Source organism: Triticum urartu, chromosome 1A (assembly GCF_056163025.1).
Source record: "Triticum urartu cultivar PI428250 chromosome 1A, HENAU_Tu73, whole genome shotgun sequence".
In the NCBI taxonomy this organism is placed as follows: Eukaryota; Viridiplantae; Streptophyta; class Magnoliopsida; order Poales; family Poaceae; genus Triticum; species Triticum urartu.
The window spans coordinates 30,389,935-30,462,023 of NC_141873.1; the positions used below are offsets into that span (position 1 = coordinate 30,389,935).

The window sequence follows — 72,089 nt, forward strand, 5'->3', positions numbered from 1 at the left end:
GTAGTGCAATTTGAACGAGTCAGAGAAGCTGGGTTTTCGCAGCTTCGCGGAATCCTCGAAAACGTGGAGTTCGCCTAATTATGTGTGATGCCACCGCCAAGTGATCTCCCGTAACGGTTCATGCCCCCCTATTCTTTTGTCGCGCGCAGTCCTCTCGATTGTTGGATTTGGCAACCTGGAGACATCGTGACGCTCACAGCGTTCCTCCAAACTGGGCCAAGCCCAGTCTCTCTCATCCTCTCCCCGAGAAGGCCTAAGGCCTCTTTTCCAATTCAGTTAGACAATCCAAGCAGGCTGCCAGCCCGCCTAGCGTTGAGAGGAGCTGGGCGCACCTACCGAACGATGCTGGCTTCTCGATAGAGTTGGAGCCCGGAGCGGAGCTGAGAAGCTGTGGAGTTGAGCAACGCGGAGGACTTCAGAACACGCACTAACAAACACATTGCCCCCGTGAAAAAAAACAAGCACATTGCTCTTCGGCAATGTGTAAAAGGTATTATTCATCAGTGGTACACATTCCTGCAGTAGTGAGTGTTAGTTCCCCGACAACTACAATACTCTTGAAGGAGGAAAAATAAAGAGAGAGACACGTGGAGTTCAATGAAGACAATTAAGTCTGCGGCATGCACCAAAACAGAGCCCAAATTTTGGCATGTCAAGCATCGATACATTGGATGCATTAACGAACCTTAGATATTTTAGTTCCTCGGCCACTTTGATACACTTAAAGGAAGAAAAAGAAAGAAGACACGCACTAGTAGAAAAACTACTTTACGTGAGACACATTAGTCCCATTTATAAATGAACCGGCATTAATGATACCATTAGTCCCGGTTCGAATGGCTATGCATTAGTCCCGATTCGTTTGTGATCTATAGTATCGGTTGGTGGCTCCAACCGGTACTAAAAGGGTGATGGCCTTTAGTATGGGTTGGTGGCTCCAACCGGTACTAAAAGGGTGATGGCCTTTAGTATGGGTTGGTGGCTCCAACCGGTACTAAAGACCCCCCCCCTAGTACCGGTTGGAGCCATAAACTGGTACTAAAGGTGGTGCGCTGCCACCCGCAGTGCACAATGTTTAGTCCCACCTCGCTAGTTGAGAGGAGCTAGCTTAATTACATTATTAGGTTAACTAATTTTAATTTAGTTTAGTTAAACAGAATTAGTTATCTTAATTAGTTCGCTAATTAATTATTAATTAATACTTTTAATAAATTTATTTATTTTCTTCTATTTTTTAACATTCTGGGGGTGGGCCCCCCATGTCAGTGGCCCAGAGGGGCCTATCGGGTTCGGGCGCTCGGATGCGGGCGTCACCCGAGTGGGCGCTGGGCAGCGGGCGAGCACCCGGACGGGAGCGTTCCCGAGGGGGCGCTGGGCGCGCACGCCGGCGACGATCTACAGGGGCAGCGGCGAGGCCCTAGCGGCCATCTCCGGTGACCATTTGGTCCGCCGCATGCTACTACATGACGAGGGCGACAGCACGCATCAACGGGCGCAAGCAAGAGACTGCGGGGTGGCCGGTCACGACAGCAACGGCGATGGCCGACGCGGCTACGGGCGGTGCTCAATGGTCCGACGGCTACGGGGCACGAGGAGGAGAAGGGAGAGGCCAGGAGGAGGCAGGAGCTCACATCGAGTTCGATGACGTGCACGGGGAGGCCGGGAGGACATCTGGTGGCGTTGGGCGAAGCAGAGGGGGGGAGACGGGGCGGTCCGGCGGCGAAATGGCGCTGGCGAGGTAGAGGCGATGGGGTAGCACCGGCGAGGTGACGCCGGGGAGGAGGACGGAGGCACGACGTTGCGGCGTCGAGCAACGATGCATCAGGGTCGGGCGACGAGGCGACATCGTCGGAGGACGTGGAGGCGCGAGAGGAAGGGAGCTGCGAGGAGGAGGCCGGGGGTGGGGGCGGCCTTCGGCGCTGGCGGGCGGCGACCGTCCTCTGGCGCGGGCGCACCGAGAGGCTGGGAGCGAACAGGGGCGCCCCTCCTCCGTGCGCATGTGTGTGTGTGCGCGCTCGTGGATGACGGCGCGGGGAGGAAATGAGGGAGAGTGGGGGATCGTGCGGGAGAGAGTGGGTGAGGCATAGGGTTAGGCAACTGGTGGGGGCGACTGGGCTGCCGCGGCCCATTGTGGCCTAAAGCCCAGGGGGAGGCAGTGGGGTTTTCTTGCTCCCCCCCCCCCTCTCTCTCTCTCTCTCTTTTATAGTTTTGTTTTTTTCTTTTCTGTGTTTTTCTTTTTTATTGTTGTTTATTCTAGTGTTAAAAATATCCCAAATTTACACCTAAATTGATGTTACCAATTATGCCATTGCCACATAATTTTGCTACCCAAACTAATGTAGTTTTGTAGTTCTTTAATATTTAAAAGTATTTGCATAATATTTTTCACTACTGTTTTATTCATCTCACAGTTTTTAGCATTTTATACAAGTGTGTTTCCTTCACCAAATTAATGTATGGATTATTTGCCGCAAACCGAACATTTTAGTTTTAATGTTTGAAAACTTTTGATGTTTGTCACTAACTCAAATTTGAATTTGAATCGTTTTGAACTAATGCGGGATTAACAACAGTAATCATGGTGACATGGCATCATTAGCAGGGTATTACTGTAGTTTAAACATCCGGGCGTCACAATTCTCCTCCACTACAAGGAATCTCGTCTCGATATTTAAGAGGGGAAGGGATTTGGTTACGAAATTCTAACGAGCGTCCTCAATCTTGGTTGCTCTTCTTGAAGCGGTCGATCCATTATGTTGATGTCTTCATTTCTCTGCTTTAGGTCATGATGATGTAGTACGCATCCTTTCTTCGAGATCTTCATCGTACTTACGAAAGAATAAAGGATGGTTATTCCGAAATAACGGACCTCTGCAAGGTTGACTACTTGGTCGATAATATCGGGGAAGGTGGCGGAGAGTAACTCTTGAATTGAAACTTGAGAAGATATCGAGAGCAAAGTAAGAAGGTACCATGAGAAGCTTCAACCGGATAGGCAATCGTTTGATGTCTGAAACAAAGTGCGATAGGGGTCCAGAGCAACGAGATTAAGTATTGTGTCTGTTACCAGAATAGATCACTAGGAAGGTGGCCCGTGAATTACATACGAGGCCACACACGAGGAATAACTTGGGAAACCAGGGGGTGTGCAGGAGAGTCGGGTTTCGATCCTGTGGAACTGTGGGTTATGGGCCCACCAGGTGGGTTAAAAGTAGGAAGGCGATGACGTCTTACACGATCATGTAAGCAAGGCATGTCAGAGGATAGCATATTAGTTATGTCGACAGCAACATCAATACCAAGGGCGAGGGACGAAGAGAACCATTTTCCTGCTCGTTGAACGAGGCGGACCAATAGGCAAAGTTCTCGTCCATCGGTGGTTACCGGAAGGTCATCAACAAAAGGAACAGGGTCTTACTGACAGAATTGTACACCGAGGTGTTTACATAAGCAGGAGAATATTGTTGCTTAGATCATATAGATCACAAGAAAGGTTAAACCAAACAATGAAAAGGAAAATATGATTATCAGATCAAACAGAACAATGGAAAGTAAAATGTGTTTAAACACATATTTCAAGGGTATATCTTTCCCAAGGATAAACAGAGCATGATATCCATGACAGGATATAATGTAGAAAACTCTTTAAATAAGGGCAGAGAAATTTCATGGCATTACCCATACGACGGTGTTTAGATAATTGAGCAAGAAACATATAGCATTGGGCTTCAAATGTTCTTGTTGAAAATCGGAGTACCACAGACATGCTTCGAGATAGCATTGACATGGTCTTTAAGCAAAGATTGAACTTGGATACACAAAAGATTCACCAGGAACAACATATAGAATAAGTCTTACGATTTCCTCATGGAGGAATGGTTAACCATGATAAATAGGAAACTATAACAATAGATTCTCCGGCAAGGTGGGCTAGGCATGACATCACCTTACCGAGTCGTATAAAGACTAGTGTTATAACTCTTGGAAATATGTCCCAACCATCATATCTGACTGAGATGCAGATCTGATTGGTGTCAGGATACCTCAGACTCAGGATGCCCGAGAAGAAATGGTGCAACAACAGTTGACACAAAGACATTTTAAGGTTCTCGGGAAATGAACCATGGAAGCAAGTTCCGAAACCAGAGTTCAGCATTAAACCAAGAAGAGGATGAGGAGGTGGCTGATGGACTCAGCGACACATCAACGAGATATCCAAAAAGGTGGATTTCCACAATTATGTGAATAAGGAGATAACATTTGTCATATCAAATGATATAATGATCTATGCTAGAGAAAAATAAAACATACACAATTAAACATTGGCTGAAAGGTGCACCTGAAATATGGGCTTAGGAAGTACGATCAATGTTAGAATGGTGATTAAATAACCAATGGCCTAAGAAAGTAATGTCGGTCATTAACTTCAAAGCAACAGGGTTGCTAGAACTTTTGAATTCGCACATCATAGTTCGATTGTCGGTTTTCTAGTTAGAAACAACACGGGGACCAAGGAATGAACGGAAATGGCAAGAAGTATCACTTGTACCAAAAATTCATAAGAGGTGGTGAAATTCTCATGACATTCTTGAAATAAAAGATGGTAATACTCCAAGGTAAAGAAGAGTAATTGCTGGATAGCAAGGATCTCCAGGTATAACACAAAACATGAACAAGTTTGTGTTGGAGGGAAAGCATTAATGTTGTCGATGATAACACAAATGATCAAGGGGCAAGGACGGTATTTCTCATCAAGAATTTGATAGATATCTTGGAAGAGCCCAGAATGTTTATGAAGATCATGACACATTTGTCGAGAGGTTTCATCAAGATGTAATCGATCAACGATGACATCAAGTCAAAGGAATGATGAAGCGAAAGGTAATTGGAACCAAGGGTACGACACCAACTCGAAATCAAGCTTATTGTTCAAGGAAAAATGATACGATGAGGAAGATCGGCGTAAGGTTATCTTATCGTCGAAAATTGTGCTCCGGGAAAAAGGACCAGGTAGCACAGTTAAAACTTAGCACAATAATGATATAGGCAATCAGGCTAGGAATGACGTGATGGAGTTAAACTCATAAGCAATGAAATTTCTTAGAGTTATCGAATCGGAGTGCGGACTCGATTCAGTATTCGGTGTTCTCGGTTGATGACAACCCAGAAACCAGGAAAATTGGAATCGGTGAGAAATAACAGTTGATGAAGAACCCATAAGAAGTTATGCAGTTCCATGATATTCTCAAGATACCATAGTGTAATACTCAATGATAGATCAAAGTAAAGGTTGAACTGGGGTATTGATCCGAAGAAGACAAATAGTTAAACTTCCCCGAGGAATGGGATCAAAGAAGAACAATATGGTCGGAACCATAGCTGCAAGGGATCCAATTTAATGACACCGAAAGAATTACCCAAATGATTCAATATTTTGCAAGAAGCTTCCATGATAAGTTCCAAATCAGGTCCATGGGCATGAACACAAAGTTCAAGGTCGACTCCCACTTATTTAATGCATAACCTTTCATTCACTTCTCGTCTTCAAAGAAGTTGTAGGGTTGAAATTTTATCTGGTGAAGCACCATAAGAGTATGACTCGTGAAAACTTTTGGGTTCACACGGTTTTAGAGAAGGTATAGGTTCAGCCCATCGGGGCATCTTAGAAACATATACCACAAGCTTCAAGAGTAAAGATCACCAGCTCGAAAGCAAAGCATGGTTGGCCAAATCAGAGAATAGGATTTACCAATGGTATTATGTATCAAGGAAAAGTACTTCTCGAGGTTTTCGTATATGAAGGGCATTGTCGGATGATAATTCAACCAAGGATCTGACGGTCCATAACAGAGCTGATGTGAGCATCGACACACAATCGAAGGAAGAAAAAATGCAAGGGCATTGGATTATAGAAACAACTGACTAACTCAAAGCTCAACTGTAAAGGAGTTAAGCTTTCCAAATCAAGGGATTAGGAGCAAAGGCTGTGATTAAGGATGGACAAGTCGAGTAGGCTTAGGGGAATAATCGATGGCAATTTGATTGGTTGAGATCCAGCTCATGTTTAAAATGACGTCTGAGCTAGAAGGATGAATTCTAGGATCTGATTGAGGATTACGAGCATTCGCAATTTATTGAATCGACGGACTCAAGATGATAGTGACAAAGGATGCCTAAGATTACTATACTTATGGGATTAACCATAATGCAAGCAAGCAAGAATTTCAAGAGCAATAAGCTGCTGAGGATTTATCGGAAGATCGAATTGTGTTTCGAAGACCTTTGTGAAACACATGAACAACTGGGGATGAGCGGATACTCGGTAAGTGCGAGGAATTATCCGTAGGGGTATTAACGTGGAAAAAGCTGCAAAGCAGTAGGCACAAGGGATTCTCGGAATATCGGAGAATTTTTCAGGGTATCAAGTAATAACAAGGGCAACTGGGATCGAACGTATGAATGGCAAGTGCAAGTAGTTATCCATAAGGATTTATCAGTGGTAGGGAATTGTATATGCGATGGCACATAGTCTCTAGAGAACATCATAGAGTGTCTTTGGAATCTTCTGGTGCAGTAGACGATCATTGGTAATAAGGTGCTCTCCGAGTGAAAGCGATCACGAGATCCTAATGTTAGATTTAGCAAAATTCATTTAACCCGAATAGAAGAGAGATGAGAGTCCCAGACTATAGACGAGGAATAAAATATCCTAATACCACCCAATGACGACGTGGGCCCGTAAGCCACACAGCCATGTTAGTAAAAGTTTTTCAATGACTAGACTCAACTTCGACCAAGGATTTTGGAAGGGGGATTCCTACAGGTAGTTGGCTCTGATACCAACTTGTGACGTTCCAATTTGGCCGTACACTAATCATACACGCAAATGTGTACGATCAAGATCAAGGACTCACGGGAAGATATCACAACACAACTCTAGACATAAATTAAAATAATACAAGCTCTATATTACAAGCCAGGGGCCTCGAGGGCTCGAATACATAAGCTTGATTACACAAGAGTCAGCGGAAGCAATAATATCTGAGTACATACATAAGTTAAACAAGTTTGCCTTAAGAAGGCTAGCACAAAAGTAGCAATGATCGGAAAGGCAAGGCCTCCTGCCTGGGACCTCCTAACTACTCCTCGAAGCCAAACTCCATCATATGATCGCAATATCCGGGAAATGGGGAAAAGGAAGTAGCAAAGCAACCGTGAGTACTCATCCAAAGTACTCGCAAGCAAGGATCTACACTACATATGCATTGGTATCACTGAAATGGATAGTATCTGTGGACTGAACTGCAGAATGCCAGATAAGAGGGGATAGCTAGTCTTGTCGAAGACTACGCTTCTGGCAGCCTCCATCTTGAAGCATATAGAAGAGAGTAGATGGTAAGTTCACCAAGTAGCATCGTATAGCATAATCCTACCCGGTGATCCTCCCCTCGTCGCCCTGTGGGAGAGCGATCACCGGGTTGTATCTGGCACTTGGAAGGGTGTATTTTATTAAGTATCCGGTTCTAGTTGTCATAAGGTCAAGGTACAACTCCGGGTCGTCCTTTTACCGAGGGACACGGCTATTCGAATATATAAACTTACCTACAGGGGTGCACCACATAACCCAACATGCTCGATCCCTCTGGCCGGGCACACTTTTCTGGGTCATGTCCGGCCTTGGAAGATTAACACGTCGCAGCCCTACCTAGACACAGCAGAGAGGTCAGCACGCTGGTCTAAATCCTATGGCGCAGGGGTCTGGGCCCATCTCCCGTTGCACACCCGCACGTTGCGAACGCAGCCGGTAAGCAGACCTAGCCTCCCTAATACAAGAGCAGGCGTTCCAGTCCAATCCGGCGCGCGCCGCTCAGTCACTGACGTCAAGAAGGATTCGGTTGATACCACGACGTCGAGTGCCCATAATTGTTCCCGCGTAGTTGGTTAGTGCGTATAGGCCAGTGGCAAGACTCAGATCAAATACCAAGATCTCGTTAAGCGTGTTATTTTGAAGTAACCGCGGACACCAACCAGGGCCAAGCCCATCTCTCTCCTAGGTGGTCTCAACCTACCCTGTCGCTCCACCACAAAGTAACAGTCAGGGGCCGTCAGAAACCCAGGCCCACCACTACCTGGATGGAACCACCTCCCCCTTCAGCCCCCACATCGGAATCACTTGCGGGTATTCTACGAGCCGACCCAACTTTAGTCACAACATGTATCATGTGTAATATGTATAGCATATATATCCGTGATTACCTCCTAAGTGATCACGGCCCGATAGTATAGCATGGAAGACGGACAAGAATGAAGGGCCACTGATGGAAAACTAGCATCCTATACTAAGCATTTAGGATTGTAGGTAAGAGTATCAACTGTAGCAACAATGACATGCTATGCATCAAAATAGGATTAACCGAAAGCAATAACATGCTACACTACTCGAATGCAAGCAGTAGAGAGAAGAATATGTGATATCTGATGATCAAGGGAGGGCTTGCCTGGTTTCTCTAGCAAGGAGGGGTCGTCAACAACGTAGTCGATCGTGGCACCAGCAGCGGCGTCCGTCTCGTAGTCTACCGGAGAGAAGGGGGAAGAAACAATGAATACAATGGAAACAGATGCATATCAATGCATGACAAGACAAGTAATGGTGCCAGGTGTGCTCTAACGTAGTAGGAGGTGATACCGGCGAAGGTGGAAAACATCCGGGAAAGTATCCCTGGTGTTTCGCGTTTTCAGACAGATAAACCGAAGGGGGAAAGTTGAGTGTTTGCTATGCTAGGGATTTGTGGCGGATGAACGGGCTGCGTATCCGGATTCGTCTTGTCGTTCTGACCAACTTTCATGTATAAAGTTTTTCCATCCGAGTTATGGATTATTTTATATTAATTTTCGTAGTTTTAAACAATTTCTAAACAATTATTATTAAAGGTAATTATGATGTCAGCATGATGTCATCAGTCAACCGTCTGTTGACTGGGTCAACAGATGTGTGGGTCCCAATCGTCATTGCCCCGGAATTAATTAAACAAAGCTAACTAGCTTAATTACCTTATTAGGTTAACTAATTTTAATTTAGTTTAGTTAAACAGAATTGGTTAACTTAATTAGTTCACTAATTAATTATTAATTAATACTTTTAATAAAATTTATTTATTTTCTTCTATTTTTTTACATTCTGGGGGTGGGCCCCCCATGTCAGTGGCCCAGAGGGGCCTATCGGGTTCGGGCGCTCGGATGTAGGCATCACCCGAGCGGGTGCTGGGCAGCGGGCGAGCACCCGGACGGGAGCGTGCCCGAGGGGGCGCTGGGCGTGCACGCCGGCAACGATCTATAGGGGCAGCGGCGAGGCCCTAGCGGCCATCTCCGGCGACCATTTGGTCCACCGCGTGCTACTACAGGACGAGGGCGACGGCACGCATCAGCGGGCGCAAGAAGGAGGTTGCGGGGTGGCCGGTCACGACAGCAACGGCGACGACCGACGCGGCTACGGGCGGTGCTCGATGGTCCGATGGCTACGGGGCACGAGGAGGAGAAGGGAGAGGCCAGCAGGAGGTGGGAGCTCACATCGAGCTCGATGACGTGCACGGGGAGGCCGGGGAGGACGTCTGGTTGCGTTGGGCGAAGCAGAGGCAGGGGAGACTGGGCGGTCCGGCGGCGAAACGGCGCCGGCGAGGTAGAGGCGGTGGGGCGGCACCGGCGAGGTGATGTCGCGGAGGAGGACGGAGGCACGACAGGGCGGCGTCGGGCAACGATGCATCAGGGTCGGGCGACGAGGCGACAACGTCGGAGGACGTGTAGGCACGAGAGGAAGGGAGATGCGAGGAGGCCGGGGGGCGGCCCTCGGCGCCGGCGGGCGGCGACCGTCCTCGGGCAGGGGCGCACCGAGAGGCTGGGACCGAACAGGGGCGCCCCTCCTCCGTGCGCATGTGTGTGTGTGTGCGTGCACGTGGGTGACGGCTCGGGGAGGGAACAAGGGAGAGTGGGGGGTTGTGTGTGTGTGTGCGCGTGCGCGTGGGTGACGGCTCGGGGAGGGAACGAGGGAGAGTGGGGGGTCGTACGGTAGAGAGTGGGTGAGACCTAGGGTTAGGCAGCTGGTGGGGGCGGCTGGGCTGCCGCGGCCCGTTGTGGCTTAAAGCCCAGGGGGAAGGCAGTGGGGTTTTCCTGCTTTCCCCCTCTCTCTCTTTTATACTTTTTTTTCTTTTCTGTGTTTTTGTTTTTTATTGTTGTTTATTCTAGTGTTAAAAATATCCCAAATTGACACCTAAATTGATGTTACCAATTATGCCATTGCCACATAATTTTGCTACCCAAGCTAATGTAGTTTTGTAATTCTTTAATATTTAAAAGTATTTGCATAATAGTTTTCACTACTGTTTTATTCATCTCATAGTTTTTAGCATTTTATAAAAGTGTGGTTCCTTCACCAAATTAATGTATGGATTATTTGCCGCAAACCGAACATTTTAGTTTTAATGTTTGAAAACTTTTGATGTTTATCATTAACTTAAATTTGAATTTGAATTATTTTGAACTAATGCGGGATTAGCAACAGTAATCACGGTGACCTGGCATCATTAGCAGAGTATTACTGTAGCTTAAATATCCGGGCGTCACACCACGGAAGAACAGCAGCGGCGGCGGCCTGAGGAGACGGCGGCAGCTAGAGAAGGAGCGCGGCGGCGATGCTCGAAGTAGACGATAATAAACCCGACAACGTGACGAAGACCGGCATGGACGGTGACGTTTTCATGCCAAGGAGGGCGCCCGGTGCATATCACGTGAAAGTCGACGCGCATGGACGGCGGTGGACCACGGGCCGCGGCGCTATGGCCCGTAGGGGCGACGCTACGGCGACTAGCAGGTCGGGGTGACGACGGGAAAGACCTTAGAGTGGTTACAGAGATCGTGTGCCGCGTTCGCTACGGTCCGACGGGACGATGCAGCGATAGCACAAGGGTAGGTGCAGCCTTGGAAACAGCCTGGAGCGGACGGCCTCGGTGCGGTGGTTGACCGCGGGCCGCGACACTATGGCCTGAAGAGGCAACGTAGCAGTAGCACGCGGGTTGATGTAGCCATGGAAAAACCATGGTACGACGACGCTGTGGCCCGAAAGGACAACGCAGCTGCATCCTGTTGCTCAGTCGGTAAAAGTGAAAGGACGTGCATACTCATGGACGATCTTTACGAAATTCGGTTGTCGTTAGACCGGACGTCGTACGCTTGGCAGCCTGACGCGGCAGAAGAGTGGACGCGGAAGCACGCGAACCGTCTCCACCGCACGGGACGCTGCACGAACATCCAACAGCAACATGCACGAGCAGGGCTCAACATGCACACAGCCACCATGCACGAGCAGCTGGACTACGCAAGCGGCCGCCGAACCAGCGCATTGACTCGCGGTATGCGTGTAGCCCGCGCACTGCATGGCAGCCGATCCGGATGGAGGCTCGGTTCCGATCGAAGAAGGGGCGGCGACGGCTGGCGGTGGATGTGCGAGCGGAGTGGGCGGCGCGCCGTGTGCCAAACCTTGCCGCACAGCGGAAGATGGCTGGTGTAATCGCCGCCAAGGTCGAAGTAGAGGCGCGTTTTAGGTGACGAACGACGGTGGGCGACTCAAGCCGATCTGAGATCGGTAGACCAAAAAAGAACCGCTGATCAAGACGACCGGCGAGAGAGAAAAACTCCGATCAATGGATCGGGAAAAAGACTCTCTAGGGCAGTCGGTCAACACGATCGGCGGACGAATCCTAGGTACGGGCGGCGCGGCCCCCGGCGGCGGTCATCGAGGCCGACTGCCCTGGGGGCGGCGCGCGGGTGCAGAAGCGGCGGCGGCTAGGGTCTAGGATCGATTAGGCCGATACCATGTTAGAAGGAAGAGAAAGGGATTATTGTGGAATATGATGGATGTTGTGTTGAGCCTCTCGGACGGTTTATATAGAATACAAGACTTGAAGGACAAGAAGTCTCTCCTAGAAATAAGGCAGGAGATGATTGCAAATCATAATCTACCATATACAAAGATCTACCGGGGTCTAAAACCAACAAGCAGTATATGCTTAGGTATTCCCATGAAGAAAAACTGCATGATAGGTATAAAAAAAAATTGGTGCCAAATCAAGGTGTGGCGGCTGCCACACCTTGCCCACTAGGCTCCTCCGCCGGTAGACGAACCCTATGAAGATGTAAAATTCCTCAACTCTTCTCTCTAATTGGCGGTGCCGTCCTCGCACCCGATGTGCTCGTGCTGCCCCCTTGTCCTCGCACCCAATGTGCTCACTTTCTTCCATGGCGGGACGGGCTGTTGGCTGTGGCACGGGCGTCTCGTCCGGCGGACAGAACAGATCCAGCAGGTGCGCGTGCGTGGGCAGCCCGAGACTCTGATTCCCGCTGGTTGAGCAATTTTAGGATCATGTGTGTATATCCAATCAACGGACCCTTTTTGTTCAGCTAGGTTCTACTTTATTCTCATTGCTATAGGATTTCATTTTTGTGGACAATTTCGCTCAATTCGCGTTTAAGAATTCGAATTTTGGAGGGCGCTTTTTGTCCGGAATTTTCCGAAAAAAACGAATTTCGCCAACTTTGCTCTGGGGTGGTATATTTAGCAAAACGAAATCCGAAACCTTGTGCCAGTCGCAGGTTGTCCGGTATATTTAGCAAAACAAAATCCGAAACCTTGTGCCAGTCGCGGGTTGTCCCAAGCTCAAAATAGGTTCCTAAAATATAAATAGGCTGGAGGAGCATACCTTGTCTATCAGTCGAAGAAGGCAACAAACAAGTGGAAGCAATTGATGCTTTTGGTCATTCTACCCCTTGATACGAGTTTGTACTTGTTAGCATGCTGGCAAGAGTGGGGACTTTGGCTGGTTTTACCTACTATTAGATTTGAGCCAATGACTCGCAGTATGAAACCGATACTCTAACTGCCAAGTCAATTAGATCAACCTGAGTCATGTTAGAGAATAAAAAAGGCAGACAACCAAAGGACAACCGGATTTTCTCACGAGCTGAAGCGCTAAGAAAGAGAAAGTGTTATCTCTATACAAAATGAAGCAGTAGCTAGCACACCAGGATAAACCACTTGGTTTACCCGTTGTTTAATGGCGTGTGATTTCAACACAATTCAAATAATTGTTGGAAGGGGGCACTTTACTACCAAGAACACATGTTGCGTTACAAGAATCAATGCGTGCACGAATTAGTTGGTAGAGGCATCCGAATGATCAATCTAGTTGGTGAATCAGCCCTTCGAGGGGAAGATCCGTCTGTCGTCTTAAGAGTCGACACGCTCGCTCATGTGTTGCATCAAACCTCTGCTTGTTTACTACAGAGATGAGCTCAGTTCCGTCAGAGTTCTTCTTACAATTGCAAGAAACTCCCTGTGCTCTGTAATTTAAATTTCCAATGTATCCCATTTCTAAAAGATGTCCCCATTCAACTGTTGGTGCTACCTCATTGTAGCCACTACTTTTGCTCTCTCCAAAGACTTATGTGCATTGTACGTGATTGTCACACACCTTTGTTATAGTTTCAAGCATTGCTTCTGCTACATGAGGAAGCTAGTTACTTATAGATATGGTGCAAATGCAGACTTCATTGCTTCACCAAACTTCACATGTTTGGGATTTTATTGTTCTTCCTTCAAGTGTGGCCACAGCTGTCAAGGAAATAACATCTCTAAGGCACATACAATATATGGGACATTAACATGCGATGGGTCGGACTCCATCTTGGCTATGAAAATAGTGTTTTGGGGTTTCGAAGAAAAACTATAATGTCCCCCCAGCACTTCTCTCTCTATTGCCTGACAGTGACGCTTTTTTCTCCTTCACAAGTTTCTTTTCTCGTCAAAATATTTTGCTACACACGTACATTTAAGCTAGCTAGCATGAATAGTGTTGGCTTAAAGAAAGAAAAAAGAAACAACATTCTTGATACAGCCACAAACTTCTTAGATCTTGTTAATTTCCATCTTGGGACAACCACCAAAAAAATAGGCGACGCACCGACCATGTGCATAAATGAACAAAATATCTAAATCCAAATGATTGTGGAAATATCAGTTCATAACCGACACCGATCATCATAAAAACAAATTTTGATTAATAAGACCTAAAATGGCTTCTTCGGTATGATTCTCATATACGGTTTAATTATTCATGATACGTCATGTTGTAATTAACTAGATGTCTCAAACCAAGGCTTGTTGTCTGATAACGGCAGGCAGCTGCCGTCGCCGGTCAAGGCTCCGCTGCCATCCCGTTCCCCTCTTATCTCTATTCCATGTCGCCGCTAAGTTTCCATTCCCGCACACGGCCTCCCGACGCAGCAAATCAGCACCAGTTTCCTTGAATCAGTGCCAATCTCGCACCATTTTCTCTTCCGTGTAGGGCTTATGTGTTCCTCGTAAGTTAGGAGTTGTGAAAGGAGAACAACAATGACGGAGCGTGTGGTCAAGTCGTTGGTATCCATGTTGATGAACAAGGCAACCAGCTTCCTGGTGGACCAGTACAAGGTGATGGATGGCATGGAGAAGCACCATGAGATCCTGGAGCTTGATATGGCGGCAGTCTTGCACATCATCAAAGAACTGGCGAAAGAAGCTTTCTGGTGCGAAGTTGGTGTCTGGCTCGAGGCCCTCAAGAAGGTACCCTAGGATGGGCAAGAAACTGTGCAGAATTGTGCAAACCATTAACGACCTTGTCATATGGGTGAATACCTTTGGATTCAAACAGATGCAATAGGCACCACCATCTAAGCATGGGAGGTTCTAGTGTGGCGGTCATGGGGGCAATTGCCCCCCCCCCCCCCACCCACTTTCCAGAATGTTTTTACTAGTGCATTCATATGTATATGAAGTACTTTATTAACTATTTGTAATGTGTTTTGCAAAAAAACTACAACCCTTCATAATGTTGCCCCCTTGTTGGTCCAAATCTAGATCCGCTAGTGCATCTAAGTAGTGGCACATGCATTACAGATTCCACCTTACTCGACTCCGAGAATGACATTGTCGGGATGTCCAGATAAGAAGAGAAGAGTAGATCGTGAGTATATTGATTGGTCAAGCTAGTGACAGGGATCTCATCACCCTTCCATTGTTTGATTGGGTGGGTTGGGCGAGAACACCTTTGCTCGGCTTGTCTACAATGACCCGGAAATCGAGGAGTATTTCCATCTCCAGAGGTGCTGGTGGGTGTTTGATGATTTTGACATTGTTAAGGTTGCAAGTAACATCTGTTAGACCAATGAGATTAATCATGAAAAGGCATTGCAGCAACTTTAGAATAAAGGGAGTGGGAGGACAGATATTCGTTTCTGAGCTCGGGCTCAAATGCTCCCGACATCTCTCCCGTCAGCTCTCATGTGGATATGTGCCTGGTGGCGTATTCATCTGTGTAGAGTAGATGTATGGGAATTAATAAAAACTAGGCATGCAGGTGCATTAAATGTGTAGGTAGCCGTTTGGTCAAGGCGGAATAGAAACCAAGAAAACGGCTCAGTTGTTTTCCTGTACTACGCTGAGCCGTCTCCATTCTGCTTCCGACCACCGCCGTCAGTGTCTCCCGTCGTCCCACTTGCAGCCGATTCAAACACAGATGGAGCCATGAGCAGGGGAAGCTGGGATCTATTTTTTTTTCCAAACTCTACCAGTGGATGCCGAATCAAAAGAATGGCTCGCAGTCCAGCTAGTGCAGCGGGGTGGCGTCCACCAGCCAGCTCTGCACAAACTGCATTTACCCGGTTCAAATTTTGAAAGCCAAGACGCACAAACTGGCGTCATGTCAAGCTGCATGCCATGGCTAGATCCAGTAATTACATGTGTGATGACCACAGTAGGAAATACTCAACTCCACATCAGGCATGTCACTCAAAAACTTTCAAACATGGACAATTTAAGATTTCAGAAATGTGAACCCCAACAATTTATTGATCTACAACAACAAAGTTTACTCATTAATTCAACATGTCTACTATATTGAATCAAAGGAACAAGCGTGGAGCAAATGCTCGCTGAAACACACCAAAAAATCCTCAGTTTACAGAGTTTTGCAATCTACAGAATCAAGCATGAAATTTTTCTCAGCTATAACAAGCGGCCGTGTGCACGTGTTCCGTTGGTGTCCTTCCATCCCACAGTTCTTGCATTTGCCATGTTTTTGTCATTTCTTGGGGTCATCCCCAGTTAAAGGCAGGTGGTTCTCTTGTGACCTTCGCGCCGACAAATGCTGCAGAAACATTTTCGCTTGCTCAGCCTCTCGTAAGGAACCTTCTCTCTGCTTATCTGGTGCAGCTAAACCGTGTAGGGCATTCACACTTGCAGACCGGCCACCACTCTCTTCACGACAAGTACCGTTAGTGCCCACAAAATCAACCTCCCCATTGCCTGCCATTCTACCACCAGGCAGAATTGCCAGGCGGTCCTCAAATCCTAACCCCTCCCTTTTCTTGGCGAAAGGAACCCCGCTCACCACCAAAGCTTTCAGGCCGGCAGACATGTGCCACAAGACAGAAGGATAATTCCTTTTAACCAACAGGGGTTCTCCTGTTGCACAGTCATTCTCACAATTCTTATTTAGAGAACATGCTTAGTTTTAGAACTGCAATTCAGATCCGAAGTTGCAAGGTAAATTTGGTCATCATCGGGTAAAATGATGAAAACAAATAATATGCACATCTATGGCAGCCAAAATCTTTCTCATTTTTTTAGAAAAGGAGGATGACCCCCGGCCTCTGCATCTGGGAGATGCATACGACCACTTTATTGATTATTCTCGAGGACCTTACAAATATTACAACAATATGCCTGAATCTGCCATCTTGGCAACATATGGCACTACTCCTATCCATATGATGAAGGGGTGCTACCTGGGCCACATACCCGGTCTACTCACCTAAGCCTATCATCAAAAGCCAGAAGCCCCAGCCGAGCCACATACCGGGTTTGGGGCATAAACTGGTCTGACGCACTCACATGTGTCGTCGCCGCCATCTTCCACAGGTCCGTCTTCAGAGCAGATATTGAGGCTTCTACCTTGTCAGGCCACTCCGTCATCGACGCCACCTTGACGCCAGACAACTACCTCCACCTGCGCGAGTCCATCACCGCGCATCGGGCACCGAGTCTCCACTGCACCATGCCGCCGAGATCCGCCGTCATCAATGTGAAGGATGAAGTACCGCTCCACCAAAAAAGGCGCCCGCTGGTCCCTCGATCCCATGTACACCTCCAAGAATGACGCCCCCAAGGAGGAAACGACACCAACGTGCCGCCGTCATCCGATCAACTGATCTAGGGTTTCCCCCGAAGGTAGCGGATAGAGGTCTAGAGCTTCTCCACGGTGATGCCTTCAAGAAGGTAATGACACCACATGGTGCCACCAACGCCGGTCTTGGCATCAAGCCGAGCACACGGTTTTCACCCGGATCCGCTCGAAGAACCTCCATCACGTATTGTGCGCACGGTCGCCGCCGATCTGAGCCGCCGCACAAGGCGCAGGCCGCACCGGCCAGATTAGATCTGTCCGCAGGGCACAACCTGCATGGTGCCGACCCAACCACCAGGCCCTCCATGCCACCACCGCCGATCCGAGGTCAAATGGTGTGTCGCCGCAGACCCGGCCGCCGCCGCCGAACGCCGCCACGCAGCCCGAGATAGGGCCGGCTGCCGCACCCCACCATCGCCGCCCTTGGCCGAGGCAGCCGCCACGCCGCCGCCGGAAGGCAGGCCCGCTGCGCCGCCAGGCCAGATCGGCCGTGCCACCCACGCCGCGGGGCTCCGCACCGCCCGCACAGCGCAGGCAAGAGGGAAGACCCCCGCCACCGCCATCAGCCCGGGGCTATAGCCGGCGGCGTCCTTCGGCGGCGGCGGAGGGAAGGGAGGACGGATGGGAACCCCCGGCGGCTAGGGTTTTAGATCCCGCCCGAGTCGCCCGAGCGGGGGCGACGCGGAGTGAGGGGGCCAAAATCTTTCTCATAAATCATTTTATTGGAAACTGGCTTACTTAAGAGCAATTTAGATCTGAAAATTGCACATATAATAAATTTGAGCATCACCAAGTAGCAATATGAAAAAAGCAATGATATGCACAGGTATGGTAGCCGGAAAGTACAAACCAGAACATGATAGTGATGTGGTGAATATTCAACCTAATATGATATGCAGAGGTGTGCACATACTGAATATTCAACCTAACTCGGTCAACCTGGCCTGACCTTGTGGTTCTTTGGCTTAACACCTAAATCCGAGCGCTTCTCCTGGAGACTTGTAATTTCTGAGCTTACCAAGTAGTACCTTTTGGGCCTGCCATGTGAATGATCATTTCAAAGCAAAAACTAGTGATTTGGTGAGAACCAAAATCCAATTTTAGTCAGAAATGCTACTGAGCATCTATGTGCATATTTAGTACCAATGCATATTTGGTCAACTTAGCAATTACTTCAAGATTCCAATAGCAGCAATACACGATATCTTTTCTACATAGCTAGGAGGTAGAACTAAAAAAGAAAACAACTTAATGTTCAATGATTTGTAATGCCTGATGCCTCCTCCACAAGAAAATTATTAGTTTCTCTTGAGCACATAAACTAATCCAACCTGATTTTTTAAAGCTAACCGTTACTACATCTGAAACTTTTCACATGTACATCAGACAAATTTTAAAATGTTGTGCCACCTAATCATCATATAACAATATGCATATGTAACAGGCCTAAGCTTTCAGTTAGCTTCATCATTAATTCAAGTGAGACCAAAAATAAATTAATATAGCCCCAGGATGAGCATGTCAATGAACGTACAGCGGTAAACAACACAAAACAATTATCCTCTTCGTCCATCCAGGTGTTTCTGGGTTACCCTGTCAATAGATTGCGCGGACGCAGTGGGTGATATCTCCCGCTACCGTCGGTCGCCGCAGCTCGGCCTACCAGCGCCACCACCGTCAACTTGCTGCCGCATCCAGATGCAACATTCCGGGCTTCCTGGCGGCTGGATTCACTTCGTCAGGCGTTAACAATGCAAGAGGTACTGGATCTGGGTGTTCAAGGCTGTCGACAAACTCCTCCTGGACGAGAAATCTGAAAGAAAAAACAAACAATGGAGGGTGGACAATTCATCGATTCGGTTATCTTGCCGAAGCATGCCGTCAAATAAAAAAACAAAAATAAGGAGATTACCAGATTCATGCGGGAGACAGATCCACTTACCGGTCGACGGTATCCTGCAAGAATTCAAGGCCGGCATCTTCCATCACTGCTACGCCGGGGATTCAAGCAGCCGCCGCAGGTCCAAAGAGTACTCGGATTCGGGCAAAAGACGGCTGAGTGGGGGTGCGACTGGATCCGGTGGGGGATAGGGATGGACCCCTGCTCATGTGTGCGCACGTGCATTCCCAACGGCCCAGTTAAGTTCTCTAACGCCTACCAGTCCTTGGCTCAGCACAAAAGCCGACGTCCTGTGCCACGGATCAGGACGGCGCGCGCGGGGGCTCAGACGGCCATACGGTTTGGGTCCACGAAAGGTCCACTGTTCTCTACTGTATAACCGCTGTACGACAGATTTCCCCATTTTCTCAGCGCCTTGTCAGACCAAAATTTTCAGATCCCAAGACTCAGGTGGACGACGAGAATTATGGGAGCATCTGAGCTCGGGAGCTGAATCGCCGAGTCCGTGGGAAGAGATACCTTATTGTGTTGGATAATGTATGGAATGAAGATGTTGATAAGTAAGAAAAACTCAGGACCTGCCCGAAGCACGGTGCCAAGGGAATTGCAATACCGACGACCACTCGTAATGTACAAGTGGCTCAAATTATGGAGATGTGCACTAATGGCAGTCTTAATCTCATAAATCTACATAACATATTCCTAAAGGAAATATTTGAGACAAGAGCATTCAATTTGCAAAAGCCAAACGAAAACTAAGCTAAGTGACATGGTTGAAAAGATTCTGGATAGATGTGGGGGCTCCCCTGTCTCCCTAAACTCTAGCTCGAACGAGAGAGAGAGGGGGGATTCTGAGAGGAAGAACACACAAAGACACTGAAGTTTTTTGTGCTGCGCTCACCACCTGCAGCTTTTCTGTTTTGCTCTTCTTATTCATCAAGAGTACACCAACGTGCCCAAGCAACGTGCTCCACTACTGACCACGTCCATCCCCATGATCCGAGCTTCGTGCTGGGCCTACTACGACTGAGCCAAGGCGCACAAGACGCAACCAATTGGCGAGAAAAACGCTAACAAAAAAACGACTAGCTACTGTCGAAACTGAATGTGTCTAGCGACACTTATCTGAAGAAAACAAACTAAATTCAGAGAAGGCCGAGGGAGACAGGGTTTAACCAACAATCTCCCCCTCAACCCTGGCGAATGAGCTTGACGTCGATGATCCCAATCTTGCCAAGCAGCTCCTGGAAGCGAACACGGCTCAACGGCTTCGTCAGTATGTCTGCTTTCTGCTCCCTTAGTACCGATGAACTCCACGGCCACCCATCTCTTTTCAACATAATCACGAATGAAATGATATCGAAGGTCGATGTGCTTACTGCGATCATGGAGAACTGGGTTCTTGCAGAGGGAGATCGCAGACCTGTTGTCAATGAACAGTGAGAACGGCGCCGCTGGTTGATGCATCAGCTCGCCGAAGAGACGCGCAAGCCAAATTCCTTGGCAAGCCGCCGTCGCCGCCGCGATGTACTCCGCCTCGCAAGATGAGATTGCGACGACCTTTTGCTTCTGAGATTGCCAGCTGATGGGGCTTTCACCAAGAAAGAACAGCATGCCAGAAGTGCTCTTCCTGGTATCCACGTCGCCGGCGTGATCGGAGTCACTGAAGCCTGTCAGGGACTCGCCGTCGCCGTAGCGGTACACGCAGCCGTAGCTCAGCGTGCCCGCTATGTATTGAAGGAGGTGCTTCACTGCTGCATAGTGGTCTGCTGCCGGCGCCTCCATGAACCTGCTCAGGAAACCCACGGCGAACGAAATGTCCGGGCGTGTGTGTACGAGGTACCTCAGGCTGCCGATCACGCTGCGGTAGAGCGTTGCGTCCATCGCGGCTTCCTTGCTCTCCTTCCTCAACGGGCACCGTGGCTCCATAGGAGTGCGAGTTGGATAGCACCCCATCAGCCCAGTTTTGTCGAGCAGCTTGGAGGCGTACGCTGCCTGTGTGATGGTGGTGCGTCCACGCTCCTGCTTCACTTCCAAGCCGAGGTAGTAGCGAAGCAGGCCCAGGTCGCTCATGGAGAAGAGCTGCTTCATCTCCTCCTTGAACCCGAGGACCTCCTGTTCCTTTGCGCCGGTGATCACCAGATCGTCCACGTACACCCCGACGATGAGCAGGCTCTCCCCGGTTCCACGCGCGTACATGCCATGCTCTGCAACGCTGCGCGTGAACCCGAGAGATGTCAGACTGGCATCCAGCTTGTCGTTCCATGCTCTTGGAGCTAGACACAGACCATACAGGGCTTTGTGCAGCCCGTACACAGCCTGCTCACGCCCCTCTGCGACGAACCCAGGTGGCTGGGACACATAGACCACTTCCTTGAGGTCGCCGTTCAAGAACGCCGATTTGACGTCCATGTGATGCACTTGCCAGCCACGGTGCGCCGCCAGCGCCAGGATGAGCCGCACGGACTCCAGTCTGGTCACCGGTGCGAACACCTCCTCGAAGTCCACGCCAGGACGCTGCACATAGCCTTTAGCAACGAGGCGGGCTTTGTGCTTGACGACGTTCCCTTCCTCATCCTTCTTCAGCTTGAACACCCATTTGAGGCCGATCGCTTGATGACCTGCAGGGAGCATGGTGAGCGTCCAGGTGTTGTTGTCGTCGATGGACTGCAGCTCGTCGAGCATCGCCCGACGCCAACAATCCTCGTGCTCGGCTTCGGCGAAGGACGCCGGTTCCTCCCCCGTCACTAGGTGCAGCTCCTCATCATCACCACTACCCTCCGATGGCGGGGGGCTCTCAACACCTCCTGGTACTTCAGAGGTTGAGCCAAGCAGCTCCTTGACCAGGCAATATCGATGTGGTGCAGAGACCTTGTCCGTGTTGTCGAACAAATCCGGCTGTACCGCCGGTGGTGACACGAGGGGCACCGGCGTGGTCTCTGACGTGACCACATCCGCTCCTCCCCCATGCGTGGGCAGCGACGTGGCCGCGGGCATGTCGGGGACGATGCTGCCTGCAGCAGACGAGGCACGAGACGAACTTGCAGAGGTAGGTGACGACGCTGCTTTTTCTGCTGCAGCGGCCTTGGTGACGCCGGTTCTTGTGGCATACGCAGGGTACTCGACGGTAAAGGAGCTGCTCACCGGCGACCCCCCTGGCGCCTCCCAGTTCCAGCGCGCCTCCTCGTCGAAAACCATGTCTCTAGACACGTGCAGGCGCTTCGTCACTGGATCATACATGCGGTACGCCTTGGACCCAATCTCATAGCCGATGAAGACCATCGGCGTGCTCCTGTCATCCAACTTACGCAGATGTGGTCCTGCTGCCTTGACATGGCCAAGGCACCCAAAGATGCGCAGGAACCTCACATCAGGCTTCCGGCCATACCACGCCTCGTACGGTGTCATGCCATCGACGGAGCGCGTGAAGCTGCGGTTGAGGATGAAAGCAGCGGTGAGCACGGCCTCCCCCCAAAACAGGTTGGGCACCTGCTTCGCCTTGAGCATGCTCCTTGCCATGCCCAGGAGCGTCTGGTTACGCCGCTCGACGACGCCATTCTGCTGCGGCGTGTATGGCGCAGTCAGGTGCCGCTGCACACCGCTCTCCTCGCAGTGTTTTTAGAACGTGGCCGAGGTGAACTCTCCGCCACGATCGGTGCGAAGCACACGAAGCTTGTGCCCACACTCTAGCTCGGTTGCGGCCTGGAACTTGACGATGGCGCGCGCGGCTTCATCCTTCGTCTTGAGCAGCTCCACCCACATGAAGCAACTGCGATCATCGATCAGTACGAGCACGTAACGCCGCCCCCAGGTGTTGGTGGAGAGACGGGGCCGCACAGGTCACCGTGCACAAGCTCCAGTGGTGCCGTCGCCCTGTACTTGGCCTTCTGTGGGAATGGAATGCGACGCTGTTTCCCTGCGAGACAGGCCTCGCACAGCTCCTTGGCGTGAGCAATGTGAGGTAGCCCGCGCACCAGCTCTTTCTTGGCCATCTTCTCTAGGCTGTCGAAGTGCAGGTGGCCGAGCCGTGCGTGCCAGCGCCAGGCATCAGAGACCGCCCCCACAGCAAGGCACACTGGATGTACAGGCGTGAAGACGAGTTTGTACAGGCGATTGGTGGAGCGCGATACCTCGACGAGGAGCTGCCCGCGATCATTGCGGATGGTGAGTATGCCACGCCGGATGTGCACATCGAACCAGCTCTCATCCAGCTGTCCCAGGCTAACCACACTGTTCTTCAGTGCAGGTATGTAGTACACCTGAGTGAACGCGTTGTGATCACCCGTCTCGGCGGCGAACACCACCGTCCCACGGCCGCAGATCTTCACCATTGATCCGTCAGCAAAGCGCACCGTGCCAGACACTGACCTGTCCAGCTCCGCGAAGGACTCCAGGGAGCCTATCATGTGATTCGTGGCTCCAGTGTCGAGGAACCACGACTGCCGCCCCTGATCGCCGTCGAGGGAGGGCGTGATGACGGCCTTCTCTTCGTTCAGAAAGACTTGGCCGCCGTTGTGCACCGCAGAGTTGCACGACGCGGTCACCAGTGTTGATGCAGGGGTGGCTGCGTGATCTATGCCCTCGCGCACTTCCTCGACACAAGCCATCATGAGGCCAGGACCGCCGTCCTCCTCTGCCTCGGCGAGGTTTGCGGCCGCCGGCGCCGGTGCTGCACCTGCCTTGGCAGCCTCGTCGCGTTTCTTCTTGCGGCAGTCTTTGGCCCAGTGGCCTTTCTTGCAGCAGTAACGGCACTGGTCCTTGTCCACGCCTTGAGCCAAGCCAGGCGGAGTCGAGGTAGGACGCGGCTGGCCACTCCTCTTGCCGCGGTCGTCGTTCTTGACGCCAGAACCACCGCCACGGGGCTGGCGCTTGCGTGCCTCCCACTATTCCTCGGTGAGGAGCAGTTGCCCGCCTGCGGAGCCGCTGCCCTGGTCTCCATCCATGCGCTCCTCGATCGCGCGCAGATGGCCCGTGACCTCCTCGACAGTCAACGATGCAGGGTCGAGGAGGGTTTCCATCGAGAAGGCGATCTGTGCAAAACGCGAAGGAACAACTGAAAGGAATTTTCTCACTATTTTCTCTTCGTCGACGGCGTCCCCCAGTGAACGCAGTGCAGCGGCGAGGTTGGAGATGCGGATGGCGAAATCCTGGATCTTCTCGCCGTCCGTGAACGCCACGGTTTCGAACTCAGTTCGCAGACGCCGCAGTCGTCCGTCGCGCACGCGATCAGGTCCTTGGTACTGGACCCAGATCGCCTCCCACGCCGCTTTGGCCGATCCCTTCCCGATCAACATGCAGTGCATGTCGGCCGGCGTCGATCGGAGCAGCGCCGCCAGGGTCTTCTTGTCGTCGACGCGAGGGACGGTGTCGTCCTCGATCGCGTCCCAGAGCGACGCGGCCTGAAGGTTTACCTCCATGACCATCGCCCAGTGCGTGTACCCGCCACGCGTCAGCATCGGGAACTGCAGGTTTGCGCCGGAGCCACTGCTGGACTCGCGCACGACCTGCTGCACGACCACCTCGCCGCCACCACGTCGAACTCTACTCCTGCCGCGGGTGGGCGAGCGCCGTCACTGTTTCGCGGGTGGAGGAGTGCGCGACTGGCGCGGCGCGCCGCTCTGCGACATGGCCACAGGATCTAATCGCTCTGATGCCAATTGTCTCCCTAAACTCTAGCTCGAACGAGAGAGAGAGAGAGGGGATTCTGAGAGGAAGAACACACAAAGACACTGAAGTTTTTTGTGCTGCGCTCACCACCTGCAGCTTTTCTGTTTTGCTCTTCTTATTCATCAAGAGTACACCAACGTGCCCGAGCAACGTGCTCCACTACTGACCACGTCCATCCCCATGATCCGAGCTTCGTGCTGGGCCTACTACGACCAAGCCAAGGCGCACAAGACACAACCAATTGGCGAGAAAAACGCTAACAGAAAAACGACTAGCTACTGTCGAAACTGAATGTGTCTAGCGACACTTATCTGAAGAAAACAAACTAAATTCAGAGAAGGCCGAGGGAGACAGGGTTTAACCAACATCCCCCTTTGGCTGCCAAAGACTTTGGATCTATGTTGAGTAATAAGACTAGCATGAAACAATGGAAGAACATACTAACCAGAAGCAACACGGGCAATGAGAAGACGACAACTTTGGCAATACTCCAACTCAGCTATGATGACTTGCCATCACACTTGAAACAATGCTTTGATATTTGAGCAGTATTTCCCATAGATTACCAGATTGATGTGGAGATTTTAATCCAGCTATGGATGGCACATGATTACATACCATTGGTGGAAGGTGACAATCTTGAAAAGGTAGACAGAGAAAATTTTAACGAGCTAAAAATTCTTTGGGGGGGGGGGGGGGGGGGGGGGGTCCGTTCTAGAGCAGTATGCAAGATACATGATCTTATGCATGACACTGTCTCATGTGTAATGGTTAAAGTTGTCGTACTATAATTGATATGCATGATCAAAATTACTTGTTGTCATAAGGCCCTACAAGGCCCTTGTTCTCGTCTATCGCCATATCGGAGCTCTTTTGTATGATTATCTAGAAAAAGAACTCTACATTTCTCCAGACGCTGTTGTATGCAGATAAACACACTGTTGGGTCAACACCACACTTGTCGAAGTACATTCATATGAACCCACTTCCACTCCTTTCATTGTGCAAACTTCCACTTGAACCAAGGCACTTACAGCACTTGAGGTATCGCAAGCTCTCATAAAACACGTGGGTCAAAGAGCTTCCCAGGGAAATGAGCATATACTATATAATCTACAGACCATTAACCTTTCTAATTGTGAGAGTCTTGGTTGACTTCCTAAGGATATGAAGTATATGACAAATCTTCGTCAACTCTATACTAATGGTTGTAGATCACTAGAGTGCATACCTCCATAACTCGTGAAAGTCACTTCTCTGCAGACATTAACATATTTTGTGGTGGGTTCTAGCCTTGGTTTCAGTACTATTGGAGAAATACATGGCTTAAACCATGGTGGTGAATTAGAACTATCTAGTCTTCAATAATATGTAACTCAAACAGAAGCTAAAGCGTGCAGTCGTGCAAATAAAGACAAACTGAACCAGCAGTGGGATGTCCTTGATGCTCCTAAACCTCAGGTAGCATTGGGGTTGTTAAGAATACACTCATACTCTACAAAGGTACCAATTTACCAACATGGGTGACAGATCTTACTTTTCTGGGGCATTGGCCTGAGCTCGACCCAGATGGTTGTACAATGTGTGGCAAGTTTCCCGAATTCGGTCAATTTAAGGCTCTCAAAGTTCTTGTTTTGATAAGAGCATGTGCAGTCACAGTTCATCTGCAGCATTGCCACCATTAAAACACCTCAGGTTATAAAAATTGGAGATATTGAGAGATGGGTGGCAATAGAAGGAGAAGAATTAACATTTCCTCTTCTTGAGAGAGTTCACTTGAAGAACTTCCCAGAGCTAACAACTCTGCCTAAAGCACGAAAACTTAAAATTATCGACATTGAGGAATATAAGGCTCAACTTTCCTTATCAATATTTGAATCCAGGCACATGTGTTGCTTGTCTGACTTGTGGTTGTCTGTCAGTGATACAGAAGCAACACCAGAACTGGAGCTTGATCGGGATCTTGAAGTATTCCTTTCGACACTACTATCTTTGGATTGCATCTTTTTGTTCCGCTCAAGTCCATTGCAGCCAACAGTAGGGATCTGGAAACAGTTTGGTCAGCTCGAGGAATTAGCGATCGGCGGTTGTGATACGCTCATCTACTGGCCTGAAGAGTTTCGAAGCTTGGTATCATTGAATAGTTAATACATGTATAGTTGCAGCAAGCTATAGTAGGCCCTACCAAGGTGAAAGGATACTCAAGGGAGGGATCAACTCCTACCAAGCCTGGAAGATCTAAAGATATATCAATGTGGAAGCTTGATAGAGCTTTTCGTTCTCGTCCTTCTCTCATGGGTATTGAAATTAGGTGGTGTGACCTTCTTCGGTCCATACTGGGGCAGGATGATAGAGAGTTGGAGAGCGTACAACACTTCGGTACAGCAACACCATCGGAACACTGCAGTGATCTTGCATCAAGAAGTTTGCCAGAGCAGTGACCTTCACCCAGAATTAATCATTTGCCATGTCTGGAGGTTTTAGTAATAGATGGTTGTAAGAAGCTTCATTTCATGGCAGCCCAGTTGGATGGACTCCTAACTTTTTGTATGTGCTGTTGCGATGGTCTAGAGTCCCTGTATTGCTTGCGAGACCTGCCGTTACTGGAAAAACTACATCTTGAGAGATGCAAACATCTGGTATCTGTACCAGGTAGTCTCAGGAATTATTCAGCACCTCTCATCACTCAATACTGCCCAGCTATAAATATATTTTTGCAGGTGTGCCCATCTGTTAATATGACGCCAATTCATCGGTGTCTCCAACAACAGCTAGATAGCCTTGAGCACAAGGATATATCTTATGCTTGTTCGAGCTATCCTGATGAAGGTACCTTTCAGTTTCCTTTTCTTCATTTAGTTCTCTTATCTTCCCTTCTCTATTGTGTTACAAATGTACACCTTGTGGCCTGCAGGTTGAAATGTTATTCTGCTCGCCTTTTATTTTTGCTTTTGTTAACACATCTTGTTTGGTGTGTCTGTTTTTCTTTAAATTCAAAGTCAAGAAGCATGTGAATAGAGTTTTCACGTGTCTTACTAATGAGTAATGACAGGAGAGGTTTTGCCTTTGATCAAGTCAACCTGGATTATACTTAAATCATCATTTGCACTCGTCATAAGCTATGTCCCATTTCTAGTGGTTACTGTTTTCAAATTTGTGAACATTTTTTTATAAATCAATGCTTTTTTTCCCAAAACCGCGAACGCTTGGGCTGGCCTAACAGGCACCTCAGGGCAGCGCCAGCGGTGCTCAATGGGATATCGTGCCCGCTGATATAAGAGGGATAGTTTCTCAGAATTTAAGCACTCCTAGCTCCGTTCTAACTCATCAGCGTCCATGAATTGAGAAAAAATTCACGAATTTTGGAAAAAAAATTCAAGGATTTGAAAAAGGTTCAACGATTTTGGGAAAACATACTCGATTTTTGGAAAAATCCGTTGATTTTGAAAAAAAACATCAACTTTGAAAAAATCATTAATTTTTTTAAAAAATATCATCAATTTTGAAAAACAAGTTCACCAATTTTGAAAAAAGTTCATCGATATTGGAAAATTTCATGAATTATAAAATAGTTCACCAATTTTGTAACAATATTTACAATTTATGAAAAAGTTCATTGATTTAAAAAAATCGAAATTGAAAAAGGATTGCACACTGCAAAACAAAAAAGGAAAAGGAAAATGAAAGGAAAAAAGGAAAATAAAAACCGAACAAAACTGTTTGAAAAAACGAGAAAGAAAGGAACAAGAAAAGAGAAAAAAGGAAAAAAGAAAAAAGAAAAAAGAAAGGAGGAAAGAGGAAAGAAGAAAATAGTGATGAAGAGGCATGTAATCATATGAACTGACATTGGCTGGTTGGCTATTGCGTCTGCCTCTGAACCAGCAAGTCGCTGGATTGAATCCTGCCATGCTCATAGTGTTTTTCGCAGGTTAAAATCAGAAAGAAAAGATAGATGGGCCGGCCTAGCTCGCAGGTGTACAACGTATACGTATACGGCGGGCGAATAGTTTCTTAAATATGACCATTGCCCTTTCTTATGAAAATGTATGGGCTAATCTGAGCCATTCCTGTGTTTGGGGGGGGGGGGGGGGGGGGGGGGGGTGGTTACCGAAGCATAAGTGTTTTAGAGTTTCTATTATTGCTTATCCCTCCAATCCTTTTTAGTTAGCATACAAATTTTGTCTGAAGTCAAAGTATCTCTATTTTGACCAAATTTGTAGAAAAAGAATCAACATTGTTAGATTTATTACGAAATGTAGTTTCATAGAATATATATATCTAATATTGTAGATGTTGATATATTTTAATATAAATTTGGTCAAACATTGCATGGTTTGACTTGACACAAATCTAATACGCAGAGTAAAAAGGGTCGAAGGGGGTACTACAAGTTGAAGTCATACAACACTGAAGTATGCTTTCTCTGTGTAATCAATGTGTACATAATTTATCCTGTTATGTCTATTTGAGCTCATCTATTTCTACAAATCATACTTAAAACAGGGTCAAACTTGCAATGTTGACCATTTTGTGAAGGTTTTTATTTTAAACTTGTGGTATTGCAAGTTTATGATTTTTTTCACTTACTAGTTCACACAAGAGTGCTTCATGCACAAGGATTTCAATTTTTTAGGCATTTTTCATTTTCTTTGATCTTTCCAAATGGGGCCAAACTTGCAATGTTGACCATTCATATCAAATAGTTTGGTTGTCCCAAGTGCATGCACCACCAACATAAGAGCATAAAATGTTTTTCTATTTTCAGGACCATCAAATTTGAGCAAGTTCTGATTAACTGGAAATCTTGTAAATCTATGAAATATAGCAATAATTCTCTGAAATTCATTAAACTTGGTCAGTGGGCTGGCAATGTGGTTCTTTGGATGAAAAATGGAATGGCCCAATTTCCAAACTTATTTCAGGCACTTCCTTCACAAAAAAGTCATTTCTGACACTTGGAAAATGAAAATTCTAGTTTTTATTCAGAAATATATAATTCCTATGGCAACATTATTCACAATGGTAACACCCATAGTTGTGCCAAATACGAACATGTTATCATGGACAATGCCATGGACGTGGCCATGGGCATATGCCTTGAAATCCATGAAAATTCATATATACTAGATAGGCCATTTTGTAAAGATTCTTTTCTAATTTGCTGTATTGCAAGTTTGTGATATTATTACTTACTAGTTGACACGAGAGGGCTTCATGCACAAGGATTTCAATTTTAGAGGGTTTTTTCATTTTCTTTCATTTTTTCTAAAAGGGGGGTCACACTTGCAATGTTGACCATTCATACCAAATGTTTAGACTTTCAAATTTGGTTGTCTCAAGCACATCTGCACATGCACCACCAACATTATAGCATAAAAAGATACTTGTCAATTTTCAGGATCAAACTACATCACACTTGTAGTTCAAATTTGAGCAAGTTCTAATAATTCACGGAAAATCCAGTAAATCAATGAAATATAGCAGTAATACTCTAAAATTCATGAAACTTCGTCAGTGGGCTGACAATGTGGTCTATTTCAGATAAAAAATGGAAAGGCCCAATTTTTGAACTTATTTCAAGCACTTCACAAAAAAGTCATTTCTGGCACTTGAAAAATGGAAAAAATCTGGTTTTTTTTCAAAAACAATTATAATTCCTATGGAAACAGTTAACACCCATAGTTGTGCCTAATTTGGACACTTTCTTTTTTTTTAAATGAGGTTAATCTAGCACATGAAAAATGGAAAATAATGGCAGTATCCTCTAGTTTGGTCATATAAATTCTGAAAATTATGTGACTTGTAAAAAAGTACTTTTATTATAGTAAGGCCATCTATTCTTACTCTGCAAGAGATGATCAAGAATCAATTCACCTCCTTCAGAAAGCAAGCATTGATGGCCCTATTATAATTCAAGTAGTTTACTGCATCTGAACAACGCTGCTATTTAAGATGGTCGGCAAGCCTCTCGCGCGGCTACGTGGGACTAAACCACATCCTTCAATACGGTGTGGAGGACACTCAAGCGTGTGCATGGGCTGGCCAGGTACTCCCATCGGTGTTAAATTTTTCAGACGGTTTTGCAAAGTTTTGATCTAAAATAAAATCAAAATAGACTCAAATAAATATGAGATGGTGGAAATAAAAGAGAGAGAAGAAAACTTACCTAGCAGCCCACCACTGTGTAGTGTAACCCGCCTAGGGACAACCCCGTATTCAACCTCGCGCCTTGTGGTAGAGGAGGACGCGTTTGAGAGCTCCGGCTCCTGCTTCGTGTCGTCGAGTGCCTTCTTCATCCCCAGCTCTACGCCAAGAGACAAGCACGATACCACTAGTTCGAACCTATCTACTATCCATCACTTTCCCCTCCACTTGCTCGCTCTCCAACCATGACCTAGAACGCGATGTCCGTTCTGAGGTCAACCAACGAAGGCACGGTTCTGGCCGAGGTTGAACCAAGCTTTTGCTAACAAATTCGTGCACATCCCCGGCTAGACCATAGGATCAACCTCCTCCGTCATCCAGCACGCCCATGGGCGACGTCCTCCAACACACCCATCGACGGTAGAGTGGCTCTTACCGATGCGACACTGACGCCGGACAACGCACACATCCATGACACCCACACGGATCTCCACAACAACTGCATCCCGGAGCCACGGTGGAGGAAGGCCCCGCCATCGCCATCATCCCCTACCTGGGCTTTGCCCCATGGAGCACCAGCGGCGGCGAGGAAAGAGGCAGCGGCGGTTAGAAGCCCTAGATCGGATCTGTAGGGAGCATGTTCCTCAGAGGGACGATTTTGAATGAGCGCCTCTTGAAGTGATGCAAATCGTATACATGCTTGAATAGATAGGGGTATGTGAAATTCCTCATCCAGTTTAGTGGAATTGTTCATGCTTTGAACAGGAAGGCTAGATCTCGTTCTCGTGTCGGCCTCTATTTCAGTGGTCGGCCTCAACGATCTAGATTATAACTGAAAATACTACATATACTACACCTCCATCATTAGTTTCTCCCTCTAGGCCATTGTTCACGGTAAAGTTTGTCTTCATTGCAAATCAACATGTAGACAGAATTTAGACGTGAACTCTTCGCAGCAACCGTCCCTCCTGCCGTTGAAGAGGGTGTGCTTAAGTAGCCAGAACAGACGTGACGTCTCCAAAATCGTGCATGGACGAGTCACTTGACGAGACGTACATCCCACTGAATGTTTGTGCAACCAAGCATGAACAAGCGGGTGATATGTTTGTATATGCAATGTGTATGTAATACGTATCAAATATTCAAAATCTAGAATATACAGTATGTGCGACATAATTGTACTCGGCATGCTCACATCCCATGAGTTGACTCCGATGTATTGCATTGCATAGTATACAAGCACCTGCTTTGTTGTTGCTTGTGGCAAAAGTGAGACAACAAATTTAGCATCATAGTACTTCGGTTCATTTCGCAAACTACTCGCCCTAATGATGACTGTAGGACTTGTTTTGGTCGGCATTCTGCCTGTGTCGCGCCTTCCTAGAGAGTCTCCACTAGACGATGTGTGGCTGGAAGGCCGATACCAGCTTGGATATTTGTTAGAGCAAACAATGGCGTAAACATGTCGATGATGTAGCTGGTAGACGAGATGATTTGCCCACAGCCTCAATAACGCTCGCCTTGTTCGTCTGCTAGGCCAAAGCTCTGCCTACCAACCGCAGAGACGAACTCCGCCATCCTGTCAAAGCTCGACCTGTCGCCGCAATGAATCATGACGAGTCCCAAGCTTTGACCTCTAGCTCAAATTTCCAATGCATCATCCCATTTCTGAAATATACCCCCATTGAACTACGAGTGCCACTTATGCGGGTTGGTAAATTTCGCTTTCTCCATAGACTTATTCATATTCTACACGGTTGTCTCACAATGACACACCTCTATTGTTGTTTCGAGCATTGCTTCTGCTGCATGAGGAAACTAGTTATTTATAGTAAGCATGTATGTGTAGACCTCATTCCTTCACCAAACTTCTCGTGTCTGCTTCTTTAGTTTTCTTCTTTCAATTGCAGTCCTAGCCATCGACAAAATAACATCTCTAAGGCACACTAGCGCATCCAATGTATGTAGTCTTACCATACACAAGTTGGGCTCTGCCTTGTTGCGGACTTAATTGCCTTCACTGAACTTCGCATGTTTGCCTCTTTATTTTCTTCCTTTAGGTGTACTGTAGTGGTCGAGGAAATAAATCTCCAAGGTGCATTAATGCATCCATTGTATCCATGCTTGACATGCCAAAGGTTGGGCTCAATCTTGGTGCATGGATCAGACTTAATAATCTTCACTGAACAACGAATGGCACGTCGATGGGGTATGGATCCCTTGAGGTGACTTCCTAAGCACTGGCTAGGAGAGGGATCTAAAGCCATTCATGATCTAAGTAAAGCTGCGCGAAAATGAGTTCAACACAGTTCTAGTCAACCACTAAATCTCAGTAACATTATGGCCACTAACATGTTCAGAAAGTTGGACGTTCCCTTCGCGAGGGCGTGAAATACCTCAAGCTTTTCATAACAAGTCCGAGTCAGATAGCCTGCATATCAAGCACTATGAGGGTAATCCTAGAAACCTTGGCATGCCAAGAGGCCATGCCTCTTTGTGACAGATCTCATGCTATGTAACCATGGTGGCTAGGGGTTGTCTAGCAATGGTGAAGAACCCGAAAGCCACATTGGGTGGGGGGAGGGGGGTGAGTATATTGCAGAAAGATCATGTTGAAGATCAACAAATGAGGAAAGTCTTTCTATGATGTGTTCTTTTCACATTAGAATAGCGCTCTGAATCCTAAAGCACATAAATTAGCGCTGCTGGTGCCATAATACGGGTCTTAGAAGTTCCAAGACATATACTTGACATTCACCATTCAAACCACTAAAATCCATGTGTAAAATCTAGTTGGTTAAGTTGTCAAAACAACAGCCATATAAACATGTCGTTCCTACACATACATATGGTATTCACCCTTCAACCTCGTGAAAGTCTCGTGAACTGTAAAATCCAGTTGGTGAAGGCCTCAAATAACAACTACACAAAAACCTTGACAGCAAAAGATTTAGTAGTTACAGCCCATGGATGGCATGCTTTTCCTAACCTTCAATCTCTAAGCTCCCTAGGAATAGTGATATGTGGTTACTTAGTTTTTTTTCTGGTGGTAGACCCCACCTGACAGCTAGTACAAACTTTGCCGCTAGAAAATCCTGCGCGTTGAGTGCTCACGGTGGCAGCTTCATATTGGACATGGAGAGAAAGCCTAGAACATGTCGAAGGAAAAAAATGCTCATTGGGTCATTGTTTTTTTAGTCAAACACAATAGGAAAATTTGTAGTGTAATTTTTTATTAATAATTAGAATATATACACCAAAAGAATAATAGAAAATAGAGATCTTAAAGATTACTGTCTATCCAATTATTGAGGCAGTCTAATTGCCCTTTTTGACTCTATGGCCAACAAAGGCATTTGCTTGAGCAGAAGTGCTAGGAAGAAAACCTTGATTCTGAGGGAGAAGAAGCGGCAGAATTAGAATAGAAATATCATTTGATCGTCGATATTTTAAAGAAAAGATAAGAAGCAAAGTTTCTCCCTTGAGTTTGAGTGGAAAAACAAAAATACGAGAGCAATTTCAATCCTGACCGTGTAATAGTGCACCTACACGCGTTCATCGACGTTGTTTTCGACCGAAAGACCTAGAACTAACTATCGACATTTTGGGCTATCCGGACATTCGTTCTTAAAAAAAAATTCTCATTGAGGAGTAAGACCCAAAATCGGGAAAATTTTATTCATCCACATTATTTTACTACTTAGTATTCGTAGGAGGGGATTGATAAACCCTTTTCGATATTTTTAGATCAACAAATCCCTTAGTACATATCCCTTGAGAATTGCAGCTGTAGCTCCACTTATCATGTCCTTCAGAAGGACGATTTTGAATGAGTGATACAAAATGGTGTACATGCTTGAATAGATACGGGTATGTGAAATTCCTCATCATGTTCAGTAGAATTGGACATGATTGCTAGAGTAATTTTATCATTAATGGAAAATGAATGATAAACTCGTTTCCGCCTTACAAACCCAAATGGATAGAGTACATGCTTTGAAAACGAAGGCTAGATCTCGGGTCCGCCTCTATTTCAGTGCTCGGCCTGAATGATCGAGATTACAACTGAAAATACTACATAGAGAATACTACATCTCCATTAATTTCTCTCTCTAGGCGATTTCTCATGGTAAAGTTTATCTTCGTTGCAAATCAACGTGTAGACAGAACTTAAACGTGAACTCTTAAAACATTTTAGTAGCTGAAAGGTCCCTGTCCAGTAGCTCTTCGCAGCAACCGTTCCTCCTGCCGTTGAGGAGGGTGTGCGTAAGTTGTTAGAGTTAAACACGGCTTAGTAGTCCTTGTCCGGTAAGGGCCTCGAGGCAGTCCCCGCATATAGGATACCTATAGGCTTAGTTTGGCTAGGACCCCAAGTTGTAATATCGCAAGATCAATAGAAAGAAAATCAACAGGTGCGACAGGCACCTCTGGCCATCAAATCAATTCAGTGTTTTTCGTTTGAGGTTCCGCCGAGATCTGAAGTTGATTCGATCTAAGCTAGCCACCGAAAGCGATTACTATACGTACAGACGTACCGGCGAGTTGCACGTAACGGCTGTAGTTACTGTTCATTAATCCATCTGCTAGCCTGTGTGCTAGCTTAGCACATACACGTACGTTGTTGATCCTGGGTGGTCTGATCTAGAGATCAGAAACCAACATAAGTAGCCAGAACACACGTGACGTCTCCGGTAAATGTTTGAGGAGACGTACATCCCACTGAATAATACTAGTCGATCCAGTCAACAAGGGCGCGGAGGAGCGCTGCCTCAACTGCAACCTTCCAGGTCACTTTGCTCCTCGCTGTCCTACCATTCGATGTGAGAAATGTGGCAAACTTGGGCACATGGCGCAACTATGCCAGATCCCTCAACCATGGGAATGTGTCCCATTCATGTGCGGTTTTCAGTCCTCTAGTCAGGGTTTCTTCTTCATTCCTGATTGTTGTGCGAATAAATAGGCCAGTGAAAAAACTAACACCGTGGTGATTACTCTGGTGAAGGGTGTGGCATCTGTGAAAGAAATTGAGAATGAGTTTAATGGCTTCTTTGCTCAAAAGCCTAAGAAATGGCGTTGCACTGCACGCCAAATCAGCCCCACGCAGTTTGTGGTGAGATTTCCTAATGCTCGTGAAGTTGAAAGAGCTTGCTGCTATGGTAAAAAACTTCCTATTCTTGATGATTCTGTCATGGTATCTATTTCCCCTTGGTCAGCATCAGTGGGTGTTAAAGCTGACTTGCAGAAAGCCTGGGTTCGCGTCCGCAATGTTCCTTTGGAGAAACGATGTGTTCAACATGTCTCATATGCTGGGGGACTGGTGGGGTCACATTGGAAGTGGATAAAGCTACTCTGCATAAACCTGAGTATGCTCGCATTCTTCTAGGGTGCAGGCAAGTGGACAAAATTCCACCGTCTGCTGAGGGAATGTTGGGTGAACAATTCTATGATTTCTATTATGAAGTTGAACGTGTGGTGGTGGGTGCTCCTGGTGCAAGTCAGTACTCCATTCCTGTTGACAGTAATTCTCCTTCTATCTCAAAAAAAGCTAGATTTGACTTCAATGCTTCCAACTCATATGAACAAGGAGGGACAAGCGCTTCTGCTGTTGGGGATTCCTTTTGTCAGAACTATTCTGCTACCACTCGGTTGTCTGTCGTTTCTGAAAATGAAGAGGAAGAAGAGAGTGATGAAGGAAATCATACCGAGCTTCTGATTCATACCATGGCTGAAGAACATGAGGCTTTGAACTCCTCTGGACAGAAAGATGTGAGCACAGAGAGCAACCTCAGCAGGAATGGAAAAATTCCTTGGGTGGTTCTCCGAGGCATGAGGAGAAGCTAAACCCAGGTGGTTGGGCCTTGACTCCTATCCCTCCCTCACCTGCCTTTTTGTGTTATGATGAAAAAAATGGTGTGAGTACTATTCCTCGTTTGTCAGACTATGTGGCATGGCCTGATATGCCTCGGGTTGTTGAGCTGGAAGATGGATTGAAGGAAGGTAGCGAGACTCGCGGTATGTATACTGTTGAATCTCCTACTGGATCTCCTATCCATGAAAATCTTCATGAGTCGTCTGGACCTGAGGGTCGCAATAAGTACCAAAAGCTCGCTAGGGTGGAGGAGAGGGCAACGGATCGTATGAAGAAGCGTAACTTCGAAGGTACTCTCCCACCCCCTGCTGGCAATCAATTTTCTATTCTGTCCGATACCGCTATCATGTTACGTGCTTCACTCATGGGAGTCAATATACCTGATGATAATTTTAATACTATTGATATCCTTCGTGAACTTGAAACATCTAAGCAATTACTTCATGAGAAAAAAACTAGTCCTAAGGATATTACCATCAAAGATGGCTTAGGCAACGCTGCTCCTCTTTCCTTAACCTGGGATGATCAGGACATGGAAGATGATGTCCCGTTTATTACTGTGTGCTCTAGGAGAAAAAAGAAAAAGTCCCCTAAGAAAGATAAAGTAGTGATTTCGTCTCCTAACATCACAATTAGACCTGTGACTCGGAGGCAGAAAAAAGAGGCTGAGGGTAGGTCTACTCTGAATCCTAGTAGGCCTACCAGGGTGAGAGAGAAACCTGGACATTATAAATGATAGGGGTTTTTGGAACTATAGGGGGCAGGAAAAAGTGGTATGGCTTCCTGCCTCACTGATATCATTAATACCAACAAAGTGGACTTCATTGGCTTGCAAGAGACCATGAAACAGAATTATAAGCCCTCCTTTTTTAGGAGGTTTGACCCTCACTCTGAATTTAGATGGGAATGGATCCCATCGATTGGGAAGTCTGGTGGGATTTTATGTGGCTTGAGGCTAGAAACACTTGAGGTTATAGATGTTGTGCGTGGTAAATATATACTGCAGATCAACCTTTTTGATAAGGTTAAGAAATGCAAATGGGCTTTATTGGTGGTTTATGGTGCAGCTCATGATGAAAATAAACCTGAGTTTTTGGCTGAGTTGTCCTCCTTCTGTCATAGGATTAACACTCCATATTTGGTGTGTGGTGATTTTAACATCATAAGACACTGTGGGGAAAAGAATAAAAAGATCCCTTTATCCCATTTTTCAGATGTTTTTAATGCTGTCATTCATCTGCTGGGCCTGAGGGAGATTTTCATGGCCGGTGGCTGCTTCACATGGTCTAATAAACAAGAGCATCCCACTTTGGAAAAACTTGATAGGGTCTTAATGTCCCCTGACTGGGAAGACTTATACCCCTTAGTGTCGGTTGTAAAAGTGGTCAAGGAATTATCTGATCATAACCCTTTGTTGCTGGATGGGGGTGGCTTCATCCAGGGCCCCGGGTAATAGGTGTTTTAAATTTGATAGCGCCTGGTTGAGCAACCCAGAGTTCCTACCTTTAGTTGCTGAAATCTGGGCCAAACCTGTATACACGGACGACCCTATTGATGTTCTGAATATCAAGTTGAAGAGGATGAAGAAGTTTTTTAAAGGGCGGGGCTCTAATAACTTTGGCAAAAACAGGATTAAGAAGAATCTCCTTAGACTTGAGCTCCATGAGTTGGAGCTTTTAGAAGAGCAATCTGATCTGTGTGGGGAGGCACATATGAGAAAGTTAAATATCCTTGTGGAACTTAATGGTATATACTTGGAGGTGGAGTTATCCTGGCACCAAAAGTCTACCGAAAGGTGGCTTCTGAAAGGTGACAATAACACTGATTTCTTTCATAAATTGGCTAATGGGAGACGTAGAAAAAATACGATGCGTTCTCTTGAATGTGGTTCAGTTACTATTGAGGGGACTAAGAATTTATTAGCCCATGCTACTGACTTTTATAAGGAGTTGTTTGGACCCGCACCTGGCAATATGTGTAGTGTTGACGCCTCTTTGTGGTCTAGTGAGGAAAACATATCCTCGAGTGATAATGATGAGTTAACTAAACCCTTTTCCCTAGAGGAAATTAAAGCTGCTCTCTTTGCTATGGAGCCTAATCGTGCACCTGGTCCTGATAGCATTCCTACTGAATTTTACCAGCACTGCTGGGATGTTGTTCGCATGGATCTTTTTAGACTATTTGAGTGGTTTCATGAAGGCAAACTGGATGTGTAGCCTTTGAATTATGGCATTATCACCCTTTTGCCCAAAACCTCTGAGGCTAATAAAATACAATAGTACAAACCTATTTGCTTGTTGCGTTGCCCTTATAAGCTGATCACCAAGGTCATGGATAGGAGAGCGAGTGTATATGCCCCCAAACTGTTTAGCATTCAACAGAATGCCTTCATAAAAGGGAGGAACATTATGGATGGGATCTTATCATTACATGAAGTCATACATTATACTCATGTGAAAAAAAGGACGGGAATTGTTCTTAAGCTTGATTTCGAAAAAGCTTACGACAAAGTCAATTGGGATTTCCTTCTTGATTGTCATAATAAGAGAGGTTTTAATTCTAAGTGGTGTGGGTGGGTATCTCAGATTCTTCGCGATGGCACGGTTAGTGTCAAGATTAATGATGAACTTGGGCCCTATATTAAAAGTGCCAAAGGGGTGCGTCAGGGTGACCCTCATTCCCCTTTCCTGTTCAATATGGTTGCTGAGTGTTTGACCAAGATGGTCCTGGCTGCCCAAAAAAATAAGTTGTTTGAGGGGCTAGCTCCTGGTCTTATTGAGGGGGAGTGGGGATATTGCAGTATGCGGACGATACAGTAATATGCTTCTCCCATGATGTGGATAGGGCAGTGAATGTCAAGCTGCTACTCTGTTTGTTTGAACTGATGTCTGGGCTAAAAATTAACTTTGACAAAAGTGAGGTTTTTTCGATTGGTGGGGATAATGATATTGACCAAATTTATGCTGAGATGTTTGGGTGCCAGGTTGGCAAGCTTCCTATGAGATATTTGGGGGCCCAGTAACGTATGCTATGCTTAAAACCGTGGACAGGGATTTCCTAGATGCTAAGCTCCTGAAAAGATTAGCTGCCTGGATTAGTTATGTTGCTTCGTCTGGTGCTAGATTAACTTTGGTTAACTCTAGCCTAGATGGAATTCCATCTTATTTCATGTCTATGTTCCTCCTTAATAAAATGTTCATTGAGAGGATGAATAAACATCGTAGACATTACTTTTGGAGGAAGAAGAAAGATAAACGGGCTTATCATTGGGTTAAGTGGTCTAGAGTCTATCGCTCTAAGAAAAAAGGAGGATTGAGTATTAAGGATCTTCATAAGAAGAATATTAGTCTCCTTGTTAAATGGTGGTAGAAATTGGAGTCAGGTGATGGGCTGTGGCAAAAGATTGTACGGGCCCGGTACTTTAAACGCAAGACGATGGCTGATGTACAGACCCAATTTAATGACTCCCCTTGTTGGAAAGCTATTATGAAGGTTAAAGAGGTGTATATGGAGGGCAGAGGGATTCACATTCATATGGGCGACCTGGCTAGGGTCTGGCACGACCCCTGGCTATGTGAGACTCCTTTGAAAGCTTGTTACCCTGCTCTATTTGATATCTGTCAAGAGCAAGATTGTACCTTAGCGAAATTTGCTGCTAATAACTTTGTGATGGGATTCCGGCGTAATCTCTTTGTTGAGCTTTCTGATCAGTGCGCTAATGTGGTGGATGGTTCACCTAACCAAGTTATTTGGAAGTTTAATAGCAAAGGAGGTTTCACCACAAAATTTGTTTATGAGTGGTTAGAAAAAGATTTATCGGGACCTGATTACAAGTTGATCTGGAAAGCTAAGATTCCTCTGAAGATTAAAATCTTCCTTTGGCAACTGTTCCAGAATGCCATCCCTACCAGGGACAACCTACGCAAAAGAAACTGGCCTGGGAACCCAACTTGCTCATTTTGCCATGATATTGAAACTGCGGATCACCTTTTCTTTGGGTGTGTGTTTGCTCGATCTGTTTGGGGGGCAATTGGGACAGCTTTGGGAGCATCCTGTACTCCTAAAACTATTTGGCAGAGTTGGGCATGGCTTTATAAATATCTTCCTGGGGTAAAAAAAACATTACATGACTATTGTTGCTGCTATCTGTTGGGGTATTTGGTGCACTCGTAACAAGGCAACCTTTGATAAATGTGTCATTCGCTCTCCGTTGGAGGCTGTTTTCACTGTATGCTCCTTTTTGATGTATGGTCAGGTCTTCTGAAAGGGATCAACAAGGAAAGCGTCCAGGCTGGAGTGCAGAAGATGGTGCGTGTGGTTGCGTCATTGGTGGATCGTTCCACTCCCTTTTTTCATAAATAGTTCAATACATCTTGAAATAAATTGCAAATTTGAAAACAGTTTACGATTTGCGAAAAAACAAAATTTGAAAAAATTTCATGCGTTTGAAAGAAAGTTCATCGAATTTAAAAAAATTGTCAAATTGCAAAAAAGTTGGTCGATTTTGAAAAAATTGATCAAATTTGAAAAACTTTCATTGAATTTGAAACAAAATGTTCATCCAATTTGAAATAAGTTCATCGATTTTATAAAAAGCTCATGATTTTTGAAAATAAGATCATCAAACTTGAAAAAAGTTTCATTCATTTGAAAAATAGTTCATAAATATGAAAGAAGTTCATCAAATTTGAAAAATGTTCATCGATTTTGCAAAAAAAGTTCATCGAATTCGAAAAAAATCATCAAATTCAAAAAACAAATCATCAAATTCGAGAACAAATCATTGAATTTTAAAAACAAATCATCAATTTTGAAAAATAGTTCACCGATTCGAAAAACATTCCTAGATTTTGAAAAAATGTTCATTCAAATGAGCAAAATAAAAAGAAATAAAAAACAGAGCAGAACGTTCCGAATAAAAAAGATAAAAGAAAAAAAGACATAATAAGAAAAGAGTGTAGAATAGCACATGAGGTGAGGTGGCCAGCTTACGGTTCGAACAACTAGGAGGTCGCCTTCAGGCGCCTGTTTGCGAAAACAATAAGAATGGGCGCCATATCAGGAGGGAGAACGAGAGTTTGATCGTGGATCTCAACGGGCGACCACGCGTGCTGCTACCACTCCGACCAAGTCACGTTCGTAATAAGTGCTAGGTGCGCGTCGTATTTAAGGTTATTCAAGCCGGCTTTTATTTGAGTTTTTTTTTCTTTTCTTTTTTTCTTCTCCATTTTTTCATTCTTTTTTATTCTTTTTTGCTCTTTGTTTCTTCATTTTTGTTTTCATTTATTTTTCTTTTTATTTTCTTTTTCATTCCTTTTTTCTCTTCTCCGGATTTTTTCACTTATTTCTTCAGTTTTTTCATTTCCCTTTTTCTTTGGTTTATCTTGATTTTCATTTTTTTGGTTTTTTTTCTTTTTCATTCTACATTCTTATATACTTTTTAAAAAAATTTAAATACTTTTTCAAAAAATTCAAATGTTTTTGAAGAGCTTTTGTAATATATATAGTTATATTATTTTAAAGTATAAAAAGGAAAAAAGGAAAGAAAAAAACAAAAATGTGGAAAAAAAAGGAAAACAGGCTGGTGTCTCCCACGCGCGTGGGCCGACGCAACTAATTGTTCCCTTCAGCGAGGGGTTCGCTCTTGTCTCGCTTAATGCGAGACATAGGTGTGCCAATTGTTTGGTATCATTCATTTCACATCAACTGACATCATATATTGTTATTTCAGCCCATTTATATTGATAAGCCATACCAAAAGTTGTTTCTTGTTCCCATGGGCCATCATCTGATCATTATCACCATATATATCGTTCATTAAGAATAGAGTAATTAGGGGTAATTAGGCCGGCCTACAGATAGAAAAGCACGAGTGAATCGAAACGCAATGACGTGGCTCAAGCAAAGCACGCAGCAAAGCATTTATCTGAAGAAGGAAGGAATCAACTACAACCTTGTCTAGCGCATGATATAAAATTTAGAATTTCATAGTTTTCAAATGAAATGTTTAAATTGTGCCATTTTTTAACCATAATGTTTAGAAAATGTTCATGAATTTATTCATAAAAAATATTCATGAATTATTAAACTGTTCTGCACTTTGTAAAATGAAAATTTTTAAGAAATATTCATGGGATTAAAAATGGTCAGAAAATGTTTTTTATTTTGAAAAAGATATTCATCGCAGTTGGCTGAAAATAACATACAGCTACAACCCCCTTTGATAACATACAGTTGTGACCCCACTTACATGCATTTGCGCCCCTCCCTTGTAAGCATGCATTGCCCCCCCCCCCCCCCCCCCACCACCACCACCCCTCTAGTCGTGACTCCCTTGAAACATACAATCGTGACTCTCCATGAAAACATGCAGTTGTAAGCCCACTTGAAACCATGAAGTTCCGACTCCATTTGAAAACATGCAATTGTGACCCTCCTTGAAAGCCTGCAGTTCTATTCTTCTTGAAAACATGTAGTTGCGATCCTTTTGAAAGCGGACGAGATCCCATTTGAAAACATGCAGTTGCAACCGCCTTAAAAACATGAAGTTGCGTCAGGCCCTTAATACATACAGTGGAGACCCACCTTGCAAACATGCAGTTGCGACACACCTTGATACATGCAGTTGCGATCCCGTCCAAAAACTTGCGGTTGCGACCGCTCTTGAAAACATGTAGTTGTGACCCCTTGAAAACATGAATTGTGTCACACCCTTAAGACATGGAGTTGCGATCCCCTTGAAAACATGCAGCTGTGACACGCCTTGAAAACATTCAATTGTGACCTCCTTGGAAACATGAAGTTGCATCACACCCTTAAGACATGTAGTTGCGAACACCCTTGGAAACATGCAGTTGCGACACACTTTGAAAACATGCAACTTCGACCAGTTTTGAAAACATGCAGTTGTGACCCTCCTTGAAAACATGAAGTTGCATCACACCCTTAAGACATGCACTGGCGACCACCCCTGAACACATGCAGTTGTGACACGCCTTGAAAATGTGGAGTTGCGACCTTGAAAACATGGAGTTGTGACCTCATTTAAAAACTTGCAGTTGCGGCCGGTCTTAAAAACATGCAGTTGCAACCCGCTTTAAAAACATGCAATTGCGACCCCATTTGAATTCTTACAGTTGCAACTCGGTTTGAAAACATGCAATTGTGAATCCATTTGAAAACTTATAGTTGCGACCCCTTTGAAAGCAAATGCAATTGTGGCCCCTTTTTTTCTCTTATAGCACTTACAATTGTGACCCTTTTTGAAAATTTATGTTCTTGAAGTTGCACTAAGTTATGATATGTGTAGTTGCATGGTCTCGGACGAGGCGATTCGGTGCTCAGGATCAGCTGCACCCATGATGAACAGAAAATTCAAAACAAATACTAGAAAAATTTGAAAAATTTGGAATTTTTTCTGCATTGAAGATAATTTAGTGCGTGAGGTGCGCTCCAAATTTCAGATTATTTGGACATTTGAGTAGCTCTCAGCAAAAAAGAAAATTTGGGTCTGAGAAAAAGTTTACTGTTCATGTATTGTTCTAACCCGATTTCTCTTTTTTGCTGAGAGCTTTTCATATGTTCAAATGGTCTGAAATTTGAAGCGCACCTCACGCACCAAATTATCTTCCATGTAAAAAAATCAGATTTTTGTGAAGTTTTTTTAGTATTTTTTGTGAATTTTCTCTTCACCGGGTGCAGATGAGTCTGGGCTCAGAAATGAATATTCACGTGGTCTCTCCTTAATATTTTGTTTCACGTTGTGACAAAATACAAAATTGAAAATCTTGGACAAAAAATAAATCCACAATCGTTCTTTAACCAAATAAAATGCAAAAAAATATACACATCCAAACAATGAGAAAGCACCTCCCACAAAAGAAATAACAACTACCCAACAGTAGTCTAACAAAGAAAGCAAAAAAATATATTAGAAACAATAACAAGTCTAACCTAAATAGAAAAATAAAAAGGCCACAAAACCAAGCCCACCCCCCCCCCCCCCCCCACCCCACCCACACACAACTCGGCCGGCAAAGGTAGAACCCCCAAGAAAACGACTACAACATGTAAACCCCACAACCAGATGAAAAAAAAAAGAGAATGGGTCATGCCCACGTCGCTCCAACAAGTCCATCGCATAGCACAAAGCACATATCTATACACAATTGAATCGGATGGTTACAGACGTGAATGAGACCAAAATAAAAATCATCGAGCTGAGTTTTAGCAGTCCTGATGTTATTATGGTGGCAGCACGTACATTCAACTGTAATACGGTGTGCTACCATTTCATAACTTCTTTTTTCATATCATGTGTAGAGTAGAAGTATAGAGCATTGCTTGGGGTGATATAGGCTGAAACACTGCTTGCGTGTGACATATGTATGTATGGTTAATCCAGAGTGTTTTGCCAGGCTTCAGATAAACATTGTAACGCAGATTGAAAGTCTGACGTGTCGAATGGATCTTTAAATCTATGCTGAATACAGTATATGGTATGCAATCAAGCTGTGACAGGTGCCGCTTCGCTCAGATCAACCATCACGATGTGTGAAGAAGTCATAGATCATAGTATTTCAAATCAAATTACCAAAGACAATAAAGAGCATGGAGGTGTTGTATATTGCTCCCATCGTTCTACTGGTCCAGAAACCAGAGCTGATCTCTGGAAAGAAATGATATGCACAACCATGGCAGCAAGCTCCCTCTCGACATACATCATATACCACAAAAACAGTTGATACCGATCAGTGAGCATCCTGTTGAATAGAAAATAATAGAAATTTATCAGAATAGGATTAGGTAGTTAAGCATCACACTTCCTCATGGTAGGGACGAATACAATAGTTTCAGGTCTAATTTCCTGGATAAGTATGTTTATTCTCTACACTTGTATTCCTGATACACAAATATTACCCCATAATCAACTCACCTGACTCAAAAGATTCATTTCCCCGAACACTTGTCTTCTTCCCATATGTGCACGGTAAGTTTACAGTATAACCTGATTTCTATAGAGTGTCACACCCGACGTTGACAATATAACTTGATACCTCATATGAAGAGGGTGTCACAATTGATCTTGCAGTATCTTCTATATCTAAATAGCTAGTTCACACTGACATATTTCTCATAATATGCAAGCATGTCACCTCATGACACAAGATTCAAGGGAAAAGGCCCACCCCACTAACATATTTCTCTTAACATGAAAGCATGATGTCTCACCATACAACATGCATGGGAAAAGAACCACCTCAACATGCAACCATGGATACATAAAGCCCACGTCAACATGCAAACATGCATGAGAATTTGCAGCCTATTATGCTATTTATATTTTAATACTATACAATAATCAAACACAATAAATCAGACATATTTTGATTTTTAGCTCTTATATTATTACTCCAAATATTCATGTTTCATACATCGAATCTCATCGAAATATGTTGCAAAATGTCCACACAACAATGTGTGGGGTATCATCTAGCTCCTACAATGGCTAGAACCGCCCCTTTCATAGCTCACAGCTACCGAAGCTTTGGAAATATAACAAAATATCCATGTCTTTACGCAAAAATAAATAAAAAATGATTTAAGTAAAATAAAATTATAAGTATGAAACAAAATAATATAACAATATAACATAAGTAAGCGATAATAGATAATGGATATAGATACAAATAGATAAAGATAGAGATAGATGTAGATATAAATAGAGATAGCGATATTGATATAGAGATATAGAGATATGGCGATATAGTTATTTTTTATTGTATTTGCTAACAATTAATGCTCACGTGGGTGGCGACTAATATTATTAAATAAGCACCAAATGGTGGAGGAACAAAGTCTAGTACGATGAAAATTGTATTAAAGAATACTACCTTTTATTTCTTTGATCACTTCCAACTCAACATAAATTATATGCGATATTTAGAAAAATGTTGATGCCACACAATTTGTAGATGTCATCTGCATGAAAAGGACGCACGACATCAAACAAGAACTCTTGGATGAAAAACAGGAATACTTTTCCATTAAAAGGATGCGCATTGCGCACATGATCAATTAAACAGGGACTTTTGATAGTATTAGCTTACAACTTTGCGATAAGTGTGTAAGTATAGAGAACACGGTTAGATAAAACCATGGTGGTTTTGAAGCCGGAGAATTGGGAAGTTGGCATAAGTTTTCTTAGATGGCGGGTGAATATCGCCCGGCCTTTGCATCCGATGGTACGGTACACGCAGCTAAAAGATCGAGTTGGCAAAGCAATTAGCAAACATGCATATCCTTTTTGGAAAGATTGCGTAAAACTACTAGACAGATCTTGTCCATTTATTCAGGAGTTGGCCCAACTCACGCTTGATGCATAAAGAGAGTGAGGATGTCGCCGCATATTCCTCAGTCGGTCAAGAAAGTGAGGTCGCCGGCGGCGGAGCTCTTCTGCGGGCCGGGAGCCGGGGAGGGGGAGGGGGGCACGTCCTTGCAGCAGTAGCAGGTGGTCTCGCCGTGGAGGACCCTGCAGCGGCCGTGGGCGTATCCGCGGGCCTGGCAACAGTGCATGCACCAGCTTGCTAGGATGCACATGGCCATGCAGTGCTCCCTCAGGCTGCCGCACGCCAGCTCGCTCCGCACCACCGTCGTCGACATGCCCACTACAGTCAAATTTGAGCAAAATTCATATGCATCCGATTGATTCATGAGAATTCAAACACTTACGGGAAGCGACGAGCAGGACGGGCAGGAGCAACAGTGTCTTGCCCATCTCGTATGTAGTCCTGGATGCTTCCTCGTGTTGGATGATCAGTAGCGAGTGGATGCTTAGGCTAGGTGGTGTTTTTATAGGAGGAGAGCATGGGGAAAGGGATAACATCCTTATTCTTGAGTAGCATGTACTCTTACAAAAACACCCTTGCAAAAAGTCAAAAATACATCCAAGTCATTGGGGTGCCACAGTATTATTGCCCCTTCATCCATCAGCGGCGCACGGTGAGTAAAGCTCGTTGCCCTTCTGGGTCTCCGTCTCAACAGAGCGAAACCGTTGAAACTCAGAAGTTTGTAGAACTAGCGACCAATATGTAGACCAGAAGATGTCGACGACAGTGATTTGTATAGCAAATCGCTGCCCAGAAGAAGGAAAATGTTGGAATGTGCCTGTAGAACGCCCCATATCCAGCTAGATGGAGTCAAAGAACACAAATCTCACAATCTCCCGGTCAAGGCCAAGGCTGGTCAACTTTCATTGGTCAATACTCAAGATGGGGGATTAAGACACACATCCGTGTTGTCCGCTCCGTGGGGCAGCGACACCAAGACAAACATGCAAAAGTAAAATTCGGACACAGAGAAAGGGATCTAGGGACACACCATCCTCAGAATGCCTCCGGAGGATAGGCACCATCGGAACTAGAGCAAGGTGAAGATACCTTATTCTACACCGAAGGTGATGCCATCGTCTCGCCACCGCTACTCAGAGACCAAACAGAAGCAGTACAGTTTACACCTCCTCTCGGCGCTCTAGGGGCATATGGAGGGAGTGGGGGTCATGGAAGGGCTGCCGCCTGCCTAGGTCGGGAGAAGTTTAACACTTCTTAGCTTAAAGTGGTCTCATTAATTTGTCAAGGATATATTTGACACCTAAGCATTTTAGTTATATATAGGAAATGCTGGTCCTAGTGAAGTAGAGGATAAGAGAAATATTTTTTGAAAAGTTATGTTTCCCTTGTTTATATAGATAATATTAATTAATGTTATCATATATATGTTCCCTTCCTTAATGTTGGTGATTAAGTAACACCATTCAACAACATGTGCCGCTTGCTCGGGCTAGAACTACTTTATATTAATATTATTGTACAACAATGAAACATTGCTCACTATACATATATACTTTCTGAACATGAAACTTTATGGTAATTAGAAATGCAGTTGTATAATTTCCGCATATTCGAACAATATCAAAAATGATATATGGACTTTATTTAATGCATACTTTAATATTTGTATAAGAGTACTAAGATGCTTTAAATTTCAAACATGCCATACAAAGCAAAAAAACCATAGTTTAAATGTTCCAAGTATGCACTTGAAGAAGCACTCTGTTTTTAGTATTAGATTAAAATTTGAAATGAAAGATGTCATGACCATGACAATGGGAATTGCAAAGACTTCGTGCCACAAAAAATTGTCACAATTATTATCTCTATCACAGTGAAGTATTTTAGCACAGAAAATATCCCAGTAATATAACAACAGGAAAATTCATTTTAGCACCGTACATTTTGATCTCCTGCAGAGGAAGATAACTTCAGAACCATACTTATAAGTTATCGCTGGTACAATCCTTGCACATTCAGATATGTAGTCTTAACTCATTTGATCATCAGATAAAAACGGAGAAACCACGGAATTTCAAGCTCTAGTCTGTTACATAAGAGTATTAGATTGCAAGATAACAAAGGAAACCTTGATACATGTATCCCATGCATCGATTTGTTTTTACAAAGTTGAAATTTTACCAACAATACCGGCAAATCTGCAGCCCGCGCCACTAAACAATCTTTGTAGAAAGATAGTATGAACGATGTCCAAGTAACGAAAGTATTTTTGCCTACATTTGTTCAGATTGCTTGCTAGTTACCAATAGATGACCTCTCTCGCATATCCACTTCCAAATGATAAAAGGCACCGAGATCCCATAAGGTACCAGCATAACACAGCTAGCTGTGCCACAAAGAAGTCTCAACCTGGCAATTAACCATGCACACAAAGCTGCCACGAAACTTCGAAATTAAAATTACCGGCATCTTCCAGGATGGTTATATAGGAGAATATGATCAGAGAGTTAGCCATAGCTTGATTTCATATAGTACAAAACATCACAGAGACACACAAAGTACCAACAGAAAGAGCATGCGGGTGCTAGCTCTCATGTCCCACCATTCTGCTCTACTACAAACTAGTGCTACCTCTCACTTTTCTTCAGTTCGAACAGGCACATGTCCCAGAACACAGACCGTTGCCGTGGACAAGCTTGCCTCCCAACCATTTGCGAGCATCCATCCGGTTGCCATTCCTAAACGGCATCTGGATTTGCCATTCCTTATACGCCAACCGGAGAATCAAGGCTGGAGCGAACCCTTTTAACACCCCTACGATGAGTAGCTTCTGCACGAATTATATGGACCGTGAAAGTGGACCTTTCCCCACCCTTTTCCGGTACAAAGATGCATATGTCGCCCACCTGCACTTGGTTGTCACATACAAAGTCTAACCAATTACCCGCAAGCATGCAATTGTCTTTTTCTATGAAGAATCTTGGCCTCCACTTCTCGCTCTTGCCCGGCATCTGAAGTGTGACGGCCCCGTTTTCATGCGGAAAGTGTGCAGCTGCGGCTAATGAGCGTTCCTTCGAAATGATCTGGTTACATGTGGGCAAGATGAGATGTTAGTGCAAAACAAACAGAAGTGAACTCAGGCTGGAGGAAAAGGGATATAAATTTACCAGAAGAGGAGTAGGTAGCTGAACATCGCACTTCCTCATGGTAGCCACGAATACAATAGTTTCAGGTTTAATTTTGTGGATAAGCATGTTTACTCTCTCCATTTGTGTTCCAGATAGATAACTCCTGAATATTACCCCATAATCAGCTTCTGGAGGTGTCGGGTGATCATCTGACTCTGAAGATTCATATTCTCGAGCACTGTCTTCTACTGTATAAAATTTCACAGGTAAAAAAACTATAAGTATTCAAGGTTTAACGCATATGTGCATGTAAGTTGACAATGTAACCTGATTTCTCAGACGAAGAGGGTGTCACGGCCGCCTTTGCAGTATTCCTACAATGGCTAGAACTGCCCCTTTCGCAGCTAGCGGTTTTTTTAGTTCCTGATAATCGCGTGGTACCGAATCATCATGGAGCTCCTTGAAATATGAAAATAACCTGTACTCATTTCTTTAGCATTACCTTGATTTGAGCCGATATCAGTTCTTCCAAGACGGAAATGATCGATGCTCGCTTCTGCAAACCCAAGGGCTTCAGGTTGAGTTTCTTTTACAAGTTCGTCTATTTTTTGCCCGTGTACTTCTACAAGTTCCCATTGCCCTGATAAGACTTGATCATTCGAGAGAATACGAAGATCATCTGCTGCTACTTCTGTATCGGTTACTGGATTATCAGTGTATGGTGTTCTATCACGGAACTGCATAATACCCACAAGAATAAGAATGGATAAAAGAACAAACACTGCTAAAACGTTGTATGCTGTAAACACAAACTACAGAGTGAAAAAGGTGGAGAAAACAACATACTGGAAGTATCCCAAATGTGGCAAACTTGAAATGTTGACGATGCAGGTCAGCAATTGCGGCAAACTGGAAATCATCCTTAGAAACATGGCAGATCCTGGGCACCGAGTAGTTAATTTCATGGTCTACAATTCGCCCTCTTGGGAGATCCAAGTGGTCCATGTAAGCGATCTACAAAAAACAGAGATTGAAACAAGATTCATACATATAAAATTATAAACATTGTTGGTGAAACAAAAGGTGGCACTGTAAAGGATGGCATGAATATTACTATAAACTACACATATTTAAACAAGAAAATGCACTAGCCACAGCATCACAGTAACAAACAGAAGAAAGTACGCATACAGTCTGCAGTGTGAACTGAACATAGCTGCAGCATCCCCTGTAAAATAAATGTGGCATCAACAAAGAAATACAAAATTGCCAACGCTAAAATCAGATAGCCACATTAACTGCTTACTGTAAGTTTAACTGAGGCACACCATTGCCATAACTGTGGAATCAACAAAATCAAACAGACTGCAGTATGAAATACTTATAAGTTATAACTGCGAAGAAATGCCACCGCAATAATGACAACATCAGAAAAGAAATGCCAGCAGCAACATCAAAGACATATCATCAGTGCAGTATCTGCAACAGGAGGGAGAAGGAGAGAGCAAGAGAGGCCATACCGTGAGCAAAGGTAAGCACCCACCAACCCAGAAGTCTCTCATCTTTTCCTCCCTAGATTTGTACTGAAATTTCTGGACCTCGTCCATCAGATGCTCCGTGATATGGCCTGCCCAGTCAAGGTCATGCACCTTTGACATATCTTCAAAGGCCCACAGGTAGTCAAGGTCTATTGTATTCCCAGTGGTGGGGGTGAGCACTGCCGCCAGTGCAATAAGCAGGAATGTCCTCATGAAGGATTCCTCATCCTCGTTGTTCTTAAGCAAACTGACACAATGGGGGATGGTTGCCCTTAGTCCATTATTTAAGTACAGATCTCGCAGTTCTTTGATTTTGTCCGACTTCTGACCATGCAGTACAAAGGGTCTTCCCCCTGTAGGTACACCTAGAATTTTCTGAACAAGGGGCTTGCTGAAAACTATTGTCTTGTCCGCATTAATTCTGAACTCAGAGAACGGGGGGTTAATTTTTCCCATGATCCACTCAGTCAGTGGCTCATGAACAGAGAATGCCCCGATACGATTGAAATGCTCGAATCCATACTTTGCAACATACCCCTGCTGCCGGGGTGTCAGACCACGCATGATCTCTCGAATCCTCCCAGCACTGAAACGGCTCCTGATGCCCACTTCACCATGTAATACTTCATCCATGGATCCAACTCCTCCCCTATAATCAAGAAACAAGCAAAAACAACCTTATATAAAGCAAGAAAAGCAAAAAGCAGAGCAAAGAACAGAGATGACTCGGCCGCAGCACATGTACCATAACTAACTGCAACATGACATTGAGTCACATGAAAAATCAGTGGAACAAAATTATGCACCAAAAAACTGACTAACATACCCTACTGCTTTTAACAAACTGTATTCTATTATGAACTGCAACATTGGATGCAACAGCACATATACATAATACAGGAATAACACATTGGACAAATATCCCATGATATACTACTTCCATTTGTTGGACAACTTATACAACAATGGTGGTGTTGACTAACTTACACCGCGCCTGCTTATACCTGCAGGTCGACCGGCGATGACTAAGACGGGGACGCAGCCCGCCAGAGTCCACCGCGCCCGCTTCACCGCCAACGAAGCCCCACTTCCGCTTCGCCTTCCGCTTTATCCGTGCTCCTCTCCCGAAAATTTTCCGATCTTGGTTGTCAGTTTCTGCTTCCCAACACTCACAAATTAATTCTTGCTGCTTCTCAACGCATGCTCAATCCAGAGTAAAAATCTAGGATGGTTCACATGATCTAAAAAAGGTGTATTTCCTCGTGATTTTAGTTGGTTCGGTTCAGATCTTGCGATGGACTCCAGCGAAAGATGCAGGAGCCTGACTCGCATTTCGAGTTGGTTGAAGCAAAGGGGAAAAGAAAGAAACTTTGGGGGCACCGACCTGTCAGTCCTGGAGGAGGGAGGTGGAGGGAGGCCAGCGCCGCCGCCGCGGCCGCTTGCATCGAGCTCGCTGCGGCCGCCTCGTCCGCCATCCGGATGAGCTTCCGCTCGTCTGCAGCTCGCCGCCGCCCTGATCCCTTCGATCTCCGCATGCCTCGGTCGTCCCCGGCAGTGCCACACGAAGAGGCTCCCCCGCAGCTCGTCGCCGTATCAGGTACGCCCACGCCGCTGATGCGGCGTTGTTGCGAGGTCGGCCACTGGCGGCGGGCCGACGGGAGGAGCGGATAATGGGAGGAGGGAAAGGGGATCAGAATGTTGCAGTGGGAGGACCGACGGGGTGGAGATGTTTTCTTTATGCTTCCATAATTTCTTTCTTTTCATCACAAGAATTGAGTAAGAAGTACTCTCCCTCCGGATTTTTTTAATACAATAAAGACACGCATACACTCATCCGTGTGAATGCACACACACATTCTACCTCTATGAGCACCTTCGAGAGACTGAGCTGACATGTCAGCTTGAGAATTTACGAAGTCACTATACGCGCCTCAGGATTTAAACCTTGATGGCTGAGGATAATACTGTTCTTCTAACCACCTAACCATATGTTATACAAACTACATATAAAGTATATAAACACATTTTAGAGTTTAGATCACTCGTTTTTCTTCATATGTAATTTATATTGGAATCTCTAAAAAGCTTATATTTAGGAATGAAGGGTGTATTAATTAAATTAGATCATGGTCATAAGAACAAGTCCATAGAAATACTCCCTCTGTAACTTAAAGGAGTATAAAAGGTTTTTTGACACTATCATGAACTCTAAAACGTCTTGTAAAAAGTAACAGAGGGAGTATTTCTGTGGACGTGTTCTTATCATATATAATATAACTAAATAGGGCCACGCTAACGGACACGACGTTTTGATGCCCAGACTCATCTGCACCCGGTTAGAAATTTTTTTGTAAAAAATTCAAAAATCCAAAAAAAAATGTGAGGTAGAAACTTTGATGCGTGGGGCTCGCTCCAAATTTCAAATTATTTGGACGTCTAAGCAGCTCTCGGCAAAAAAGACAAATCGGGCAAAAACAATACATAAATAGTAAATCTTTTTACAGACCCCCAATTTGTCTTTTTTGCCGAGATCTGCTTAGATGTCCAAATGATTAGAAAATTGGAGCGGACCTTACGCATCAAATATTCTACCGCATAAAAAAATTGGAATTTTTGAAAAAAAAATCTAGTATTTGTCTTGATTATTTTCGCCAGCGCGGGTGCAGATAAGCTCGGGTGCAGAGATGGATTTTCGCACGCTAACTTGTTTTTCAATATGCAAATACCTCACCATGCAACCATGCACGAGAAAACAAACCTCAACATGCATAAAATTAACCTTCCAGGTGCTCCACGGGATAAAGGTGTTAAGCATGTCACATAGGCAATAAATAACGTGGCAAAGCAATTAAGAAAAAGAGGGGGCACTTTGGTGACTCTAAGAAAAAACAAGGCCACGTGTGCGGACCTATGCAAAACACTTAAATGAAGAAAGCTTACCCTATGCATCAAAGAGTTTAATTGCTAAATAATTAAATAAAGGAAATTTAGCAACAACAAGCTAAGCACCTCATCTAAGCACATATGCATTGGAAGGGGCCTAATGCACAGAAAAAGGTTTCTCATTATATTATTGCCATTTAGATTCAATAAATATTTTCCATCTATACAATAATTAAATAAAATAAATCATATACATATTTCTTAGTTTTAGTTCTCATATTATTAATTCAAATATATCGCGTTAAGTTGGACATCAACCAATTCCCGTAGCAACGTTCGAGTTGTTATTTAGTAAGTTAATAAGCGCATGACCAAGTGGCGCTTCGTTCATATGATGTTAAACCTTCTGGCCAAGTTAAGGGTCTTTGGTTTGTGGATTCAGTAATATGAGTTGGTTAGTTAAAACTTAGAAAAGGGAGAGATTTTTCGTAGAGATTTATTAGATGTCACAATTGTTATAGACCCAAGAAATATTTTCAAGATGTCCAACCTCCCACTATAAACCCTAGTGCTGGAAATCAATATATAGGAAAATTGGAGATTGATTCCTTTGAATCAAGTGGAACATTAAGGAAAAAAAATCTTTGGATTAGAATTTTATAAAATTCCTTCGAAAACCCTTTGAACCAAAGAGCCCCTACTACTATGATTACATCAAAAGTGTTAGGTTACATCTTGAATTTGTGTTTGTTTAACCCTCGGTGTCCATGCAATGCTTAAAATGTGTATGTTTCAGTCGTTTTTCATCAATATTCGGTAAAATATCTTCATACGATCTTGGAGAGAGAGTGACAATGGGTCATCTTTCAAAAAATGAAATAATACATGTTCAACAAAAAGGAAAAATGTGTTGCCTTTAATGTTAACACTAGGGCCAGATACGTCTCCAACATATCTATAATTTCTTATTGTTTCATGCTATTGTCACTTTTAAATGTTGTTTATAGCAAATTTTTTGGACTAACCTATTATTTTAGTGTCCATAGTTAGTTGTTGTTTTCTGCATGTTTTTGACTTTTCAGAAAATCCGTAGGAGGTAAAACCCCCTAGGGAATTTAACATGATTTTTCGAGGACACGAGGATTCTAGAAGTGTTGGGGCCTGCTGGGGCGCCACCCGAGGGCCCCACACGGCTAGCTGGCGCGTCCAGGGGGAGCTGGGTGGAGGGCCAGCCGGACTGAGGGGCGTTGGACGCCCAGATGTTTTGAAAATCGCCTTGTGCTCCCGAACCTACCTGGGGGTCCTCCCCACGACAACTTTAGTTGTTGAGGCATATTGCTATGCACTAGTCGGAGCCACATCTCTCATCCCGGGCGACAACCAGCGACTTGCTAAATCTTGGGTCTTAGCAGTTGCTGTCGGTGGGAGTGATACAGGGACCGACACCCGGTGAGGAGGCCATCCACCCAAAGCCGTCCAGTATTACAATACCTAGGTTCATTAAAGGTGTCATGGAGGCTGTAGAGGTTGTGAATGACAGGGTAGAGGGTGGGAAAGAATGCGAGGATGCACTTGAGGACGACATGGTGGTTTTGGAAGCAACTAGCCCTGGGAATACTGGTAACCTGGCAGGGCTAAGTGTGGCGCCCGGTCAGCAGCAATGATAGGCCTAAGCTGGAAATGCCGGGGAATCAGGGGCGCCTCAGCAGTTCGTGATCTCATCGCCCTCATCTAGAGTCATCATCTGCAGTTTCGTGTTTTTTTGTGAAACAATGCAAAAGTCTGAAAAGGTCCCTTGTTTGTGTTTTCGCATAGGCCGTTAAGGCTTTTGTGGAGTCGATAACAATGCTAAAAGTGGTTGCTTAGCTTTGTTTTGGAATGACCAGTTGTCAGTTGAGATCAAATATATGAATGAAAAAAATATTGATGCGTACACCGTGCCTTTTTGTAACGTCTCAGATGTAACATTCTATAATTGTAACTCCAACTCTTGCCATTTCCGGCAACGTTATATGTTATATCCTCCGTGGTTGGGTTTTGTCCTCGTTTTGCATTTTGTTCATGTCATGCATTTCATCTCATGTCATAATGTGCATCTCATTTGCATTCATGTTCGTCTCATGCATCCAGTCATTTTCCCCATTGTCTGTTTCGGAATCCGACACTCTCACATGCACCCGTTGCACCTTCCAGATCTTGTTTCGTGAGCAGGACAAAACGTCCTCGAAATTGCCCGAGATTTGTCGAGTGTCATTGGTATATCACCGGTAGACCGCCTGTCAAATTTCGTTCCATTTGGAGGTCGTTTGATGCCCCAACGGTTAACCGCGTTAACCGTCGAACCCCTCTTTCTTTGCAGCCCAACACCCCTTCACAACAGCCCACTAGCCCATCTAAACCCCCTCCATGCTTTCCGTCGTTGGATCACGATCGTGTGGGCGAAAACCGCACCTCATTTGGACTCTCCTAGCTCCCTTTACCTATAAATATGCCTCCTCCTCCGAAATTCGGGCGAAACCCTATCCAAACTACCCCCCTCAGCGCCGGACACGTCCGTCGCCGGCCCGCAAGGAATCCAGGCGCGACACGTCAGCACCGTGCCTCCCCCTCCGCCGCCGGCCCACCGAGCTCAGCGCGGGCCCGCGCGGCCCATCCGCCGACGCCGCTCGCCTCCCGGCCCCGCTCGGCCGAGCCGCCGCCTCCGCCCGCTGGCGCCCCGCCGCTCGCCCGCCGCCGCCGCTCATGCCTTCCCGTGCCCTGCCGCCGTGCCTCCACCATCGCCCCGTCACCGGCCACCTCCTCCGTCGCCGGCCGCCGCTCGTCGTTGTCTCCGGCGAGATCCGGCCAAATCGGGACCAGATCCACCAAGCCGTCCAACCAAACGCCGGCCCCATCCCCGGATCCTTCCGTCCCGGAATCTCCTCGCCCCGTTGAATTTCGCGAGGTGAAAATTCGTCTAAGTCCACATATCTGCTACATTATGTGTGCCCCTTCATCATGCCATAACTTCGTGCTCGTTGCTCTGTTTTGTGTGTATGATATGTCAAAATGTTCATCATGTGATGCTATACGTGCTAGTGTCATTTTCATGCATGTTACTGTCCATATTGATGCCCTAATCTTCATTGCAAAAGTGCTAAATGATGTTATCTGCTGGAGACTATCATAACTTGTTGTTTTGTCTTTTTCATAGCATTTTGTGTGTTCATCTTTTGAGCATCATGTCTACATGTTTTAGGTGTTGGGGAACGTTGCAGAAAACAAAAATTTTCCTACTCGTTTCACCAAGATCCATCTAGGAGTTCAACTAGAAACGAGCCATCAGATGCATCTACATACCTTTGTAGATCGCGTGCGGAAGCGTTCAAAGAACGGTGATGATGTAGTCGAACACGACGTGATCCAAATCACCGATGACCAAGCGCCGAACGGACGGCACCTCCGCGTTCAACACACGTACGGGACGGGAGACGTCTCCTCCTTCTTGATCCAGCAAGGGGAAAGGAGAGGTTGACGAAGATCCAGCAGCACGACGGCGTGGTGGTGGATGCAGGGCGTCACAGTAGCAGGGCTTCGCCTATACTACGAGGAAGAGAGACGTAACAGGGAGAGAGGGAGGCGCCAGGGGCTGGGGTATGAAGTCCCTCCTCTCCCCCACTATATATAGGGGTGCCATGGGGGGGGGCGCCGGCCCTAGTAGATAGATCTACTAGGGGGGCGGCGGCCTAGGGTGGGGGGCTTGCCCCCCAAGCAAGGGGCGCCCCCTCTAGGGTTTCCCCCCCAACCCTAGCCGCATGGGCCCTTGGGGGGTGGCGCCCCAGCCCACTATGGGCTGGGTTCCCTCCCACTTCAGCCCATGGGCCCCCCGGGATAGGTGGCCCCACCCGGTGGACCCCCGGGACCCTTCCGGTGGTCCCGGTACAATACCGGTGACCCCGAAACTTGTCCCGATGGCCGAAACAACACTTCCTATATATAATTCTTTACCTCCGGACCATTCCGGAACTCCTCGTGACGTCCGGGATCTCATCCGGGACCCCGAACAACATTCGGGTTACTGCATATACATATCTTCACAACCCTAGCGTCACCGAACCTTAAGTGTGTAGACCCTACGGGTTCGGGAGACAAGCAGACATGACCGAGACGACTCTCTGGTCAATAACCAACAGCGGGATCTGGATACCCATGTTGGCTCCCACATGCTCCACGATGATCTCATCGGATGAACCACGATGTCAAGGATTCAATCAACCCCGTATGCAATTCCCTTTGTCAATCGATATGTTACTTGCCCGAGATTCGATCGTCGGTATCCCAATACCTCGTTCAATCTCGTTACCGGCAAGTCACTTTACTCGTACCGTAATGCATGATCCCGTGACCAGACACTTGGTCACTTTGAGCTCATTATGATGATGCATTACCGAGTGGGCCCAGTGATACCTCTCCGTCATACGGAGTGACAAATCCCAGTCTTGGTCCATGTCAACCCAACAGACACTTTCGGAGATACCCGTAGTCTACCTTTATAGTCACCCAGTTACGTTGTGACGTTTGGTATACCCAAAGCACTCCTACGGTATCTGGGAGTTACACGATCTCATGGTCTAAGGAAAAGATACTTTGACATTGGAAAACTCTAGCAAACGAACTATACGATCTTGTGCTATGTTTAGAATTGGGTCTTGTCCATCACATCATTCTCCTAATGATGTGATCTCGTTATCAATGACATCCAATGTCCATAGTCAGGAAACCATGACTATCTGTTGATCAACGAGCTAGTCAACTAGAGGCTTACTAGGGACATGTTGGTGTCTGTTATTCACACATGTATTACGATTTCCGGATAACACAATTATAGCATGAATAAAGACAATTATCATGAACAAGGAAATATAATAATAATGCTTTTATTATTGCCTCTAGGGCATATTTCTAACAGTCTCCCACTTGCACTAGAGTCAATAATCTAGTTACATTGTGATGAATCGAACACCCATGGAATTCTGGTGTTGATCATGTTTTGCTCTAGGGAGAGGTTTAGTCAACGGATCCGCTACATTTAGGTCCGTATGTACTTTACAAATCTCTATGTCTCCATCTTGAACATTTTCACGGATGGAGTTGAAGCGACGCTTGATGTGCCTTGTCTTCTTGTGAAACCTGGGCTCCTTGGCAAGTGCAATAGCTCCAGTGTTGTCACAAAAGAGTTTGATTGGCCCCGACGCATTGGGTATGACTCCTAGGTCGGTGATGAACTCCTTCACCCATATTGCTTCATGTGATGCCTCCGAGGCCGCCATGTACTCCGCTTCACATGTAGATCCCGCCACGACGCTTTGCTTGCAACTGCACCAGCTTACTGCCCCACCATTCAAAATATACACGTATCCGGTTTGTGACTTTGAGTCATCCAGATCTGTGTCGAAGCTAGCGTCGATGTAACCCTTTACGACGAGCTCTTCGTCACCTCCATAAACGAGAAACATTTCCTTAGTCCTTTTCAGGTACTTCAGGATATTCTTGATCGCTGTCCAGTGTTCCTTGCCGGGATTACTTTGGTACCTTCCTACCAAGCTTACGGCAAGGTTTACATCAGGTCTGGTACACAGCATGTCATACATAATAGAACCTATGGCTGATGCATAGGGGATGACGCTCATCTCTTCTATATCTTCTGCCGTGGTCGGACATTGAGCTGAACTCAATTTCACACCTTGTAATACAGGTAAGAACCCCTTCTTAGAATGATCCATATTGAACTTCTTCAATATCTTATCAAGGTATGTGCTTTGTGAAAGACCTATGAGGCGTCTTGATCTATCTCTATAGATCTTGATGCCTAATATATAAGCAGCTTCTCCAAGGTCCTTCATTGAAAAACTCTTATTCAAGTAGGCCTTGATGCTGTCCAAGAGTTCTATATCATTTCCCATCAAAAGTATGTCATCTACATATAATATGAGAAATGCTACAGAGCTCCCACTCACTTTCTTGTAAACGCAGGCTTCTCCATAAGTCTGTGTAAACCCAAACGCTTTGATCATCTCATCAAAGCGAATGTTCCAACTCCGAGATGCTTGCACCAGCCCATAAATCGAGCGTTGGAGCTTGCACACCTTGTCAGCATTCTTAGGATCAACAAAACCTTCCGGCTGCATCATATACAATTCTTCCTTAAGGAAACCATTAAGGAATGCCGTTTTGACGTCCATTTGCCATATCTCATAATCGTAGAATGCGGCAATTGCTAACATGATTCGGACGGACTTTAGCTTCGCTACCGGTGAGAAAGTCTCATCGTAGTCAACCCCTTGAACTTGTCGATAACCCTTAGCGACAAGCCGAGCTTTATAGATGGTCACATTACCATCCGCGTCTGTCTTCTTCTTAAAGATCCATTTATTTTCTATGGCTCGCCGTTCAATGGGCAAGTCAGTCAAAGTCCATACTTCGTTTTCATACATGGATCCTATCTCGGATTTCATGGCTTCTAGCCATTTGTCGGAATCCGGGCCCGCCATCGCTTCTTCATAGTTCGAAGGTTCACCGTTGTCTAACAACATGATTTCCAAGACAGGGTTGCCGTACCACTCTGGTGCGGAACGTGTCCTTGTGGACCTTCGAATTTCAGTAGGAGCTTGATCAGAAGTATCTTGATCATTATCATTAACTTCCTCTCTAGTCGGTGCAGGCACCTCAGGAACATTTTCTTGAGTTGCGCCATTTTCTGGTTCAAGAGGTAATACTTCATCAAGCTCTACTTTCCTCCCACTTACTTCTTTCGAGAGAAACTCTTTCTCCAGAAAGAGTCCGTTCTTGGCAACAGAGATCTTGCCTTCGGATCTTAGGTAGAAGGTATACCCAATAGTTTCTTTAGGGTATCCTATGAAGACGCATTTTTCCGACTTGGATTCGAGCTTTTCAGGTTGAAGTTTCTTGACATAAGCATCGCATCCCCAAACTTTTAGAAACGACAGCTTAGGTTTCTTCCCAAACCATAATTCATACGGTGTCGTCTCAACGGATTTCGACGGAGCCCTATTTAAAGTGAATGCGGCAGTCTCTAAAGCATAGCCCCAAAAAGATAGCGGTAAATCAGTAAGAGACATCATAGACCGCACCATATCCAATAGAGTGCGATTACGACGTTCGGACACACCGTTATGCTGAGGTGTTCCAGGCGGCGTGATTTGTGAAACTATTCCACATTTTCTTAAGTGTGCGCCAAACTCGTGACTCAAGTATTCTCCTCCACGATCTGATCGTAGAAACTTGATTTTCCTGTCACGTTGATTCTCAACCTCACTCTGAAATTCCTTGAACTTTTCAAAGGTTTCAGACTTGTGTTTCATTAAGTAGACATACCCATATCTACTCAAGTCATCAGTGAGGGTGAGAACATAACGATAGCCACCGCGAGCCTCAACACTCATTGGACCGCACACATCTGTATGTATGATTTCCAATAAGTTGGTTGCTCGCTCCATTGTTCCTGAGAACGGAGTCTTGGTCATTTTACCCATAAGGCATGGTTCGCACGTGTCAAATGATTCATAATCAAGAGACTCCAAAAGTCCATCTGTATGGAGCTTCTTCATGCGTTTGACACCTATGTGACCAAGGCGGCAGTGCCACAAATATGTGGTACTATCATTATCAACTTTACATCTTTTGGTACTCACATTATGAACATGTGTAGTAATACGCCCGAGATTCATTAAGAATAAACCATTCACCATAGGAGCATGACCATAAAACATATCTCTCATATAAATGGAACAACCATTATTCTCAGATTTAAATGAGTAGCCATCTCGAATTAAACGAGATCCCGATACAATGTTCATGCTCAAAGCTGGCACTAAATAACAGTTATTGAGGTTTAAAACTAATCCCGTAGGTAAATGTAGAGGCAGCGTGCCGACGGCGATCACATCGACCTTGGAACCATTCCCGACGCGCATCGTCACCTCGTCCTTCGCCAGTCTCCGTTTATTCCGCAGCTCCTGCTGTGAGTTACAAATATGAGCAACGGCACCGGTATCAAATACCCAGGAGTCACTACGAGTACTGGTAAGGTACACATCAATTACATGTATATCAAATATACCTTTGGCGTTGCCGGCCTTCTTGTCCGCTAAGTATTTGGGGCAGTTCCGTTTCCAGTGACCCTTCCCTTTGCAATAAAAGCACTCCGTCTCAGGCTTGGGTCCATTCTTTGGCTTCTTCCCGGCAGCTTGCTTGCCGGGCGCGGCAACCTCCTTGCCGTCCTTCTTGAAGTTCTTTTTACCCTTGCCTTTCTTGAACTTAGTGGTTTTATTGACCATCAACACTTGATGTTCCTTCTTGACTTCTACCTCCACTGATTTCAGCATAGAGAACAACTCAGGAATGGTCTTTTGCATCCCCTGCATGTTGAAGTTCATCACAAAGCTCTTGTAGCTTGGTGGAAGCGACTGGAGGATTCTGTCAATGACCGCATCATCCGGGAGATTAACTCCCAGCTGAGACAAGCGGTTATGTAACCCAGACATAGTGAGTATGTGCTCACTGACAGAACTATTTTCCTCCATCTTACAACTGAAGAACTTATCGGAGACTTCATATCTCTCGATCCGGGCATGAGCTTGAAAAACCATTTTCAGCTCTTCGAACATCTCATATGCTCCATGTCTCTTAAAACGCTTTTGGAGCCCCGGCTCTAAGCTGTAAAGCATGCCGCACTGATCGAGGGAGTAGTCGTCAACACGTGTCTGCCAAGCGTTCATAACGTCTTGGTTCTGTGGGACGGGTGGATCACCTAGCGGTGCTTGTAGGACATAATCTTTCTTGGCAGCTATGAGGATGATCCTCAGGTTCCGGACCCAGTCCGTATAGTTGCTGCCATCGTCTTTCAGCTTGGTTTTCTCTAGGAACGCATTGAAGTTGAGGACTACGTTGGCCATTTGATCTACAAGACATATTGCAAAGATTTTAGACTAAGTTCATGATAATTAAGTTCATCTAATCAAATTATTAATGAACTCCCACTTAGATTAGACATCCCTCTAGTCATCTAAGTATTACATGATCCGAGTTGACTAGGCCGTGTCCGATCATCACGTGAGACGGACTAGTCAACGTCGGTGAACATCTTCATGTTGATCGTATCTTCTATACGACTCATGCTCGACCTTTCGGTCTTCTGTGTTCCGAGGCCATGTCTGTACATGCTAGGCTCGTCAAGTTAACCCTAAGTGTTTTGCATGTGTTCCGAGGCCATGTCTGTACATGCTAGGCTCGTCAACACCCGTTGTATGTGAATGTAAGGATCCATCACACCCGATCATCACGGCGTGCTTAGAAACGACGAACTTTAGGAACGGTGCACAGTTAGGGGAGAACACTTCTTGAAATTGTTATGAGGGATCATCTTATTTACTACCGTCGTTCTAAGTAAACAAGATGCAAAACATGATAAACATCACATGTAATCAAATAATTAACGTGACATGATATGGCCAATATCACATAGCTCCTTTGATCTCCATCTTGGGGCTCCATGATCATCTTGTCACCGGCTTGACACCATGATCTCCATCATCATGATCTCCATCATCGTGTCTCCATGAAGTTGCTCGCCAACTATTACTTCTACTACTATGGCTAACGCGTTTAGCAATAAAGTAAAGTAATTTACATGGCGTTTCTTGATGACACGCAGGTCATATAAAAGAATAAAGACAACTCCTATGGCTCCTGCCGGTTGTCATACTCATCGACATGCAAGTCGTGATTCCTATTACAATAGCATGAACATCTCATACATCACATATAGATCATTCATCATTCATCACAACTTTGGCCATATCATATCACAAACCACTTGCTGCAAAAACAAGTTAGACGTCCTCTAATTGTTGTTGCAAGTTTTACGTGGCTGAATTAGGGTTCTAGCAAGAACGTCTTCTTACCTACGTTAAAGCCACAACGTGATTTGTCAACTTCTATTTACCCTTCATAAGGACCCTGTTCATCGAATCCGCTCCAACTAAAGTGGGAGAGACAGACACCCGCCAGCCACCTTATGCAACTAGTGCATGTTAGTCGGTGGAACCGGTCTCACGTAAGCGTACGTGTAAGGTTGGTCCGGGCCGCTTCATCCCACAATACCGCTGAAGCAAGATAAGACTAGTGGCGGCAAGAAAGTTGACAAATCTACGCCCACAACAAATTGTGTTCTACTCGCGCAAGAAGAACTACGCATAGACCTAGCTCATGATGCCACTTTTGGGGAACGTTGCAGAAAACAAAAATTTTCCTACTCGTTTCACCAAGATCCATCTAGGAGTTCAACTAGCAACGAGCCATCAGATGCATCTACATACCTTTGTAGATCGCGTGCGGAAGCGTTCAAAGAACGGTGATGATGTAGTCGAACACGACGTGATCCAAATCACCGATGACCAAGTGCCGAACGGACGGCACCTCCGCGTTCAACACACGTACGGGACGGGGGACGTCTCCTCCTTCTTGATCCAGCAAGGGGAAAGGAGAGGTTGACGAAGATCCAGCAGCACGACGGCGTGGTGGTGGATGCAGGGCGTCACAGTAGCAGGGCTTCGCCTATACTACGAGGAAGAGAGACGTAACGGGGAGAAAGGGAGGCGCCAGGGGCTGGGGTATGAAGTCCCTCCTCTCCCCCACTATATATAGGGGTGCCATGGGGGGGGGCGCCGGCCCTAGTAGATAGATCTACTAGGCGGGGGCGGCGGCCTAGGGTGGGGGGCTTGCCCCCCAAGCAAGGGGCGCCCCCTCTAGGGTTTCCCCCCCAACCCTAGCCGCATGGGCCCTTGGGGGGTGGCGCCCAGCCCACTATGGGCTGGGTTCCCTCCCACTTCAGCCCATGGGGCCCCCCCGGGATAGGTGGCCCCACCCGGTGGACCCCCGAGACCCTTCCGGTGGTCCCGGTACAATACCGGTGACCCCGAAACTTGTCCCGATGGCCGAAACAGCACTTCCTATATATAATTCTTTACCTCCGGACCATTCCGGAACTCCTCGTGACGTCCGGGATCTCATCCGGGACCCCGAACAACATTCGGGTTACTGCATATACATATCTTCACAACCCTAGCGTCACCGAACCTTAAGTGTGTAGACCCTACGGGTTCGGGAGACAAGCAGACATGACCGAGACGACTCTCCGGTCAATAACCAACAACGGGATCTGGATACCCATGTTGGCTCCCACATGCTCCACGATGATCTCATCGGATGAACCACGATGTCAAGGATTCAATCAACCCCGTATGCAATTCCCTTTGTCAATCGATATGTTACTTGCCCGAGATTCGATCGTCGGTATCCCAATACCTCGTTCAATCTCGTTACCGGCAAGTCACTTTACTCGTACCGTAATGCATGATCCCGTGACCAGACACTTGGTCACTTTGAGCTCATTATGATGATGCATTACCGAGTGGGCCCAGTGATACCTCTCCGTCATACGGAGTGACAAATCCCAGTCTTGGTCCATGTCAACCCAACAGACACTTTCAGAGATACCCGTAGTCTACCTTTATAGTCACCCAGTTACGTTCTGACGTTTGGTATACCCAAAGCACTCCTACGGTATACGGGAGTTACACGATCTCATGGTCTAAGGAAAAGATACTTTGACATTGGAAAACTCTAGCAAACGAACTATACGATCTTGTGCTATGTTTAGAATTGGGTCTTGTCCATCACATCATTCTCCTAATGATGTGATCTCGTTATCAATGACATCCAATGTCCATAGTCAGGAAACCATGACTATCTGTTGATCAACGAGCTAGTCAACTAGAGGCTTACTAGGGACATGTTGGTGTCTGTTATTCACACATGTATTACGATTTCCGGATAACACAATTATAGCATGAATAAAGACAATTATCATGAACAAGGAAATATAATAATAATGCTTTTATTATTGCCTCTAGGGCATATTTCCAACATTAGGAGCATCTTCATGCCATCTTTACTGTGGTGAAATCCTTGTATTTTTATGTGCCCTGTGGTGACTAGAACAAGTAAAAGGATCGATATGGTTGACTAGAGGGGGGTGAATAGGCAACTAACAATTTTTAGCTTTTCTTTAACAATTTAAACTTTGCGTCAAAGTAGGTTGTCTAGATATGCAACTAGGTGAGCAACCTATATGATGCAACAAGGATAGGAACACAAGCAAGCAAGAGATATAACACAAATAAGCTTGCACAAATAAAGGCACGAGATAACCAAGAGTGGAGCCGGTGGAGACGAGGATGTGTTACCGAAGTTCCTTCCCTTTGAGGGGAAGTACGTCTCCGTTGGAGCGGTGTGGAGGAACAATGCTCCCCAAGAAGCCACTAGGGCCACCGTATTCTCCTCACGCCCTCACACAATGCGAGATGCCGTGATTCCACTATTGGTGCCATTGGAGGCGGCGACCGAACCTTTACAAACAAGGTTAGGGCAATCTCCACAACTCAATTGGAGGCTCCCAATGACACCACGAAGCTTCACCACAATGGACTATGGCTCCACGGTGACCTCAACCGTCTAGGATGCTCAAACACCCAAGAGTAACAAGATCCGCAAGGGATTAGTGGGGGAAATCAAATTTCTCTTGGTGGAAGTGTGGATCGAGGTCTTCTCAACCACTCCCAAGCAAATCAACAAGTTTGATTGGCTAGGGAGTGAGATCGGACGAAAATGGAGCTTAGGGTTGGAAGAGATAAGTCAACGGGGAAGAAGGGGACCCCTTTTATAGTGAGGGACAAAGATCCAACCGTTATCCACCTACCAGCCCGCGGCCAGCGGTACTACCGCACCAGGCCAGTGGTACTACCGTGGGCCCACGCGGTAATTCCGCTTGCTGCCAAGTGGTACTACCGCAAGGTCACGCGGTACAACCGTGCAGGCCCGCGGTACTACGGCTGCACCAGCAACAGCTAGGGCAGACCTGTAGCACAAGTGCTGAGGGCGGTACTTCCGCGGGCGCGGTACTACCGCTCCCCCTTGCGGTACTACTGCAAGGCAGGAACCCCCTAGCCTGGGAAGAGTGTGGATAAGGAAACATTCGTGCCTACTTCCGCTCAAAGATGGAAGAAGCAAAAACCCGATACAGTACTACCGCAGAGGGGCGGTACTACCGCCTGACAGCTACGCACGGTACTACCATGGAAGGAAAGCGGTACTACCGTGGTAGGCGCGGATGTAAAAAATTACATCCGCCCCTACTACCGCGGGGGAGCGGTACTAGCCTGGTGTGCCACTGTAGTGCAGCTTCAGGGGAGCGGTACTACCGTGGGAACCTGCGGTACTACTGCGCCGCAGCACGGTACTACCGCGCCGCAGCACGGTACTACCGCTGGTGCCTACGGTACTACCGCTCACCTGGGAGCAGTACTACCGCGAGCCAACACAGCAGCCAGAAACAAGGTGACGAGATAACAACGAAGGAAGCTCCAAGGTGCAAGGGAAAGGAGGGGACTAGGAAGAAACGTGTATGTGGTGATTCCACCCAACGTTTCCGACGCGGACCCCCTCTTAATAGTACGGCTTTCCTACGACTCAAATCCACCAAAAAGAAACGTAGAAAAGACGCCGTCTTCAACAGTCTTCGAGGGGCACCCAACCTTGTGCCTAGCGATGAAACATCTGGGATACTCAAGGCACACGGTTAGTCCGCAAACGCATTGTCATCAATCAACAAAACTCCTTAGGGATAAATATGCCCTTACAATCTCCCCCTTTTTGGTGGATTGATGACAATACGGGATTTGCACAAGGAAAATAATATTAAGCAAATGCAAACCCCTCCTCTCTAGAATATAGACGGCCCCCCCTAGATGTGTGCCAACTAGATGGGTGCTTTGGACTGCATGTCACACATACTAGGACCAAAGCTCCCCCTATATTATAGAGACAAGGCATATCTTGCAATAGAAAGGCTAACACTAGACAAGATAGCACAAACATAAGTTAACTAAGATATACTAGAGTGCATATGTCTTACACCATATGTAGGATAAGTCTCGAAGGCACAAACCAAACAAAGGCAAACGAGGTTCAAACGACAAAGCAAACACACCAAGCACGACACAACGCAAATCCCTACACTCTCTCCCCCTTTGGCATCGAGACGCCAAAAAGGCAGAGAGGACACCTACACACACGGGGTGGCTCAGGCAGAGAAGTCATCCCACTGCTCCTCGTGCTCCTCGTCAGACTCAGCGGCAGGGACGGACTCCTCGATGTCCTCCTCAGAACTAGTCCACTTGTACCCCTGCTTCACCATCCATGCAGCCTCTGGTGTGATGACATCCTCAAAACCGCCAGAGACATCCTCTCCAAAGAGCCTCATGACCCTCTTGTCGCGGCGGCGACTCTCCTTGTCTGCCACGTGAGTCCTGTACTGTCCCTTTGCCTGCATGCAGAAGAGAGTCTTCATCTTGTCCTTTAACTTCTTGGCCCACGACGGCTCAGAGGAAGGTGTGGTAGACCTAGTAGCACAGTCCTCAGCAACATTCTCCGCACCAGCCTCCTCCTCACCAACAACCCTCCTAGCAGTAGAAGCCTCAGCACGGGGAGTAGTGTTGGCCCAGTTGGGCTTGACGCGGAGACTAATGGACTCATGCCGAATCCAGTCTGGAGCAAGGAACTCATCACCAGGGTACATCTTCTCCCAAGTTGTGGAGAGCAGCAGAAATAGGTACGGTCCATAGATAGGTACCTTGCGAGTGAACACCGCAAACCGAAGCTCACACCACATGATGTGTGAGACATCAAGTGGCTGAGTCTGAGACGAACGTGCCTCCGCACACAGGAGCAACATGTCCACTAGATAGGAATGAACCTTGTCCTTGTCGTCAATGCGTGGGAACAGAGTGTTGCGGAAGATGCGATGCATGATATCCAGAAAGGAATTCAGTACCCAAGTCGACTTGCCATTGGGGAGCACCTTCTCAACAAGGAATGGCCGAAGCATGTTCTTGTTAGTAGACTCAGAGTTAGCGTGGGGGCGAACACCAATGGGTGTGTGAAGCCCGTCATCAGGAATGTGAAGCAAATCCATGAACTCCTTCCATGTAGCAGACAGCTGACGACCGTTGGTCATCCAGGTCATCCTCCGCTCATCCCCGGGGTGAAAGTAAACGGAGGCAAAGAACTGACAAATAAGCTCAGGGTCATAGTCAAGGCGAAAGGAGATCACAGGCTCAATAGCAAACTGATCCACCAAGTCCAGAGCTTCTCCAAAATAGTCACGAAACTTGTCCTTCCTCATGTGATTCATGTCTATCCACTTGACATCCATGAAGGTATTCTACTTGTTCTTGATCACATCCAAATAAATGAGAGCCTGCTTCTTGGTCCAAAACAACTCAGTGCCTCTGAGGACAGCATGGGGATTCACATAGGGGTTGATCTTCCGGCGTTCGACATACTCATTGAGGGAAATCTCGTCCATGCCCTTAGCAGGTTCCTTTTGCTTGCTGGCAGTGGTCTTGACATTGCGCTTGGGGGCATTGGAGCCCTCTGGTGCTTCATCTTGGGGATCGCGCAGACGCTTGGAGCCAGTGTCATGACTGGGATTGGAACGGCAAGAGCCACCACCTGAGACACAAAGCGCAAAACACACACGACAAGCAAGAAGGATCAATGCAAAGACCACAACAAAGCAAAAGAAACATGTAGAAAGCACACAAGAGAATTGCCATGAGAGAGATTTGACCCCTACGGTAGAACTGCCAAGTGTTGCGGTACTAAGATTGTAGTACCGCTCCTATTCGCCGTAGTACCGTGTAAGGTCACGGTAGTACCGGGTCTGGGAGCGGTAGTAGGATCTTAGTGCCACAGCTGGCGCGGTAGTACCGCACCTGATGGGCGGTAGTACCGCACGTGAGACACGGTAGTACCGCACCGCGTCATCTCCGAACAAGTTCAAATCTGAGAAAGCCCGCGAAACCACGGCGGTACTACGGTTGGACAAATCTATCACAGGACAACATATCAAGTATGATTCCTACGCAACACGACCCTCCTACAACCTACTCTTGCACAGATTTGGCCTAAAATCTCAAGAACAACATGCATCTCCCCAAAAACCTAGAAGCTAGAGAACAATCAAGAAAGAGAGGGATTTGGGGAAAACCTTGTTCCATGGCAAGAGGAAGTGGCGGGGAACGATCCCACCGGTCGAAATCCGAGGAGAGTGGCCGGAGAAGGAGATCCGGCAAGGACCTCCGGCGCCGTTCTTAAGCGAGAGAGAGAGACGTGGGGAGAGAGACAAGTGAATGGGTATGGGGAGTTGGAACTCCCCTGCCCGAGTCATAACCCCCACGCCCACTCGACAGCGCGGTAGTACCGTGCATCATCGCGGTAGTACCGCTCGGCGGAAGTACCGCACCTGAGTGGTAGTACCGCTCTCCGGCGCGGTAGTACCGCACCCTCTCAACGCGGTAGTACCGTGGGCTCAAAAAGTTGCGAGTTTCAAGCACACGAAAAAATGGTCTTTGCATGAGAACTTCGAGGCAACACGACACCACAAGACCACGCAACACACGAAGGCAGAAAGGCAAACGACCACACGAAACAACCACGAGACACCACCTCTTCAAAGAGAGGGTAGTGGCCGGAGCCACCTATGTTTGAGTCAATTGGTATGGCACCGCGAAGAATTATCCTTGGGCCCATGACCAAAACTCGTCTTTGAAGCACAAGTACCATCAAACATGGCTAATGTGAAAGACTTGATCAATTTATGCATAATGGGGGGAAGGAGAGTTCATTGAGAGAACAACACTCCCCCTATGTCCATGCCTACATCTAAACAAGACAACAATTTGAGTATGGTGGAGTGTGCAAGGGTTCAAGTGTAACACCCCGAGACCGATGTGCCAGGTGTCCTCCAGTTATTCGCTGTTGTTGCGTTGTCATTGCTTGCATGTCATGCTTTTCATATCATGTCATCATGTGCATTTCATTTGCATACATGTTCGTCTCATGCATCCGAGCATTTTTCCCGTTGTCCGTTTTGCATTCCGGCGCTCCTATGTCACCCGGTGTCCCTTTCTACCTCTTTTCGTGTGTGGGTGTTAAACGTTTTCAGATTGGACGGAGACTTTTTATGCGGCCTTGGTTTACTACCGGCAGACCGCCTGTCAAGTTTCGTGCCATTTGGACTTTGTTTGATACTCCAACGGTTAACCGAGGGACCGAAAAGGCCTCGTGTGTGTAGCAGCCCAACACCCCTCCAAAGTGGCCCAAAACCCACCTAAACCTCCTCCATCATCTAGAGCGTTCAATCACGATCGCGTGGCCAAAA

General features: G+C 45.9%; 3 protein-coding genes, 1 long non-coding RNA gene and 1 pseudogene across 4 annotated transcripts; 1 reads left to right on the plus strand and 4 right to left on the minus strand.

The window, feature by feature from the left end:
- Positions 1–15,926: 15,926 nt before the first annotated feature.
- Positions 15,927–19,563, minus strand: LOC125544249 (uncharacterized). Its single transcript, XR_015617989.1, has 3 exons — positions 19,213–19,563; positions 18,863–19,083; positions 15,927–18,307 (listed from the first exon to the last, which is right to left on the minus strand). It is a non-coding gene; the product is annotated as an uncharacterized LOC125544249 (long non-coding RNA).
- Positions 19,564–24,053: 4,490 nt separating this feature from the next.
- On the minus strand, positions 24,054–24,593 carry LOC147988730 (uncharacterized). The gene has a single exon (XM_087535728.1). The coding sequence runs from the start codon at positions 24,591–24,593 to the stop codon at positions 24,054–24,056; it is 540 nt and encodes a 179-aa protein (XP_087391854.1).
- An 843-nt stretch (positions 24,594–25,436) lies between these two features.
- On the plus strand, positions 25,437–27,756 carry LOC125532620 (uncharacterized; annotated as a pseudogene).
- A 19,117-nt stretch (positions 27,757–46,873) lies between these two features.
- Positions 46,874–47,750, minus strand: LOC147988731 (uncharacterized). The gene is made up of 2 exons (XM_087546072.1): positions 47,582–47,750; positions 46,874–47,517 (listed from the first exon to the last, which is right to left on the minus strand). Exons 1-2 carry the CDS (start codon positions 47,733–47,735, stop codon positions 47,264–47,266), a joined length of 408 nt encoding a protein of 135 aa, XP_087402198.1. The 5' UTR covers positions 47,736–47,750; the 3' UTR covers positions 46,874–47,263.
- A 1,884-nt stretch (positions 47,751–49,634) lies between these two features.
- LOC125544031 (uncharacterized) lies at positions 49,635–53,603 on the minus strand. Its single transcript, XM_048707565.2, has 8 exons — positions 53,250–53,603; positions 52,870–53,020; positions 51,848–52,514; positions 51,174–51,341; positions 50,830–51,064; positions 50,655–50,750; positions 50,367–50,575; positions 49,635–50,282 (listed from the first exon to the last, which is right to left on the minus strand). Exons 1-8 carry the CDS (start codon positions 53,398–53,400, stop codon positions 49,965–49,967), a joined length of 1,995 nt encoding a protein of 664 aa, XP_048563522.2. The 5' UTR covers positions 53,401–53,603; the 3' UTR covers positions 49,635–49,964.
- Between the last annotated feature and the right edge of the window lie 18,486 nt (positions 53,604–72,089).

Excerpts from the sequence above, each read along its gene's own strand:
- LOC147988730 (XM_087535728.1), bottom strand. The coding sequence starts at position 24,593 with ATGGTCATGGAGGTAAACCTTCAGGCCGCGTCGCTCTGGGACGCGATC.
- LOC125544031 (XM_048707565.2), bottom strand. The coding sequence starts at position 53,400 with ATGCGGAGATCGAAGGGATCAGGGCGGCGGCGAGCTGCAGACGAGCGG. Across the intron at positions 52,515-52,869 it reads CATCGCCGGTCGACCTGCAG|GGGAGGAGTTGGATCCATGG; the intron begins GTATAAGCAGGC and ends TCTTGATTATAG. Across the intron at positions 50,576-50,654 it reads CTCTTCGTCTGAGAAATCAG|TAGAAGACAGTGCTCGAGAA; the intron begins GTTACATTGTCA and ends AATTTTATACAG.
- LOC147988731 (XM_087546072.1), bottom strand. The coding sequence starts at position 47,735 with ATGTTATCCCTTTCCCCATGCTCTCCTCCTATAAAAACACCACCTAGC. Across the intron at positions 47,518-47,581 it reads CGTCCTGCTCGTCGCTTCCC|TGGGCATGTCGACGACGGTG; the intron begins GTAAGTGTTTGA and ends ATTTGACTGTAG.